Consider the following 65,628-nt stretch of genomic DNA (forward strand, 5'->3'; position numbering starts at 1 on the left):
TAGCGATATTAGCTCGGATTTCAGCGCCGTAAGCGATTCAACAGATTACGCATGTATTGAAACGGATGGTTGGAGTGTGGAGGCAGGTAGCAAAAATGAAATTGAAGAAGAAACTGAAGCTATTGAGCCATATCACGACAGACAGCGGTACGGGAGGAAGTGAGGACGAATTCGGCGATCGCCATCTAACTAACGATTGGTATGTGTTTGTTTGGCGATAAATGTGGGTGGAGGGAAAGGCTGGATGCAAATATAGCTACAATATGTACATACAGCTAGCCTAAATAGCTTGTTAGCATCCATTAGCTTGCAGTCATGCCGTGACCAAATATGTCTGATTAGCACATTCCACATAAGTCAATGACATTAACAAAACTCACCTTTGTGCATTCATGCACAACGTTATAAGTTTGGTGGACAAAATGAGACAGAAAGAGAAATGCATCGGCTTTGAGTGTCGCAGGATATCCACACATTCTTGCCATCTCTGTCGTAGCATAGCTGTCGTCGGTAAAGTGTGCGGAACAAACAAGGGACTTTCGCATCTTTTGGCCACTGTTGCAACTTGAATCCGTCTCTGTTCGTGTTGTTACACCCTCCGACAACACACCGACGAGGCATGATGTCTCCAAAGTACGGGAAAACAGTTGAAAAAATGAAAAATAACAGAGATGATTTGACTTGGTGCGTGTAATAAGATTGAGAAAATGGCGGATTGCTTCACGTTGTGACGTCACGGGTGAAAGGTCATTGCTCCGTCAGCGAACAACTGAAAGGCGTTTAAATCGCCAAATTCAAACTGATCAAAAAAACGTGATTGATAACTGTTTTCTCGCTTAAACGCGAACATCAAACCAAGATACTTTAACAATTTTCCCCATTAAGAAATTACATACCTCAATCTAAACCTACATGTCTGAGCCACTAAACTATTCAAGGGTGTACATTGAACCTAAAAGCTGTGCTGTCATGGCACAAAATAATCGATCCGAGAAATTCGAGACAGAGGTGGTTTTACAGTGAGTTCAAAGACTGCTTAAAAGAGTAGGACAAACCAAAGAGTACTACGCCCACCAGAATACATAAATGATAATAATAATAATACATTTTATTTGCAACACACTTTTCATTTAAATAACTCTTAAAGTGCTCCAGTACAAACCGATATTTAAAACAATACAAGTTTTTTCATTAAAATATATCAAATACTAAGACTAAAACACTTTCAGTGAAGCATACGAAACACAAAACATGCAAAATAGTGGCTTTTCTAACATCGACTACTTATTTTAGTTATTTAGAAATATATAAATATTTCAGTGTGTCAATAAGTACTTTGTGAGCGCATTCATCAATAGTGCGATAATCATAACAGAGCTAATTTTGGTCCCAATAACCATGGTATGAAATATTCATATCGTTACATCCCTCACACAAACACTTGGCCATCACTCCAGCAGCACTGAGAACGGACTCAGCTCAACTGCCTTGAGGTAATGTTGCAATTTTCAACACCAGCAAAGAAATTGACATAGACATGCCGCCCGATAGTAGCTGAGATAGGGGCAAGCGGCCCCCGCGACCCCAAAGGGAATAAGCGGTAGAAAATGGATGGATGGATGTAATAAGAAAACCACACACACACACACACACACACACACACACACACACACACACACACACACACACACACACACACACACACACACACGCACACACACTCACACACACGGGACGGCGTGGCGCAGTGGGAGAGTGGCCTGTGCCATGTCTGCTTTAGCACCGCCGGTAAATAGCATGTTAGCATCGATTAGCATACCATGTTAGCATCGATTAGCTGGCAGTCACGCCGCAACCAAATATGTCTGATTAGCACATAAGTCAACGTCAACAAAACTCACCTTTGTGATTTCATTGAATTTATCGTTGCAAATGCATCTGCAGGTTATCCATACATCTCTGTTATCGCCGGTAAAATGTGCAGACACTTTGGTACATTCAATGGGGGTCTGGCGGCAGACACTTTTGCATCTTCGGGCCAGTGGTGCAACTTGAATCCCTCCCTGTTAGTGTTGTTACACCCTCCGACAACACACCAACGAGGCATGATGTCTCCAAAGTTCCAAAAAATAGTCGAAAAAACGGAAAATAACAGAGCTGAGACCCGGTGTTTATAATCCATCCATCCATCCATCATCTTCCGCTTATCCGAGGTCGGGTCGCGGGGGCAGCAGCCTAAGCAGGGAAGCCCAGACTTCCCTATCTCCAGCCACTTCGTCCAGCTCTTCCCGGGGGATCCCGAGGCGTTCCCAGGCCAGCCGGGAGACATAGTCTTCCCAATGTGTCCTGGGTCTTCCCCGTGGCCTCCTACCAGCTGGACGTGCCCTAAACACCTCCCTAGGGAGGTGTTTAGGGCTAACCCTAACCCTAACCCTAACCCACGGGGAAGACCCAGTCGCCCGGACGCGGGTCACCGGGGCCCCGCTCTGGAGCCAGGCCCGGAGTTGGGGCACGATGGCGAGCGCCTGGTGGTCGGGCCTGTCCCCATGGGGCCCGGCCGGGCACAGCCCGAAGAGGCAACGTGGGTCATCCCTCCAATGGGCTCACCACTCATAGGAGGGGCCATAGAGGTCGGGTGCATTGTGAGCTGGGCGGCAGCCGAAGGCAGGGCACTTGGCAATCCGATCCTCGGCTACAGAAGCCAGCTCTTGGGACGTGTTTATAATGTGTTGAAAATGAAAATGGCGGCTGTATTACCTCAGAGACGTCACGTTCTGACGTCATCGCTAAAAGACCGATAAACAGAAGGGCGTTTAATTCGCCAAAATTCACCCATTTAGAGTTCGGAAATCGGTTAAAAAAATATATGGTCTTTTTTCTGCACCATCAAGGTATATATTGACGCCTGCATAGGTCTGGTGATAATGTTCCCCTTTGAAGGCCTACTGAAACCCACTACTACCGACCACGCAGTCTGACAGTTTATATATCAATGTTGAAATCTTAACATTGTAACACATGCCAACACGGCCTTTTTAGTTTACTAAATTGCAATTTTAAAAATTTCCCGCGAAGTGTCCTGTTGAAAACGTCACGGAATGCTGACGCGTACGCGTGACGTCCCGGACTGTTAGGAAATATTAGCACTGCGCACACACACAGCTAAAAGTTGTCTGCTTTAACCGCATAATTACACAGTATTTTGGACATCTGTGTTGCTGAATCTTTATCAATTTGTTCAATTAATAATGGAGAAGTCAAAGTAGAAAGATAGAGTTGGGAAGCTTTAGCCTTTAGCCACACAAACACACGGTGATTCTTTGTTTGAAATTCCCGGAGGTGAAACTTTACTATGGATCAGAGCGGTCAAGCGAACATGGATCCCAACCAAATGTCAACCAGCAGTTTTCGGTGAGAAAATTGTGGTAAAAAGTCGCCACTGAGCTTGTGCCGTCCGTACAGCTGCCGTCGATTTCCATCAGACACTGGCGTCAACACACCCGTGGACACACCCCTCCGACTATCAGGTACTATTAAACTCACTAAAACACTAGCAACACAATAGAAAGATAAGGGATTTGCCAGAATTATCCTAGTAAATGTGTCTAAAAACATCGGAATCCGTCCCAATGCAATAGCTTTTTTTTTTTTAACTTGATTTTTTTTTTTTTCCTAGTCCGTCGCTATCAATATCCTCAAACAGGAATCTTTCATCCTCGCTTAAATTAATGGGGAAATTGTCGTTTTCTCGGTCCGAATAGCTCTTTTTGTTGGAGGCTCCCATTAAAAACAATGTGAGGATGTGAGGAGCCATCAACGGGTGACGTCATCGTCTGCGACTTCGGGTACAGGGAGGGCTTTTCTGTTAGCTACCAAAAGTTGCAAACTTTATCGTCAATGTTCTCTACTAAATCCTTTCAGCAAAAATATGGCAATATCGCAAAATGATCAAGTATGACACATAGAATGGACCTGCTATCCCCGTTTAAATAAAAAAAATCTCATTTCAGTAGGCCTTTAATTGGGGACAAAAATGAGGCGGATCAGAAACTACAAGTCGTCCTTTTCCTGGCGCTCATGAAGCGAGATCAGACGCCATTGCGGTTAAAATTGCAGTGAAGTGGCTTTTCTTTCCACATCAACATTACTCCATGTTGACTTGCTCTCCTCCGCCCATACGTTTTGGGATATAGATATAATAACCACTCATTACCTCCATATGTCAACTGTTTTCCTGCACCAATCGAGTTTGTCCGTTCACACAGGAACAATGTAATCATGTGTCTCTTAATTCATATTGAGTTATCACACACTGTCATCATCATGTGTCTGTATGTTGACATACACATAAAGTAGTATTATGTTCGTCTATTCACATACACACATTATGTAATCATTTGTCCATTCACACATCGGACACCCAGGCAAAGCAAACATTCCCATGGAAAACATAATGCACACCTGGCTGTCCGTTCACATGCAACCACGCAAGAACATCTGTCTGTGAATTCGCATGCATCCACACAAACATCGGTCAGTCCATTCACATACACACATTGAGTAAACGGTTGAAATTGCACTGGAGTGGCTTTTCCTTCCACATCAACAGTACTCCATATTGACTCGCTCTCCTTCGCCCATACGTTTTGGGTAATAGATATAATAACCACTCATGACCCCCATATGTCTCCATGAGGACCACTTATTAACTGTTTTCCTGCACAAATCGAGTTTGTCCATTCACACGTGAACAATGGAATCATGTGTCTGTTCATTCATATTGAGTTATCACACATTTATGTCATCATCATGTGTCTGTCCATTCACATAAACACAAATATCCGTACATTAACATACACATAAAGTAGTGATGTGTTCGTCTATTCACATACACACATTATGTAATCATTTGTCCATTCACACATCGGACACACAGGCAAAGCAAACATTCCCATGGAAAACATAATGCACACCTGGCTGTCCGTTCACATGCACCCACGCAAGAACATCTGTCTGTGAATTCGCATGCATCCACACAAACATCGGTCTGTCCATTCACATACACACATTGAGTAAACGGTTGAAATTGCACTGGAGTGGCTTTTCCTTCCACATCAACAGTCCTCCATATTGACTCGCTCTCCTTCGCCCATACGTTTTGGGTAATAGATATAATAACCACTCATGACCCCCATATGTCTCCATGAGGACCACTTATTAACTGTTTTCCTGCACAAATCGAGTTTGTCCATTCACACGTGAACAATGGAATCATGTGTCTGTTCATTCATATTGAGTTATCACACATTTATGTCATCATCATGTGTCTGTCCATTCACATAAACACAAATATCCGTACATTAACATACACATAAAGTAGTGATGTGTTCGTCTATTCACATACACACATTATGTAATCATTTGTCCATTCACACATCGGACACACAGGCAAAGCAAACATTCCCATGGAAAACATAATGCACACCTGGCTGTCCGTTCACATGCACCCACGCAAGAACATCTGTCTGTGAATTCGCATGCATCCACACAAACATCGGTCTGTCCATTCACATACACACATTGAGTAAACGGTTGAAATTGCACTGGAGTGGCTTTTCCTTCCACATCAACAGTCCTCCATATTGACTCGCTCTCCTTCGCCCATACGTTTTGGGTAATAGATATAATAACCACTCATGACCCCCATATGTCTCCATGAGGACCACTTATTAACTGTTTTCCTGCACAAATCGAGTTTGTCCATTCACACGTGAACAATGGAATCATGTGTCTGTTCATTCATATTGAGTTATCACACATTAATGTCATCATCATGTGTCTGTCCATTCACATAAACACAAATATCCGTACATTAACATACACATAAAGTAGTGATGTGTTCGTCTATTCACATACACACATTAAGTAATCATCTGTCCGTTCACACATCGGACACACAGGCAAAGCAAACATTCCCATGGAAAACATAATGCACACCTGGCTGTCCGTTCACATGCAACCACGCAAGAACATCTGTCTGTGAATTCGCATGCATCCACCCAAACATCGGTCAGTCCATTCACATACACACATTGAGTAAACGGTTGAAATTGCACTGGAGCAGCTTTTCCTTCCACATCAACAGTACTCCATGTTGTCTCGATCTCCTTCGCCCATACGTTTTGGGATATAGATATAATAACCACTCATGACCCCCATATGTCTCCATGAGGACCACTTATTAACTGTTTTCCTGCACAAATCGAGTTTGTCCATCCACACGTGAACAATAGAATCATGTGTCTGTTCATTCATATTGAGTTATCACACATTTATGTCATCATCATGTGTCTGTCCATTCACATAAACACAAATATCCGTACATTAACATACACATAAAGTAGTGATGTGTTCGTCTATTCACATACACACATTAAGTAATCATCTGTCCGTTCACACATCGGACACACAGGCAAAGCAAACATTCCCATGGAAAACATAATGCACACCTGGCTGTCCGTTCACATGCAACCACGCAAGAACATCTGTCTGTGAATTCGCATGCATCCACACAAACATCGGTCTGTCCATTCACATACACACATTGAGTAAACGGTTGAAATTGCACTGGAGCGGCTTTTCCTTCCACATCAACAGTACTCCATGTTGTCTCGCTCTCCTTCGCCCATACGTTTTGGGTAATAGATATAATAACCACTCATTACCTCCCATATGCATCCATAAGGACCACTTATTAACTGTTTTCCTGCACAAATCGAGTTTGTCCATTCACATGTGAACAATGTAATTACAGTACACATACAATGTAAACGCGATTGTGTTTTCACATAAAGTGCATAAACTTCTGTCTGTCCATTTACATACACAAGTAATGTAATTATCTTTTCTATCTATTCACACACACAAAATGTAATCATCTGTCGGTCCATTCACATAGACACATAATTAAATCATCTGTCGAGATGATTTAAGAAATTGGAGGAATGCTCATCAAACACTTAAATCCCACAGGTGAACAGGCTAATTGGGAACACGTGGGTGTCATGATTGGGAAAAAAAGCAGCTTCCATTAAATGCTCAGTCATTTACAAACAACAATGGGGCGAGGGTCACCACTTTGTGAACAAATGTGTGAGCAACATGTCAAACAGTTTAAGAACAACATTTCTCAACCAGCAATTCCAAGGAATTTAGGGATTTCCCCATCTAAGGTCTGCAATGTTATCAAAAGGTTCAGGGAATCTGGAGAAATCTCTGCATGTAACATGTAACATTGTCCTTGGATCCCTCAGGCGGTACTGCATCAAAAAGCGACATCAGTGTGTAAAGGTTATCACCACATGGGCTCAGGAACACTTCAGAAAACCACTGTCAGTAACTACAGTTTGTCGCTACATCTGTAAGTGCAAGTTAAAACTCCACTATGCAAAGCGAAAGCCATTTATCAACAACATCCAGAAACGCTACCGGCTTTGCTGGACCCGAGCTCATCTAAGATGGACTGATGTAAAGTGAAAAAGTGTTCTGTGGTCTGACGAGTCTACATTTCAAATAGTTTTTGGAAACTGTGGACGTCATGTCCTCCGGAACAAAGAGTAAAAAAAACATCAGAATTGTTCTAGGCGCAAAGTGCAAAAGCCAGCATCTGTAATGGTATGGGGGTGTATTGGTGCCCAAGGCATGGGTAACTTGCACATCTGTGAAGGCACCATTAATGCTGAAAGGTACATACAAGTTTTGGAGCAACATATGCTGCCATCCAAGCAACGTTATCATGGATGCCCCTGCTTATTCCAGCAAGACAATGCCAAGCCACGTGTTACAACAGCGTGGCTTCATAGTAAAAGAGTGTGGGTACGAGACTGGCCTGCCTGTGGTCCAGACTTGTCTCCCATTGAAAATGTGTGGCGCAATATGAAGCTTAAAATACCCCGGACTGTTGAACAACTTAAGCTGTACATCAAGAAAGAATGGGAAAGAATTCCACCTGAAAAGCTTGAAACATTGATCTCCTCAGTTCTCAAATGTTTACCGAGTGTTTTTTTAAAGGAAAGGCCATGTAACACAGTGGTAAAAATGGCCCCGTGCCAACTTGTTTGCAATGTGTTGCTGCCTTTAATTTCTAAGTTAATGATTATTTGCAAAAACAAATGTAGTTTCTCAGTTTGAACATGAAATACCTAGTCTTTGCAGTTTATTCAGTTGAATATAGGTTGAAAAGGATTTGCAAATCATTGTAGTCTGTTTTTATTTACGAATTACACAACATGCCAACGTCACTGGTTTTGGAGTTTGTACATAAACATAAAAACATTTTGGTTTCTTCAAATACACACGATATAAATACAGTATCTTTCTGTCCATTTTACAAATATCAGATTTCTTAAAATGAGCGTGTGTCCCTAATGAAGTGGCCGGCGAGTGTCCAGGTAAAGTATGGTAAAATAGTCCCCATATTGTTACAAACCACCTATTGATTGGAATGTTTTTCTCTTCTCTCGCTGACAATCTTGTCTCACTGGAAAAGACAGATGACCAAGAAGAGGACAACAATCGCCGCGATCGTTCATCTGAAGGAATGTGACGCCCGTGCATTCAAAGTGCATCACTGGCTGTTGACCAAGAGGACTGACATTAACGAAGGACAAACAGACAAGCATCCACTCCTGCAGCTTCTTAACGCGTCAGCCCATTAAGACGTGACGGTGAGCTAAAAGCGGCCCTCTGAGGTGTTCCTCTAGAAGGGAAACGTCAAAATAATTTATGTTTGGGTTCACACCTTCATTAGCCATATGGCAACAGTCAACACCAGCCTTTACACAGTTGGCTAAATTGGCCATTAGACAAGGAATTTAGCGGATCTCAAAGCGAGGTTTGTGAAAACATTTTACATGAACTAACATAGGCATTACTGTAATACATATGTTGACATGCGAAAACATGACACCTCTAATTTTTGTATTTTTTTTTTTTACAAATATTTACGTGGGTGTAGTCAAAATGCTTTGGAAGGCATGCTGTCATACATGTAATACAGATATCCTTAAATATAGCAGCCATTAGACAAATAGTCTATAGATAATTAGTTGCCAAATATTACAATGTTTTACTTTATGTCGGCCATGTTTTTAACCAGTCATACACAAATGTTACACACATGTTCTTGTCTGTCCCCAAAAGGTCTATATAAGGCAGGGGTCGGCAACCCGCGGCTACGAAGCCGCATGCGGCTTTTTGGCAACTCTGATGCGGCTCAGCTGTACAATCGCCGACCCCCCAAATTGTTGCGGGGAGATTCCGGAATTCAATGTCTCTCCCGGACATCACCCGGAGTCAACGTTCTCCAATTTTCACTCGGACTACAATATTAAGGGCGTGCCGTGATGAGATAACTCTTAACGTCCTCTTGAACGTCATCGGGCCCGCCATTCACGGAATGCTATTTGCGTCTTCTTGAACGTCATCACGACCGCCATTCACGGAATGCTATTTGCGTGCCTACCGGACACAAGCATTTCGCTGTTTCTATCGGCACATGTATGAGATTGCAAGGCATACTGGGTGACACAGTCAAGTCAAAAAGTTTGGACACCCCTGTTACAGACGGTGTATTTTGGAAACAGCATTGAGCTGTGTGAGAAATTTCAAGCCACAAGAGCTTTGGGTTTTGTAAGAAAAATAATAGCACATGCAACTAGAGATAGGTACCGAATTCAGTACTTTTTTGGCACCGACCGAATCTCGCCAGTCCTAACAGGCACTAGGGATGTAACTATATTGTAGATGTGGCGATATATTGCTGTTTTATAATCAGTATCAAAAGAAAACTTGCTGAGTGTAGTTTTTTTCTGGCACTTTTTTGGACATATACCACAACAATATGGTACCGTGACATTTTTATATTGTTACATCCCTACACGCCGATTAATGTAAAATCCGACAGTGCCATGTTACAGTACCTACATTTTGCGTGACATCACATCCAGTTGCCAACTTCGCCACCTTGCCGATCACTTCAGCGCCACTGAGAGCAGACTAACCCAAACTATTTTCAATGCCGACAAAGAAATTGAAAAAAAAAAAAACGCTCCCACCTTAAGTAAATTAAGGCTCAATTTTTCCAAAAATGTGCTACCTTGATGCCAATATATATTGGGTTTGCTATTGAAATGCTACTAGTTAGCATTAGACTTAGACTTCCTCTTTATTGTCATTCAAATTTGAACTTTACAGTACAAATAAGAACGAAATTTCATTGCATTAGCTCTTGGTAGTGCAGGATTAAAATAAAGCATTGATGTACGTTATATTTTCTTTTTTATTCCAGCGAGTTAATCCATTTTGGGGGAAGTTGAGGGGATGATTTAATTATGATGCGTTCAAGAGTCTTACGGCCTGAGGGAAGAAGCCGTTACAGAACCTGGAGGTTCTGCTACGGAGGCTGCGGAACCTCTTCCTAGAGTCCAGCAGTGAAAACAGTCCTTGGTGGGTGTGGGAGGAGTCTTTGCAGATTTCCTGAGCCCTGGTCAGGCAGCGGCTTTTTGCGATCTCTTGGATAGGAGGAAGAGGAGTCCAGATAATCTTTTCCGCCGTCCTCACCACTCTCTGGAGAGACTTCCAGTTTGAGGCATTGCAGGCTCCAGTCCAGACAGAGATGCTGTTGGTCAGCAGGCTCTCTATAGTGCCTCTGTAGAATGTGGTGAGAATGGGGGGAGGGAGCTGTGCTCTTTTCATCCGACGCAATAAGTGCATGCGCTGCTGAGCTCTTTTTACAAGAGCTCCAGTGTGTAGGGACCAGGTTATATTGTCAGTGATCTGCACCCCCAGGAACTTGGTGCTGCTTACCATCTCCACCTCTGTGCCGTTAATGAAGAGTGGAGTGTGGCTGGACTGGTGCTTCCTGAAGTCAACAATGATCTCCTTGGTCTTGTCGACATTCAGGACCAGGTTGTTAGCGAGTTTTCATGGCAATTTTAACGCCTCCAAATGTGTAATGAAAACTACAACCAAGAGGCACGTTACAATCAAACACCTGGTGCATAATAAGTACAATATTTAGGGGAAACTGGCACACTGACATAGCTTAACCTATTGTTACTATAACAATCTACAAGGTTGATATAGTTGGCTTCTCTTTCTTCCCCTCAATTTATCTGTTTTCTTTTGTATTTCAAGTTATTATCACATGTATGTATTGTTGCATTTGAAACAATTGTATTGTTAATAAAAGACGTAATTACTGTTATTATTCATTATCAATAGTACTATTTTTATTGGTATTTTTATTGCTACATTTGTAGTGTAATAATATTCATTTATATTTCTGTATTATTAATAGTTATTTCACTAACTGCTTCTTTGCTATCACTTTTACCATCTTATTTGTACATATCTTATTTGCTGATGTCTTGCTGTTGTTGTTGTCTCTCTGTCTTATACCCCTCTTGTCCCCGCAATTTCCCCCTCTGTCTTCCTTTTTTTTCTCTTTCTATCCCCTCCTGCTCCGGCCCGGCTGCACCAAATAATAATATAAATACATTTAATAAAGTCAAATACAAATAAGGCAACAAGAGAAGTATCCCACACTTCTCTTTCGTAAAGTAAATCTGTACAGCCGATATGGGCATCTACATCAACTACATGATTTGCCTGAGTAGCTGAACAGGACAAATAAAACAAAAATACAAAAATAAAAATAAGTACAGTATTTACTGTACAAACACTTTTTAGGGCGCAACTAAACACAAGCTTTAGCAAGGACTGAACTGACATGCCAACACACCATAAACTATACACTACTGCAGAGCATAATTAGCTCATTTGTAAATGTTGCAATAAAATATTGATTTTATTATCAAAAACAATATTTAACACACAAAAAAAGTGCCAAAAATTGGTAGTGTTGAGACGGTATGGATTCCCTGGTACCAGGAATTGGTACCGTGTCAGTTCACATGTGAACCCATCCATGACCATGTTTTATTGTTTTGTAGAAGAGGGTGACATACAATATGCACGTATTGTTGAGTTTCAGATGTTTGTGGTATAGTTTTTATGTCCTGCTTTGATGTATATTAGCCAGACTTGCCCTAAGGCACTGCGGCAGAGTTCGAAAAGTATCCTTCACAAGTCTGGCACATTAGCGAAAAGCAGCGACCGGCATTTATTCAGAGTCGGCCTTCTGTCCTCCTGTAAAAACGCAAATACGCCTCACGCTTGTGTTTTGCCCTCGGGGTCCGCAGGGAAATCTTGAGCGACCGCGCCGAAAAAGCCCGCTGATGAAGACCACGGAGAGGCAACCCAAGTCGCGGCCCTGGAAAATGAAAACAATGAGCTCAAAGGAGCAGAAAATCTCTTTGGAGCCGAGGGACGGCGAGACGTGTGATTACTCGTCTCTGTCAGTAATTCCATTAGTCGGGGAAGAAACGTAAGAAAGCTTCATTATGGAAGTTTTCATCGCATCGGATCTCATTTTAACCACACGCACCTGATCGTTAGTGCGGCGCGAAATGCAAGAAATTCACAGACATCACATCATTTTAAAGTGTCTGTCCATTTACGTACACACAGACTGTAAACATGTTTGGTAACATTAACATAATGTAAACTCACGATAAAAAAGGGTTCATGAATTATGTAAGTGTCTCTCTATTTACACAACGCACACTTGTATTTGTTAGTTCATATACACACAATGCACACATCTGATTGTCCATTCACACACCATGTAAATAGGTCTCAGTTCATTCACTTAATGCACGTTTGTCCATTCACATTCACACATGTAAATATTAATTCCCATAATGCACACGTCTATTTGTCAGTTCATATACACACATAATGCACCTGTTTTTCCATTTACATTCATACATCATGTAAATGTGTGTGTTTAGTGTTGTCTAAAAATCTGTCAGTCCCTTCACATACACACATAAACATTAGAGGTGTAACGGTACGTGTATTTGTATTGAACCGTTTCGGTACGGGGGTTTCGGTTCGGTTCGGAGGTGTACCGAACGAGTTTCCACACGGACATATTAGGTAGCACACCGCACGTTGTGTAAACAATGCAGAGCGAGGCACAACACGGCAGGCTGGCAGCAACCGGGCTAGGACAACAGGTAAAAGCCAGAGCTGGAAGACCCTCCTGCATCGTTAACATCTCCCGTTTGGGAACACTTTGGCTGCGCGGTGTGATACAACAATGTAGGACGGAGGTTTGCCGACATTGTTCAGCAGCAGTAGGGTACGCTTCTGCCAACACGTCAAAGATGCTAACCCTCTTGAAGCCTCACCACCGCATTCAAGCAGCCTCTCCTCAGCGAGTCAGGCAGCGCTGAAGCAATAACAAATGTTTTTATAGCAGCAGATTTAAGACCATCCATCCATCCATTTCCTACCGCTTGTCGCGTTCGGGGTCGCAGGGGGTTGCTGTATTGCATTAAAAACTAGATTTTGACCCACTTCTATGGTGGAAGAACAATAAGCCCATATATCCTCTTACTACCAAGTTAGCCAGGGTGGGGGGGGTGTTGATGAACGTAAACCCCGACTTAAACAAGTTGAAAAGTTTATAGGGGTGTTACCATTTAGTGGTCGATTGTACAGAATATGTACTGTACTGTACAATCTACTAATAAAAGTTTCAATCAATCAATCAATAAAAACACTTTATATGTAGAAAGGTTTTGTTAAGAAACAATTCTAAGCCTCATCTTATTTAGTTTTTATTTTATGTACTGTATTTCCTTGAATTGCCGCAGGGCATATAGTATGCGCCTGCCTTGAATTACTGCCGGGTCAAACTCGCTTCCCAAAATAATTAGCGCATGCTTAGTATTACCGCCTGGTCAAACTCGTGACGTCATGAGTGACACTTCCCCTGTCATCATTTTCAAAAAGGAGGAGGCTGATTTCAATACCGGTAATTTGAAATCACATAAAGGGAAGAAAATTAAGAGCTATTCAGTAGGATTTAAGGTCCAAGCTTACATCACACTCAAATTTTTACTGCATACCTTTGGTAAGTGCCGGAGTCAGAAGAGGTTTTAAAATAATTGGCGCATGCTTACTTTTACAGCATGCCCTTGGTAAGTGCAGGAGTGAGAAGAGCTTTTAAATTAATTAGCGCCCCGGCGGCAATTCAAGGAAATACGGTATGTTGACCACATTAACTTTGGCAATGGACCATCTGCGTATATGTATGTCATGCCATTGTTTACAAATTTGGTAAATTTACATTTGGTTGGGCTTCACGGTGGCAGAGGGGTTAGTGCGTCTGCCTCACAATACGAAGGTCCTGCAGTCCTGGGTTCAAATCCAGGCTCGGGATCTTTCTGTGTGGAGTTTGCATGTTCACCCCGTGAATGCGTGGGTTCCCTCCGGGTACTCCGGCTTCCTCCCACTTCCAAAGACATGCACCGGGGGATAGGTTGATTGGCAACACTAAATTGGCCCTAGTGTGTGAATGTGAGTGTGAATGTTGTCTGTCTATCTGTGTTGGCCCTGCGATGAGGTGGCGACTTGTCCAGGGTGTACCCGGCCTTCCGCCTGATTGAAGCTGAGATAGGCGCCAGCGCCCCCCGCAACCCCCCAAAAAAGGGAATAAGCGGTAGACAATGGATGGATGGATATATTTTGTTTTGTTTTTTTTTGTACCAAAAATGAACCGAACCGTGACCTCTAAACCGAGGTACGTACCGAACTGAAATTTTTGTGTACCGTTACACCCCTAATAAACATCATTCATATTGGAATACATTCTATCACTAAGTTAATATCATCCTGAAAAGTAAATCTCAGGCACAAGATGTCAGTCTAACGTGTTTCCACATTGAGCGTGAAAGCAGCCTTTCAACACTTTTCTGGGGCGTGTCTAGAGGCTTCAGGCCTGCGGCTGCCTCGGCCCGATTCCTATCCCCGCATCAACCCGCAGCACGTAAACACAATTTTGTAGCAATTCCCCTTCTTATCAAGGGTGACCTCTTTGGCAATCAGTGTAATTCCGGTTGTAACCAGACTTCACTCCCAGAGATCACTGTGCCTGTGTGTGTGTGTGTGTGTGTGTGTGTGTGTGTGTGCGTGTGTGTGTGTGTGAGATAACATTAGACCTGGGGCGAGTAAATCTGCTCACTTGTTCGGTGCACACCTGTGGAGCTCAGATTAAACTGGAATTATTGGTGTAGGGGGGCTTCCTGCTGCTTCCCCCCCACACCCACTCCATCAGCCAGCTTCATCTCCTGGTGGTTGTTGCCGCTCTCACTCCTGGGAGAGAGGCAAGAAGACTGCTCTCTCTCCGGCAGTCCTAGCGAGAACATCTCGTCGCCTTCCTGTTGCCTAATGATGCTGCTATTTTTACTACTCGCGCTCGCAGACGTGTTGACTGTTAGCAAAGTCACACACAAACGTGACACCTCACACTTCCAGGAAGCTTCTTGCACCACAACGTACGAATATTTTTGCTATGTATTGTTTCTGAGGAGAATCTGGATAAAAGTGGAAATGCAACAATGTTTTTTTTACGTTTCTCGCAGTTGTAGTTTAGTTGCATTGAGGCTTAAGTTTAACACTCACTTGGTATTGTCTGTTCACTTAAAGGGGAACATTATCACAATTTCAAAAGGGTTAAAAACAATAAAAATCAGTTCCCAGTGGCTTGTTTTATTTTTCGAAGTTTTTTTCAAAATTTTACACTTCCCGAATATCCCTAAAAAAAGCTTTGAAGTTCTTGATTTTCGCCAAATTGCGATGCGACTGTTCATTTCCCTGTGACGTCACAAGGCTGCCAATACAAACAACATGGCGGCTACCACAGCGAGATATAGCGACATTAGCTTGGATTCAGACTCGTATTTCAGCGGCTTAAGCGATTCAACAGATTACGCATGTATTGAAACAGATGGTCTGAGTATGGAGGCAGATAGTGAAAACGAAATTGAAGAAGAAACTGAAGCTATTGAGCGAATAGCTATTGCCGCTATTCGGCCATAGCATGGGTGTACCTAATGAAGTGGCCCATAGCATGGCTGCCTTATTAGCATCGCCGGTAAAATGTGCGGACCAAACGATCAGGACTTTTGCATCTTGTGACACTGGAGCAACTTAAATCAGTCGATTGGTAAGTGTTTGTTTCGCATTAAATGTGGGTATTTAGTTTCAAATGTACATACAGCTAGCGTAAATAGCATGTTAACATCGATTAGCGTAGCATGTTAGCATCGATTAGCTGGCAGTCATGCTGTGACCAAATATGTCTGATTAGCACATAAGTCAACAACATCAACAAAACTCACCTTTGTGATTTCGTTGACTTAATCGTTGCAAATGCATCTGCAGGTTATCCATACATCTCTGTGCCATGTCTGTCTTAGCATCGCCGGTCAAATGTGCAGACACTCTGGCACATTCAATGGGGGTCTGGCGGCAGATTTCTAGCCAGTGGTGCAACTTGAATCCCTCCCTGTTAGTGTTGTTACACCCTCCGACAACAAACCGACGAGGCATGATGTCTGCAAGGTTCCAAAAAATATTCGAAAAAACGGAAAATAACACAGTTGAGACCCGGTGTTTGTAATGTGAAAATGAAAATGGCGGGTGTATTACCTCGGTGACGTCACGTTCTGGCGTCATCGCTACAAGACCGATGAACAGAAAGGCGTTTAATTCGCCAAAATTCACCCATTTAGAGTTCGAAAATTGGTTAAAAAAATACATGGTCTTTTTTCTGTAACATCAAAGTATATATTGACGCTTGCATAGGTTTGGTGATAATGTTCCCCTTTAAAACAGAAACATATGTCAGTCTAATCACACACACAGGGGAAGTATAGCTCGGTTGGTAAAGCCGCCGTGCTAGCAACTTGAGGGTTCCAGGTTCGATCCCCGCTTCCGCCATCCTAGTCACTGCCGTTGTGACCTTGGGCAAGACACTTTACGTGACCCAGCACATCAAAGGACTGCAGGCCGGTGGCTCTAACCTCCCATATGAGGACCATGGAGAGGTTGGTCCTGGAACAACTCTGCCCTACAGTCAAGCCCCACCTGGACCCACTCCAATTCGCCTACCAGCCCCGACTGGGAGTGGAGGACGCAATCATCTACCTGCTGAACCGAGCCCACACCCACCTGGACAAGCCTGCAAGCAGTGTGAGGGTCATGTTTTTTTACTTCTCCAGTGCTTTCAATACTGGGCTACTGGGTGTGAAGTTGGAGAGGATGCAGGTGGAGGCCCCCTTGGTGTCCTGGGTTGTAGATTACCTGACTGACAGACCACAGTACGTGCGACTGCAGGACTGTGTGTCTGACAGGCTGGTCAGCAACATCGGGGCCCCGCAGGATACAGTCCTCTCCCCCTTCCTCTTCACCATTTACACCACCGATTTCCACTATCAGTCAGAGTCCTGCCACCTTCAGAAGTTTTCTGATGACTCTGCGATAGTGGGGTGTATTGAGGTTGGTGATGACGAGGAATACAGGACACTGGTGGAGGACTTTGTCACATGGTGTGGAAAGAACCACCTCCAGCTTAATGTGACGAAGACCAAGGAGCTGGTTGTGGACCTGGGAAGCAGGAGGAGTACTTCAGCGACCCCTGTTTCCATCAGGGGGGTCGATGTGGACATGGTAGAGGATTATAAATACCTCGGTGTACCCATGGACAACAAGCTGAATGGGTCAAAACACGCTGACGCCCTCTACAAGAAAGGACAGAGCCACCTCTACTTCCTCAGGAGGCTAGGATCCTTCAACGTCTGTACAAAGATGTTGAAGATGTTCTACGAGTCGGTGGTGGCGGGCGCTTTCTTGTATGCCGTGGCTTGCTGGGGCAGCGGGCTGAGAGTGAAGGACGCAAACAGACTGGACAAGTTGGTAGAGAAGGCCAGCAATGTGGTGGGAGTGGAGCTGGACTCTCTGGTGGTGGTGTCAGAGAGGAGAAGTCGAGCAAAACTCCTAGCCATTATGGACAACACCTCCCACCCACTACGCTCGGACCTTGCGGAGAGAATGAGGACGTTCAGTGGAAGGATCAGACTCCCTAAATGCAACACGGAACGACACAGGAGGTCCTTTATACCGACAGCCATCAGACTGTGTAATGTATATGTTCCTTGACTGCACTTAAATGTAGAATATATGTAGAATATATTTATACTATTAATATATTATATATATAATATATGTTACATATTATTTATTATCATTATTGTCTATTGTGAGCGAACTGTGGTGCTGAATTTCCCCCAGGGATCAATAAAGTACTTTCTATTCTATTTACCCACCTGCTCCCAGTGCCATCCACACTGGTTTAAATGTAACTTAGATATTGGGTTTTACTATGTAAAAGCGCTTTCAGTCACTAGAGAAAAGCGCTATATAAATATAATTCACTTCACACATACGAAATGCCCCTATTTGTTGAATAAATACAATGCGATTTTAAAATTGTATTTCAAAATAATTTAAACAATATACAAAACCCAAAACCAGTGAAGTTGGCACGTTCTGTAATTTGTAATTAAAAACAGAATACAATGATTTGCAAATCCTTTTCAACTTGTATTCAATTGAATAGACTGCAAAGACCAGATATTTAATGTTCGAACTGAGAAACTATTTTTTTCTTTTTCAAATAATTATTCACTTGGAATTTAATGGCAGCAACACATTGCAAACAAGTTGGAAAAAGGGCATTTTTACCACTGTGTTACATGGCTTTTCCTTTTAACAACACTCAGTAAACGTTTGGGAACTTAGGATACCAATTTTTGAAGCTTTTCAGGTGGAATTCTTTCCCATTCTTGCTTGATGTACAGCTTAAGTTGTTCAACAGTCCGGGGTCTCTGTTGTGGTATTTTAGGTTTCATATTGCGCCACACATTTTCAATGGGAAACAGGTCTGGACTACAGGCAGGCCAGTTTAGTACCTGCACTATTTTAGTATGAAGCTGCGCTGCTGTAACACGTGGCTTGGCATTGTCTTGCTGAAATAAGCAGGGGCGTCCATGATAACGTTGCTTGAATTACAACAATTGTTGCTCCAAAACCTGTATATACCTTTCAGAATTAATCGTGCCTTCACAGATGTGTAAATTACCCATGCCTTGGTCACTAAGACACCCCCATACCATCACAGATGCTGGCTTTTCAACTTTGCGCCAAGAAAATCTGAATGTTTTTTTCCCTTTGTTTCAAAGGACACTACGTCCACAGTTTCCCCCCAAAAAATTAAATGTGGATTCGTCAGACCACAGAAAACGTTTTCACTTTGCATCGGTCCATCTTAGATGAGCTCGGGCCCAGCGAAGCTGGCGACGTTTCTGGGTGTTGTTGATAAATGACTTTCGCTTTGCAGAGTAGAGTTTTAACTTGCACTTACAGATGTAGTGACAAACTGTAGTTACTGACAGTGGTTTTCTGAAGTGTTCATGAGCCCATGTGGTGATATCCTTTACCAACTGATGTCGCTTTTAGATGCAGTACCGTCTGAGGGATCGAAGATCACGGGCATTCAATGTTACGTGGTGGGATTTCTCCAGACTCTATGAACCTTTTGATGATATTACGGACCGTAGATGGTGAAATCCCTAAATTCCTTACAAATACCTCATTGAGAAATGTTCTTAAACTGTTCGACAATTTGCTCACGAATTTGTTCATAAAGTGGTGACCCTCATCTCATCATGGAAGCTGCTTTTATACCCAATCATGGCACCCACCTGTTTCCAATTAGACTGTTCACCTGTGGGATTTTCCAAATAAGTGCTTAATGAGCATTACTCAACTGTCTCAGTATTTTTTGCCACTTGTGCCAGCATTTTTGACACATGTTGGAGGCATCAAATTCCAAATGAGCTAATATTAGCAAAAAATAACAAAGTTTTCCAGTTTGGACATTAAGTATCTTGTCTTTGCAGTCCATTCAATTGAATATAAGTTGAAAGGGATTTGCAAATCCTTGTATTCTGTTTTTATTTACGATTTATACTATGTGCCAACATTACTGGTTTTGGGGTTTGCACATACAAGAAATAATTAAATAGAATTTAAAAATAAAAATAAAAATGCATGCATCAGCATTCTTTCACATACACATCAGTTCACACACACACACACACACACACACACACACACACACACACACACACACACACACACACACACACACACACACACACACACACACACACACACACACACACACACAATGCACATCATTTTGAAAAACTTATCTGTATCCTTTCACATACACAATTTGTTTGTTTGTATCTTTGTAGATGATGCTTCATACTGTATGTACAAAAAAATGAACCACATGGTGTAAGTGCACTAGTCGGGGAAAATGATCAAACTACATATATAACATACTGTAATTTGATTTTGATATTTTTTTTATCTCGATAGATTGAAAATGAACACCAATGAGTTAACTGACATTATCACATAATTGATCAAGAAAGTTTAAATAACGACACTTTTTAATGAATTCACCTTCTTTGAATGGCTTTCCCGCCCTAGCAACATACTTGCCAACCCTCCCCATTTTTCCGGGAGACTCAGGAATTTCAGTGCTCCTCCCGACGCAACTATTCGCCCGAATTTGTCCCGATTTTCACCTGGCCAACAATATTGAAGGTGTGCCATGGTAGCCCTACCTTCAACGCCCAATACGACATGTCATCGCGTCCGCCTTTTCATCATACAAACGGCATGTCGGCCGAGCCGCATGTTGTATGAGGTTTCTGCAGACTCGCGTGAGCGACTGCAAGACATACTTGATCAACAGCCATACAGGTCACACTGAGGGTGGCCGTATAAACAACTTTAACACTGTTACAAATATGCGCCGCTCTGTGAACACACACCAAACAAGAATGACAGACACATTTCGGGAGAACATCCGCACCGTAACATAACATAAACACAACAGAACAAATACCCAGACCCCCTTGCAGCCCTAACTCTTCCGGGACGCTACAATATACACCACCTCAACCGACGCACAAGGAGGGGGGTTAATGTGTGGGGGGCGGGGTTGGGGAGGGGCTCTATTTAAAGCAAGCGTCTCAGACGTTATTTTGTGGCCCGCACCTTAATATGATGGTGGTAGCTGGGGTGCATTGTAGCCCCGCAATCAACATCATATCAAGGTGCGGGCCACAAAATAAAGTTTCGCGTGCCGCAATTGGCCCGCGTGTCCAAGACCCCTGATTTACATAATGCACACTGTTTGTCCATTTATATACACACATAATTCCTGCTCATTTGTACACACTAGCCTTAAAATAAACCCCCCTTTTAGACCAGTTGATCTGCCGTCTCTTTTGTGCTCTACCCCCCTCTCCTGTGTGGAGAGGTTATTAGTTGACCACAGATGACGCGCTAGGTGTTCAAAGTCAGGACCCGGGTTGGACAACTCCTCTGTGGACTGGACTGGACTCTCAAACTATTAACTAGATCCCCAGCAAAATTATGATTTCTACATTTTCAGAATGTGCTTGCACTATTTTTAAACAAAGAAAAACAATCTGTCTTTATTTTTAAGTTATCGTACCGTGATTTTCCACTTGTGGAGGAGTTCAAGTACCTAGGAGTCTTGTTCACGAGTGAGGGAAGAGTGGATCGTGAGATCGACAGGCAGATCGGTGCGGCGTCTTCAGTAATGGGGACGTTGTACCGATCCGTTGTGGTGAAGAAGGAGCTGAGCCGGAAGGCAAAGCTCTCAATTTACCGGTCGATCTACGTTCCCATCCTCACCTATGGTCATGAGCTTTGGGTCATGACCGAAAGGATAAGATCACGGGTACAAGCGGCCGAAATGAGTTTCCTCCGCCGTGTGGCGGGGCTCTCCCTTGGAGATAGGGTGAGAAGCTCTGCCATCCGGGAGGAACTGAAAGTAAAGCCGCTGCTCCTTCACATCGAGAAGACTGAGGTGGTTCGGGCATCTGGTCAGGAAGCCACCCGAACGCCTCCCTAGGGAGGTGTTTAGGGCACGTCCAACCGGTAGGAGGCCACGGGGAAGACCCAGGACACTTTGGGAAGACTATGTCTCCCGATTGGCCTGGGAACGCCTCGGGATCCCCCGGGAAGAGCTCGACGAAGTGGCTGGGGAAAGGGAAGTCTGGGTTTCCCTGCTTAGGCTGTTGCCCCTGCGACCCGACCTCGGATAAGCGGACGAAGATGGATGGATGGATGGATGGATACCGTGATTTTGCCCACTTGGCAGTATATTTTTCTCCATGTGGCCCTCGATCTAAAACTAGTTTGACACCCCTGACCTACCTGGACCTGTGCCGACGGTGTATCCTCAAAACAAGGTCAACATCTTTATCTGTAGACTGGCAGTAATGACGCCTCCTGGCCTGTTTGATTGGCAGCTCATTCTCCTGCATTGCAAAGCCATAAACAATCCATTAGTGTCAAATACGAGGGAAAAGTATGTCCATGCCGCTGCCATAAATACGTCTCTCTCCCGGCTTGTTTGTCTTTGATTCAAATGTAAAAGGATGTACTCAGAAGTGTATATTAAATAAATGATAAGAGCCCTTGGCTGTGGAGTCTGCTGCTTTCACAAGCCATTACATCGCCACGGGCTGGATGAGTGACAGGAAGCCAAACATCCAGAATTCGATCTAAAATAATTTGCAGCTCGAGGGCCAAGTGGGGATTGTGATATTGTCATACATTAATGACGTTTCCCGTGGGACGTTCAAGGAAGTCCGTGGATGTCCTTTGGGATTGTTTCTTTATGATTTACATTTTGCTTGTTTTATTAGTAGAGCCACTGACGTTGGCCCCTGAGTTGGTGCAGTTTGGATTGAAATTGTCTCAAAAGGCGCAAATTATTTGTAGTGAAGGCTACTTTTAAAAAAAGAAAGTGATGGGTGTAACATGAGGCACCTTTTCTCCCTAAAGTGGAGGGAGATGGTAGATTCCCCCCCTTTTTGGACCTATACAGTACCAATTCCTAGTACCTGGCACTCGATACCGGTACCCATTTCCGGTACTTTTGTGTGTGTTGACAAATGTTAATTGTTTCCTAATAAAATATTCAATTTTCTACCGCTTATTCCCTTTTGGGGTGGTGGGGGGGCGCTGGCGCCTATCTCAGCTACAATCGGGCGGGAGGCGGGGTACACCCTGGACAAGTCGCCACCTCATCGCAGAGCCAACACAGATAGACAGACAACATTCACACTCACATTCACACACTAGGACCAATTTAGTGTTGCCAATCAACCTATCCCCAGCTGCATGTCTTTGGAAGTGGGAGGAAGCCGGAGTACCCGTAGGGAACCCACGCATTCACGGGGAGGACATGCAAACTCCACACAGAAAGATCCCGAGCCTGGGATTGAACCCAGGACTGCAGGACCTTCTAATTGTGAAAATATTATTTATAATAAAACATTAAAACATTTGCTGATTATGATAACTGTGCTGTTCAATATTTTGTTTTGTTAGTTTTATTATTATATTTAAGTCTAATTTGCAATTAGGGTTGTCCGGATACCAATATTGTGGTACCGATACCAAAATGTATTTCGATACTTTTCTAAATAATGGGGACCAAAAAAAAATGGCTTTATTTTAACAAAAAATAACACGGTACATTAATTATATGTTTCTTATTGCGATCGAAGAACAGTGTTGGCCTTAAATAAAATAGTGAACATACAAGACAACTTGTCTTTTAGTAGTAAGTAAACAAACTAAAGCTCCTAATTTAGCTGCTGACATATGCGGTAACATATTGTGTCATTTACCATTCTGTTATTTTGGCCAAAGTGGTACAAAATGAAATATTAATGTATTTATTCATATCAGCTTATTTTCTCTCTCAACATATTATATCAACACTTTTGTTAAAATGTAATAATCACTTATTCTTCTGTTGTTATGAGACTTTACATTAGTTTTGGATGATACCACAAATTTGTGTATTGATCCGATACCAAGTAGTTACAGGATCATATATTCGTCATATTTAATGTCCTCATGTGTCCAATAATGTATTTCTTGAGTTTATAAACATAATGGGGAAAAAAAAGAAGATTTTTGTTGTGTTTCAGTTTTATCCTGCCTACTCCTTTTCTGCACCTGTGTTCTCAGTGTTTCTTCCTCGGCAAGGGGCGGACCTTGTGGCACAACCGCTCTCAATTGACCCGGCAGTATATAGGCTCGTCACCGACAGCTTGGCCTCGCTGGTTATTGTATCCCGAACTCATCTCGTGCAGGCACCTGCATCACCAGTCCCGGTACGTTTTCGCTACTTTGTCTTGAATTCCCTAACCTCTTGTGTGTTTATTTCCTAGTCCTCCTGAGGTAAAAGGATGTTTTGTGTTGGACTCTTGCTTTGCTCAGTGTGCCCTGGCCCTTTCACCTGCCGACCTCTGAGGAACTTATTTTTTCCAGATTACATGGTGTGCGTTTCTGCCCCATTGCCCTTAGTTATCCCTTTTTGTGTAATTAAATTGTTTTCATTTTTTGTAATGCCACCTTGTCTTCTGTCTCTGCATCCTGGGGTCACCCCCACTTGACCAAGACCTTAACGGATTTTGTGATGATAAAAAATATCGATGTTATCATTGTAGTATCGACTAGATATGGCGCAAGCTTGCTGTTAGCGGTGAGCTATTGTATCCTTCTACGGTGTGTAGTGAAGCTTGTTTAGCTATTCCTCTTCCTGCAGGAATGATACTTGTAAGAAACGTACTTTATTTGTCGCCATGGAGGCAAGGATTAGTGATTTAGAAGTAGTTAAAACACTGCGGATGGATGTTAGCCACTAGCTAGCTAGCCATGTCATACAGCACTTCTTCCTGAGGGCGTTTCCATGTTACAGCTTTTCTGTCTACACACCGTCTCTGCTTGTAAGTAATCTGTGCGTGTGTGTTGCCGAACATGCTCCTCTGGTATTTTTCAGAAGCATTATAGTATTGTTTTATATTCATTACTACTACGGAACTTTTAGTACTGGTATACCATACAACCCTGTTTGCAATCCAGTTTCACTTCCAAGACATTAGATGGCAGTACTGTATAGGATATCTATGGTATGTTGCCTAACTAGGAAGTTGCTTTTTCCATGAATATGAATGTGTTATGTCGTGCCTTCGGCTGACAAATGTCACGGCGTGGACTCGAACCCGCTTTTCTCCAGCGGCTGAGTCTCCCAGTTCCTTCTCTTGGCGCGCGCCAACGCCCACGCAGCGCGACAAAGCTGCAGACAATTGCGAATCAGCACACCTGGTCCTGATGACAGGGCGTGGCATAAAAGCCAGCGGAGCCAAGAGAACTTTGCCAGAACGTAGCTTATCTTTTACTGTAAGCATCACGTCTGGCACCACTCCCTCCTTCCTTGCTCGCCTTCTTTGTGCTCATCCTCGTTCCCGTGTTTGATGTCCCTTGTGTCTTCCACAGTGTCTTCCCTGTTGCCTGTGATCATGTCTTGCCTCATGACCTTAACCCGGATCTCTGCTTGCCTCCCTCGATCCTCGACCCCTGCTTGTACACGGACATCGTTGCCTCTCTCCAACCCTCAACTGCTTGCCTCCCTGCTGACTGCTTTGCCTTTCCCCCTGGATTCGACGAACAACAACCCCTGGTAAAACTTACATAGTTAATTCTACACATCGTCCGCACTCATTCACTTGTGGTAGCATACACACCCCACACACTCATCAAGGGTTTCAATAAACCTGGTAAACCGCAGTTCTGCCTTGGTGTCGCCTCCTTCCTTTGCTCGGTACACAACAACATAGTGTTTATACTGTAAGTATTGTGCTTCTTACCGACAAGCTGTTTGATTATAACATGCAACTTAGTTGTAAAGTTAAAGTTAAAAGTGGCAATGATTGTCACACACACACTACGTGTAGTGAAGTTATCCTCTGCATTTGACCCCCCCTCACAGGGGAGCAGTGAGCAGCAGCGGTGGCCACGCCCGGGAATCAGTTGGTGATTAGTAGAGTTCATTACCAAATTTGGAAGCATAGAAATCGCCATTTAAAATTGCTAATGCTCACAGTAGTCTCTTTATGGCTAATCCAATGTAAATTAGGATTAAGGCAGCACATTTTGGAAGAGTGAAGCCTTACTTTACATTCAAGCATATTTTTATTTTTTTTACAAAGCATACTTGTTTTGTGGGTGTTGAAAATGGCAACAATACTTAGAGTGATTGTTTACGGGAGCTGGTGACGTCACCTGCAAAAAATATGGCACCAATTGACTTTACGTAAATCGATACCCAGAAATACTGAGGGAATTCGGTCGGATTTTTTTATTGATTGATTGAAACTTTTCTTAGTAGATGCAGAGTACAGTACGTATTCCGTACAAATGACCACTAAATGGTAACACCCGAAGAGGTTTTTCAACTTGTTTAAAGGCCTACTGAAATGAGATTTTCTTATTTAAACGGGGATAGCAGGTCCATTCCATGTGTTATACTTGATCATTTCGCGATATTGCCATATTTTGCTGAAAAGATTTAGTAGAGAACATCGACAAAGTTTGCAAGTTTTGGTCGCTAATAAAAAAGCCTTGGCTGTACCGGAAGTAGCAGACGATGTGCGCGTGGCGTCACAGGTTGTAGGGCTCCTTAAATCCTAACATTGTTTACAATCATGGCCACCAGCAGCGAGAGCGATTCGGACGGAGAAAGCGACGATTTCCCCATTAATTTGAGCGAGGATGAAAGATTCGTGGATGAGGAAAAAAAAGACGAGGGCAGTGAGAGCGATTCAGATGTTATTAGACACATTTACTAGGATAATTCTGGAAAATCCATCATCTGCTTATTGTGTTACTAGTGTTTTAGTGAGATTATATGGTACTTGAAAGTCGGAGGGGTGTGGCCACGGGTGTGGTGACCGCCAGGGTCTCCGGTGGGAGGAGGTAAGAGAGTCCGGAGCTCCGCTCATGTCTACGGTAAGAGCCGACTTATTACCACAATTTTCTCGCCTATACCTGCCGGTTGACATCTGGTCGGGAACCATGTTCGCTTGACCGCTCTGTTCCATAGTAAAGCTTCACCTTCGGGAATGTAAACAAGGAAACACCGGCTGTGTTTGCGTTGATAAGGGCATCTGCAATACACCGCTTCCCACCTACATCTTTCTTCTTTGACGTCTCCATTATTAATTGAACAAATTGCAAACGATTCAGCTACACAGTTGTCCAGAATACTGTGGGATTATGCGATTAAAGGGGAACATTATAACCAGACTTATGTAAGCGTCAATATATACCTCGATTGTGCAGAAAAAAGACCATATGTTTTTTTAACCGATTTCCGAACTCTATAAGGGTGAATTTGGCGATTGAAACGCCTTTCAATTGTTCGCTGTCGGAGCAATGACCCGTGACGTTACAACGGGAAGCAATCCGCCATTTTCTCAAACACATTACACACACCAAGTCAAATCAGCTCTGTTATTTTCCATTTTTTCGACTGTTTTCCGTACCTTGGAGACATCATACCTCGTCGGTGTGTTGTCGGAGGGTGTAACAACACGAACAGAGAAGGTTTCAAGTTGACTTACGTGGAGAATGCTAAACAGATATATCAATGGTCACGGCATGCTAATCGGTGCAAACATGCTATTTAGGCTAGCTGTATGTACATATTGCATCATTTTGCCTCATTTGTAGCTATATTTGCATCCAACATTTAATGCCAAACAAACACATACCAATCGACGGATTCAAGTACACCAGTGGTCAAAAGATGCGAAAGTCCCTCGTTTGTTCTGCACATTTTACCGAAGACAGATATGCTACGACAGAGATGTGTGGATATCCTGCGACACTCAAAGCAGATGCATTTCCAATGATAAGGTCAACAAAATCACAAAGGTGAGTTTTGTTGATGTTATTGACTTATGTGCTAATCAGACACATTTGGTCACGGCATGACTGCCAGCTAATAGGTGCTAAGATGCTATTTAGGCTAGCCGTATGTACATTTGTAGCTATATTTGCATCCAGCCTTTCCCTAAACCCACATTTAATCCCAAACAAACACTTACCAATCGACGGATTTAATTTGCTCCAGTGGTCAAAAGATGCAATCGTTGGTTAAAAGGCGATTGCTGAATTCGTCCTCGTTGCCTTTGTCTGTTGTGATATGGCTCAATAGCTACAGTTTTTTCTTCAATTTCATTTTCGCTATCTGCCTCCAAACTCCAACCATCCGTTTCAAAACATGCATAATCTGTTGAATCGCTTAAACCGCTGAAATCCGAGTCTGAATCCGAGCTAATGTCGCTATATCTTTCTGTCCTATCTGCCATGTTTGTTTGTATTTGGGGGGGGGGGATTTACAGATAGCGAAAATCAGGCACTTTAAAGCCTTTTTTCGGGATATTCCATGATGAGTAAAATTGTGAAAAAAAACTTCGAAAAATAAAAAAAAGCCACTGGTAACTGATTTTAATTGGTTTTAACCCTTCTGAAATTGAGATAATGTTCCCCTTTAAAGCAGACTACTTATAGCTTGGATCGGGCTGGAAGAACTACAACCGGTGACGTCACGCGCACGCGTCATCATTCCGCAACGTTTTCAACAGGATACTTCGCGGTAAACTTAAAATTGCAATTTAGTAAACTAAACCGGCCGTATTGGCATGTGTTGCAATGTTAATATTTCATCATTGATATATAAACTATCAGACTGAGTGGTCGGTAGTAGTGGGTTTCAGTAGGTCTTTAAAGGGGAACATTATCACAATTCTAAAAGCGTTAAAAACAATAAAAATCAGTTCCCAGTGGCATGTTGTATTTTTTAAAGTTTTTTTCAAAATTTTACCGGTCTCCGAATATCCCTGAAAAAAGCTTTAAAGTGCTTGATTTCCGCTATTTGCGATGCCACTATCCTTTTCCCTGTGATGTCATACAGTGCTGCCAATGTAAACAAATATTGGCGAATAGCACAGCAAGATATAGCGACATTAGCTCGGATTCAGACTCGGATTTCAGCCGTTTAAGCGATTCAACAGATTACGCATGTATTGAAACGGATGGTTGGAGTATGAAAGTATTGAAGAAGAAACTGAAGCTATTGAGCGAATAGCTATTGATGCTATTCATAGCCAAAGCATGGCTGAATAGCTGCGTTAGCATCGCCGGTAAAATGTGCGGACCAAACGATCAGGACTTTCGCATCTTGTGACACTGGAGCAACTTAAATCCGTCGAATGGTAAGTGTTTTTTTCGCATTAAATGTGGGTGGAAGGAAACCTAATATAGTTGCAAATTCATCTGCAGGTTATCCATAAATCTCTGTGCCATGTCTGCTTTAGCACCGCCGGTAAATAGCATGTTAGCATCGATTAGCGTAGTATGTTAGCATCGACTAGCTGGCAGTCAACATCAACAAAAATCACCTTTGTGATTACTGTGACTTTATCGTTACAAATGCATCTGCAGGTTATCTATACATCTCTGTGCCATGTCTGCTTTAGCACCGCCGGTAAATAGCATGTTAGCGTTGATTAGTACAGCATGTTACCATCGATTAGCTGGCAGTCACGCCGCGACCAAATGTCTGATTAGCAAATAAGTCAACATCAACAAAACTCACCTTTGTGATTTCGTTGAATTTATCGTTGCAAATGCATCTGCAGGTTATCCATACATCTCTGTGCCATGTCTGTCATCGCCGGTAAAATGTGGAGCCACTTTGGTACATTCAATGGGGGTCTGGCGGCAGACACTTTCGCATCTTCGGGCCAGTGGTGCAACTTAAATCTCTCCCTGTTAGTGTTGTTACACCCTCCGACAACACACCGACGAGGCATGATGTCTCCAAGGTTCCAAAAAATAGTCGAAAAAACAGAAAATAACAGAGCTGAGACCCAATGTTTACAATGGGTTGAAAATGAAAATGGCGGCTGTATTACCTCGGCGACGTCACATTCTGACGTCATCCCCTCCAGAAAGGCGTTTAATTCGCCAAAATTCACCCATTTAGAGTTCGGAAATCGGTTAAAAAAATATATGGTCTTTTTTCTGCAACATCAAGGTAAATATTGACGCTTGCATAGGTCTGGTGAAAATGTTCCCCTTTAAGTCGGGGTCCACGTAAATCAATTCATGGTGCCTATAAAAGTACTGAATTCTGGACCCATCCCTAGCAGGGTCACATATTATTGTTAGAAATTCATCAGAAAGTCCTCTTTTGCATAATTAGAGTGTAGCTAATCTGGCAATGAAAACATGTTTCATGGCTGTGGCAGGCGGTATGATTCCCAGCAACAAGCATGACCCGACAGCTGGGTCAGCCTGACTGAAAGCGGCGGGGTGTAAGGACTACCTCGTATTTCTCGCAAGTTCCCACTCAGCTAAAATTACACTCATTTCTCTTTCACAAAAGAATAAAAAAAACAAAACCTAACATAAATTGTGATGCTTTATTATCAGCCGGCTCGCAGCTGTTTTCTTTTTGTGCATCCGTGCGCCTGTGACAGCTCCGCACTGATAAGGATGACGCACGATGTTTACTACTTTTAATCGAATTATATTACTTTTCCATACAATGTAGCATTGTTGGAGGTAGCACATTGTGGACCGGGCCCATATTTTTTTTATTGTTGAAGCCATGAATTATTCATCTTGGCTGTTTATTCGATACATGAATGGAAAATTCTTATTCTCAACCGACAAGAATGCCCACGCATTTATCTCCTAATGTGAGTTTGCTTTTTTTACTCGCACATGAATATATTCATAGGGCAACTTTTAAAGGATTTTTTTGTGTTGATTTTTGGGCGCGTTTGTTACCAAGGTAAAAAATGCGTGGAAAGTGTTTGGGCTTTGCATATAAATATTTTCTTTGGGAGCGTATATATCTAATACATACAGCTGTATACAGTATATCAGGGGTGTCAAACTCAAATACAGAGTGGGCCAAAATTTTAAACGGAACAAAGCCGCGGGCCAAGGTTGAACAAATGAACCTTTTAATAGGGACCCAAACAAGTTTTGCATTAAATATTGAACAATCAAGGCTTATATAACTTTAGTGACATGCAAAATCCAGTTTCAAATAATAATAATAATAATAATTAAAAAAAATATCAATGGCAAATCAAATAAAATTTAAATAAAAATGTTATGCCTTTTTTTCTATTTGCAATCTTCTGAGGTAAATATCAAATGTTTTCCACAGGCTAATAATACATTTGAAAATAAAATAATGATGAATGAACCAAACATTCAAACCTTGAAGTAGCAAGAGAAAATGCATGAATAAAACGTTAATTATTGGTCAGTTTGCTGTAAGTTTCCCGGAGGAGTTAGTGCTGCAAGGGGTTCTGGGTATTTGTTCTGTTGTGTTACGGTGCGGATGTTCACCCGAAATGTGTTTGTCATTCTTGTTTGGTGTGGGTTCACAGTGTGGCGCATATTTGTAACAGTGCTAAAGTTGTTTATAAGGCCACCCACAGTGTGACCTGTATTGCTGTTGACAAAGTATGCCTTGCGTTCACTTGTGCGTGTGTGTGTGTGTGTGTTAAAGCCACAAATATTATGTGACACGTTGTTAGTATGGAGGAAAAGCGGACGTGGCGACAGGTTGTAGAGAACGCTAAAGGCAGTGCCTTAAATGCACGACCCCAGTATAGTTGTCCAGGTGGAAATCTGTAGAAATTCGGGAGAATGGTTGCCCCGGGAGATTTTCGGGAGGGGCACTGAACTTCGGGAGTCTACCGGGAAAATTAGGAGGGTTGGCAAGTATGAGTATTAGTGGTGAATGCGGTGTTACAGCGGCACCGACGCTGTATAACACCGGCGGGCCAGCTCTAATGCTAAATTGATATTGCCTCAAGGGCCAAATTAAATTACACGGCGGGCCAAATTTGGCCCGCGGGCCAGAGTTTGACACCCATGCAGTATATAGTTCCTCTAGTCACCAAGTTTGCAATTAGCAAAGGGCAAGACACATTGGAATTAACAGCCGTGGCTGTAGGCAACCTCCTGATGTGTTTTATTAATGAACTAACTAAGTATCAGTGTCAGCGCCCAGCAGATTATCCAGCTCTGTATGCGCTTTAAAATGTTGCAACTCAGCTGCTGGTGTGAAAGTCATGTGTGTAAATTTTGTTGTACTGTTATTTACAATTACCGTATTTCCTTGAATTGCCGCCGGGGAGCTAATTAATTTAAAACCTCTTCTCACTCTGACGTTTACCAAAGGCATGCGGTAAAGGCAAGCATGCGCTAATTATTTTAAAACCTCTTCTTACTCCGGCGCTAACCAAAGGCATGCGGTAAATTTAGCCGTGCGCTTATAAATTTGAGTGTGATGTAAGGATGCCATCATGAAAAGCACATTTAATAAAAAAAAACGTTATTACGTCTTACCTTTACTTATAAATAAAATCCATGCACAGCTCCTTCTGATCAAAAGCATTGATAACTTGTTTATAAGTCTTCCTTATCTTTCTTCAGTTTTAAAAGTCTCTCTGTCTCGATGGAGATCTTCCTTTATTACCTCCCGCTTCGATTGAAAGTCCAGTTTAGAAAACGTTTTTATTTTAGATATGTAATCCTCCATGTTAAAAGTGCAAGCGAGGGGAAAATATAGACGATCGCTGCTGACTCTTGCTGCTTGTTGTCACTTCTTCTGCAGCCGAGTAGTCGCAAGAAGGATAACTAGCGCCCTCTACCACCTGAAGGCGGGAGTCATTTAATGACTCATATTTGACACACGCAGCTACGGTATACTAATAAAACATAGCTGCTTACTGTTCTTTTTAGCTTATTCAATAGCTTGGACCTTAAATCCTACTGAATAGCTCTTTATCTTCTTCCCTTTATGCGATTTCAAATAATTGAAATCAGCCTCCTCCATTTTGAAAATGATGACAGGGAAAGTGTCACTCGTGGCGTGACGAGTTTGACCCGGCGGAAATTCTAGGCATTTGCTAATTATTTTGCAAAACGAGTTTGACCTGGCGGAAATTCTAGACATGTGCTAATAAAAAAAAAATTTTTGCGAAACAAGTTTGACCTGGCGGTAATCCTGAGCCGGCGGTAATGCTAAGCATGCGCTAATTATTTTGCGAAACGAGTTTGACCCTGCAGTAATTATAGGCAGGCGCATACTGTATACCCGGCGGCAATTCAAGGAAATACGGTAACTCATACGACATTGGTTTGGTTGCTGCTGTGTTGTGCAATATACAGCACTTGCTCACAAATAAATAGTATTAAAATAATATAAAATTCATGATGGGGATGAAAATAACACATTAAGATTAAACACATTTGAAATAAATAACATTAAATAAATAATAAAATGAATAAAATAAAATAAAATTAAAAAATGTAATTATGTAAAAAAAAAAAAACACACAAATAAAAACACAAATTGAAATACCAATAAAATTAAATTATAAAATAAATGAAACCAAAAAACGCAAATAATACAAAACTGAAGAATAAAAAATAAATGATAACGATAGAAAAATAGAAAAAAATAAAATAAAAATGAAAATGTAACTGAAGAAACTATGTTGACAGGTATGGTTGATCTTTTTCATGCATTTTAATTGAAGGCCCCTAAATGTTGATGACAAAGACTAGGAATTTGACTGAATGTGTGTAGCATAAAATAAACAGGAAAATTAAATGGGAAAAAAAGGAAATAAGAATATCCATCCATCCATTTTATACCGCTTGTCCCATTTGGGGTCGCGGGGGCTCGCTGGAACCAATCTCAGCTGCATTTAGGCGGAAGGCGGGGTACACCCTGGACAAGTCGCTACCTCATCGCAGGGCCAACACAGATCGACAACATTCGCACTCGCATTCACACACTAGGGCCAATTTAGTGTTGCCAATCAACTTATCCCCAGGTGCATGTCTTTGGCGGTGGGAGGAAGAGAGAGTACTGTGAGGCACATGCACTAACCCCTAACCCACCGTGCTGCCTTAAGAATAGAAATAGAAAAACTAAAATTAAATAAAACAAAACAAATTAAAACAAACAAAAAAAAAATCTAATAATATAAATGAAATTTTAAGACAAAAAAAAAATGAATGAAACCAATAGAGAATTAGAAAAAATAAAATAAAAATTAAAATGAAGATGAAGAAACTATGTTGACAGGTATGGTTTCACTTTTTCATGCATTTTAATTAAAGGCTCCTAAATGTTGATGGCAAAGACTTCGAATTTGACTCTTATGGATATTTTTTGGAGCATAAAATAAACATGTGAAAATTAAATGGAAAAAATGGAGATAAGAATAGAATTAGACAATACAGAATTAAATAAAACCAAACGAAAGAAACGTGAATAAAAATACAAATACAATTCTAATTAAAAATAAATGAAACCGAAAACACAAATAATACAATTAAAATGAAAAATAAATGATAATAAAACATTTTTTAAAAATGTAAAAAATATATAGTATTCTGTTTATTTCAATTCTTATTTTTTTATCTTTATGATACTTGTGTGTTTAATTTTTATTCCATATTTGTTTCCACTACCGCACCTTAAACTGGAGTCCTTAATCTCGTTGTATGCAAATATAATGACAACAAAGTCCATTCTGATTTTGATTCTGATTGAAAATGAAAATGTAACTGAAGAAACTATGTATGCAGATATGGTTTCACTTTTTCATGCATTTTAATGGAAGGCCCCTAAATGTTGATGACAAGGAGTTAGAATTCGACTCATATGGACAATTTGTTGAGCATAAAATAAACATGAAAAATAAATGGAAAAAAATGGAAATAAAAATAGAAATAGAGATACAGTTAAACAAAAAACCAAAACAAAACAAAAAAACATTAATACAAATACCAATTACAATTAAGAAAAATTAAATGAAACCGAAAACACAAATAATACAATTAAAATGAAAATGGAAAATTAAAAATAAATGAAAACAAAACATTTTTAAAATATGTATAAAAATAAAGTAGTCTGTTTATTTCAATTCTTGTTTTTTTTATCTTTATCACTACTTGTGTGTTTTATTTTTATTCCATATTTGTTTCCACTACCGCACCTTAAGCGGGAGTCCTAAATCTCGTTGTATGCAAATATATTGACGATAAAGTCCATTCTAATTCTGATTCAAAACGAAAATGTAACTGAAGAAACTATGTTGACAGGTATGGTTTCACTTTTTCATGCATTTTAGTGGAAGGCCCCTAAATGTTGATGACAAAGAGTTAGAATTCAACTCATATGGACAATTTGTGGAGCATAAAATAAACATATGAAAATTAAATGGAAAAAATGGAAATAAGAATAGAAATAGAAAAAAAAAAAAAAATTGAGGAAAAAAAATATGAATAAAAATACCAATAAAATAAATACAAAAATAATGAAATCAAAAACAAAAGTAATACAAATACAATTTAAATGAAAATTGAAAATGGAAAATAAATGAAAACACTAGAAAAAAATAAAAATAAAAATACAAATGAAAATGTAAGGGCTTCACGGTGGCAGAGGGGTTAGTGCGTCTGCCTCACAATACGAAGGTCCTACAGTCCTGGGTTCAAATCCAGGCTCGGGATCTTTCTGTGTGGAGTTTGCATGTTCTCCCCGTGAATGCGTGGGTTCCCTCCGGGTACTCCGGCTTTTTCCCACCGCCAAAGACATGCACCTGGGGATAGGTTGATTGGCAACACTAAAATTGGTCCTAGTGTGTGAATGTTGTTTGTCTATCTGTGTTGGCCCTGCGATGAGGTGGCGACTTGTCCAGGGTGTACCCCGCCTTTCGCCCGATGGTAGCTGAGATAGGCACCAGCGACCCCGAAAGGGAATAAGCGGTAGAAAATGGATGGATGGATGGATAAAATGTAACTGAAGAAACTATTTTGACAGTTATGATTTCACTTTTTCATGCATTTTAATTGAAGGCCCTTAATTTTGATGACAAGGAGTTAGAACTTGACTCTTGTGGACAGTTTGTGGAGCATCAAAGTTGTGTGAATGTACAAGCAATGTGAAACACAGTAAATAAGACACATTGTGCCTTGCTGGGAAAAGCCCGTGCGTTCAATCCCCTCGCCGCCTCCTCCAAGCTTGGGAGCAGCAGATAAAGCCAGTGAAAAGGCTTTGTGTCAAGCTCTATTAATCCACGACCGCGCTCGTTAAATCATGTGAGCGCGCACAGCCGGCTAGCTAGCTTAGTGCTGATGTTGCGCCTCGTTTTCGCCCAAGGGAAGAAACACTCGGCCGCCACCAGTAAAGCTTTTTTTTTTGTTTTTTTTTTTAATTCCCCAACTTTAGCAGCAAAGTCTCCAGTGTGTTTCCGCCCAGTCGGCGAAACGACATCTCAAAGACCGATGCTGTCGGAATGTTCGGTGGAATTGTCGACAAAGTCAAAAGTTGTTCCTTGAAAGTCTTAGAGAAGGTTTATTTTCATATTAGAAGCTGTTATTTCCTAAATGTGAAATCTCATTATATATTTCATAACTTATGACTAATAATAATGTGGAGTGCATGAGAAAGTGTAAAGTAAAACTTAGCTCAGCAGCAACAGAACCAATGTTGCAATAAGTGAAGGGAATTATATTTATATAGCGCTTTTTCTCTAGTGACTCAAAGCACTTTAAATAGTGAAACCCAATATCGAAGTTACATTTAAACCAGTGTGGGTGGCATTGGGAACAGGTGGGATTATTTAGGTTTTTTTTGTTTTTTGTTTTTTTCATGAAAAAGGGAGGTTTTTTGGGTTGGTGCACTAATTGGAAGTGTATCTTGTGTTTTTTTTTGTGTTGATTTAATAAAAAAAAAAAAATTCATAAAAAAAAATTCTGCGGCCCGGTACCAATCGAGCCACGGCCCGGAACTGGTCCGCAGCCCGGTGGTTGGGGACCACTGCTCTAAAACACTAACACAAATGGCAGATAAGGGATTTTCCAGAATTATCATAGTAAATGTGTGTAATAACATGTGCAATCGCCTTTTTTTTTTCTGGTCCTTTACTCTCACTATCTTCATTCACAAATCTTTCATCCTCGCTCAAATTAATAGGGAAAATGTTGTTTTCTCTGTGGGAATAGCTCTTTCTGCTGGAGGCTCCCATTAAAAACAATGTGAGGACGTGAGGAGCCCTCACTCTTGTGACGTCATCGTCTGCGACTTCCGGTAAAGGCAAGGCTTTTTTATTAGCGACCTAAAGTTGTGAACTTTATCGTGGATGTTCTCCATTAAATCCTTTCAGCAAAAATATGGCAATATCGCGAAATGATCAAGTATGACACATAGAATGGACCTGGTATCCCCGTTTAAAGATGTTTGATTTATTTACTTTATAGAAAAATTAATCAGGAGGTTGCCTACAGCCACAGTTAATGCCTGCTGCTAATTAGATACCCTGGCAGTTGTTTGCTCCTTTAGATTATGCACCCATTAAGTACCTGAGGTGATAGACATGTTTAGTCATACATTTTAAAATATACATATTTAGGAGGTTGCCTACAGCCACAGTTGTTAATGCCCAGTGCTAATTATAGACTCCGCCGATTATTAGGTTTTTTTTACCACGTACCCGATAACCATAAAGGCAATAAAGACTCTTCTAGTCATATTTTCGTGAAAAAACCTTTTGGAGGTTACCTACAGCCACAGTTTTTAATACCTGGTGTCAATTCGAGACACTTGGAGAGTCCTTGGTTTTTGTAGACGATGCAAGCGGTGACTATAAGAAAGGTTGTAGATTTTTTTTCTCATATAATCATAACAAATATTCAGGAGGTTGCCGACAACCACAGTTATATTTGTTTTTGTACACCATGCACTCGGCGACTATACAGTATGAGGTGATTGACATTTCCAGTGCTAAATATGGTTTTATCCGTAAATAAAGAGTACAGTATTGTAAAATAACTACTATAAAAAACTATTTTTGTTGCAGCAGTTAAACACTGAAAGGATACACATTGTACATCAGATAATGGCAATATAATAACTATATTTATTAGCTAAAGGAAGCCATCTTTCAAACTGCTTTGAATGAAATATAACTATTTTTTTTTTTCTTCCAACTGGGCGCTTTGAGGTCAGACATGGTTAGCTTAGAGTGGGATATTTCCTACTGGCTGGAGGTCTCGAACGCAGCGTGTGTCAGCGCTTTGTTTTCCTAAGTCCAAACTAACGGTAATGACTTAAAAGCCAAGGTTTACGTCTACTCTCCACCCAGGCGCTCGTGGCAGATGGCCACCCACCGAGAGCGGGCTTCAGTCGGAGGTCTTTCAGCCAGAGGGAAGTTTTTTTTTCCCTCTGCGTTCACGCCAAGTGCTCGCTCGGTTTTGGCTTGTGTCGAAAAACTTTGTCCGCGCTAAAAAGGCCTTGAAGATGTGTTAAGTGTTTATTTAGCTAGTTAGCTTGTGTTTGCTCCCAATGCACTTTGTCTTCGGCTGCCAGGAGGACTTGAAAGAGACTTCAATGACTTCATTCATTCATCACGTGCACAAATTAAGAATAATAAAGAACATGTGAAGTTCACAGCTGAGAGATTATGTAGAATTTTAGACTCAATGTAATTTTTCCATTAATTACTGTTACATTTCGGCTGTTTATTAAAAAAGTATACATGTACAGCTTTCACTTGGAGGTCAAATTAAATCACACTTTATTTATATAGTGTGATTTAGTTCTTTGTGTTGCCACAGAAAGGCAACACAAAGACAAACACACACACGCAAACACACACACACAGACGCACACAATGTATGCCTGAGTACGGAGGAGCCAGGTGATGAAACACCATCAGTACTCACTTTTGTTGCTAGACCGTTTAAGACGTGCTTGGTTGAGTTTTGAATTATTTAAAGGGCGCGGTAAATTTTCACTGTTACCCAAGCTGCACACTGACTACTCATGGAGGACCGAATGTGACAACATTAAATATATAAATAATGACTTATATGTGTCATTAATTGGTGAAATTAAATGATTAAATACTGTGTATCATGAAATCAATAATTAAAGAAATCATGAAATAATTGTTTGTAATTTTTCATTAATACATTAATGACAGAGTTATGTATTTAATTAAAATGATACTTACTAAATGACACATTTTAAAGGCCTACTGAAAGCCACTACTACCGACCACACAGTCTGATAGTTTATATATCAATGATGAAATATTAACATTGCAACACATGCCAATACGGCCTTTTTAGTTTACTAAATTACAATTTTAAATTTCCCGCGGAGTTTCTTGTTGAAAACGTCGCGGAATGATGACGCGTGTTTGTGACGTTATTGGTTGGAGGGGACATATTAGCCCCAGCACCACTTACAGCTAAAAGTCGTCTCTTTTCATTACATAACTACACAGTAATTTGGACATCTGTGTTGCTGAATCTTTTGCAATTTGTTCAATTAATAATGGAGACTATAAAGAAGAATGCTGTTGGTGGAAAGCGGTGGATTGCAGCTGCCTTTAGCAACCGAAACACAGTCGGTGTTTGTTTGTTTTTGTTGTAAAGCTTTAACACAGACCGGTCAAGCGAACATTTTTCTCTACGTCAACCAGCAAGTTTTTGGATGGGAAAATTGTCGGCCCTTACCGGAGACTTCAGTGGATTATGGGACCTTCTCATGTAGCTGTCAAAAAGGCCGCTGTGATCTTGGCTCCTCATCGGCTTCTCTCTGAGACACTGGCGTTCACTGCAGCCATCCGACTTTCAGGTATGACTTGACTCATCTAATCTCACTAAAATACCATTAACAAAATAAGCAGATAAGGGATTTTCCGGAATTATCCTCGTAAATATGTCTAATTACATCTGAAACGCTACCAATGCCGCCGCCCAGAGCCGTCGCTTGTTTTTTTTTTTTTAGTGCCTCACTCTAATTTTCCTAATCCACACATCTTTCATCCTCGCTCTAATTAATGGGGAAAGTGTCGCTTTCTCGGCCCGAATAGCTCTTGCTGCTTGAGGCTATGATTATTAACTGTGAGGATGTGAGGAGCCCTACAACACGTGACGTCACGCGCACATCGTCTGCTACTTCCGGTACAGGCAAGGCTTTTTTATTAGCGACCAAAAGTTGCAAACTTTATCGTCAATGTTCTCTACTAAAGCCTTTCAGCAAAAATATGGCAATATTGCAAAAATGATCAAGTATGACACATAGAATGGACCTGCTATCCCCGTTTAAATAAGAACATCTCATTTAAGTAGGCCTTTAAGAATTTTCCTTTTTTTGAAAACAGTCCACAGAGCAAATGAGAAGACACACAAACACAACATAAAAAAAAAAAATAATAATAATAAATTGGCGACTTGTCCAGGGTGTACCCCGCCTACCGCCCGAATGCAGCTGAGGTAGGCTCCAGCATCCCCCCCAACCCCAAAGGGGACAAGCGCTAGAAAAGGAATGGATGGATGAATAATAAATAATAATAATAATAATAATAACGGCAAGAACAGTGGTAAATTAATGTGTCACGCTTTAGTGGTTAATGTTAAGAACCTTAGACATATTACAATTATAAAAACGATAAAAAGAGTGACATAAAAAAAATGAAAATTTAAACAAAAATACTTCCATCCATCCACTTTCTACCGCTTTTTCCCTTTGGGGTCGCTGGTGCCTATCTCAGCTTATTTTTAAAATAAATAAATAAACTGCTGAGCAAGCATTTTGAGTTGGTTGTAAAAAAAAGTTTTCCCACTTACTTAAAAGACATTTTAAAAAGCACTTCTATTACCAGTTAGGAGGCGATCTTTCTTCTTGTCTTCAGCGCCTCGTGTTTCAGGAAGGATCTAGAACAAAGTTTATTTTTTAACTATGATTGAAGGATTGCAGCATTATTTTTTTCTTAATGCGAAGTACTGCAGTAATTGTCAGATATCCTGCACTCGCCTTTTCAAAGCCTCCTGCTTGGAGTTTGACAGTTAAAAAGTCAAACTGTAGCGTAAAATGGGAGTTATTAGTCAAGGCTTTCAGGCTCTCCGACATCTACGTCTTCATTTTCTTTTGTCTGAGCGCTGTCAGTTTTTCTTTTCTTTTTAAAAGCGGGCCCCTTGCTGCATCTCCCACTGGGATTCTACTCGGCGTGATTGCTACTTTCTCTTCTAAAACCTGCAGGTGACCTTGAAGAAACTCTGCTTTTTAAAAAAAAAAGTCTTAATATCTTCGGATTGTGACATAAAACAAGCCTGAGAAGTCTCCGCGAATGAAAAGCAGGCCTGTGCACCTGCTAATTACTTCCCACAGGGAACAATCACACAACATATTTTGAAAATTTGAAGCTAAACATTAAACAAAATGTCTCCTGACTTGTAGGGGTCGTCGGATGCTAATAAAAACCAACAACGGAAATATTTACAAGAAGATACTAAGTTTGGATCAGTGGTGTCCAAAGTGTGGTCCGAGGGCCATTTGTGGACAGCAGCTAATTGTATTTTTTTTTTTTACATTAAAAAGTGTTGCAACGTTGAGTTTTTTCTTTAAAACTGTCAATGCTCAAAAAATGAATCAAAATCATTGTTACTATGATTTATTGACCTATTTAGGGCTCCAATTAATTCACATCAAATATTTCACTTTAAAATGTTTTTTGGGGAAAATATGGCATATTTTGTGTGTTTGTAGCAAGCGTGACTTTTTGTAGACCAGGCAGCCAGTGACTATTGTCAGGTTTTCCCCTGACAGTTTGTTTGTGTTTTAGTTTTTTAACCCCTGCATTTGTCTTTGTTTCCTCTGTGTTTAGTATTTCCTGTTTTTAGTTCCTGTTAGCGCTCTTATTTTGTCAGCTTCCTGTTTGTAGTTCCTGTCTGCACTCTTATTTTGTCAGCTTCCTGTTTGTCTCCCTGTGTGCTGTTTTTCCCTCAGCTGCGGCTGATTGACACCTTGCCACACCTCTGGTCAATCAGCCCGCTCCTATATTACCTGCTTTGTTCCTCCAGTCAGTGCTGGATTATTCCGTCAAAGTTTGTTGTAGACGCACGCACCCCAAGATGCTGAGAAGGAGGCAGGCATTGAGCAATAAACAATTATTTAATATAAATAATAAAAAAAGAACAAACAAAAGGGTACAAACACAAAGCGCGCACGAGGCGGAAAACAAACAAAAGGAGCTAGCATGGGAGCTAGAAAATAACGAACAGGAGCTTAGCGTGGAAGCTAGCGGGTAGGGAACAGGCAAACAGAAGTCGTACTTGTATAATGAAAAATAAAATGGAAGCAGGGAACAAAAGACAGTAAGCTACAAACAGATACCGAAGATAGCTTTGTGTTAGTACCCTTTTGTTTGTTCTTGTTCTATTATTTATATTAAATAATTGTTTATTGCTCAATGCCTGCCTCCTTCTCAGCATCTTGGGGTTCGTCTACAGCAAACTTCCATCCACCCATTTTCTACCGCTTATTCCCTTTTGGGGTTGCGGGGGGCGCTGGCGCCTATCTCAGCTACAATCGGGCGGAAGGCGGGGTACACCCTGGACAAGTCGCCACCTCATCGCAGGTCTACAACAAACTTTGACGGAATAATCCAGCACTGACTGGAGGAACAAAGCAGGTAATATAGGAGCGGGCTGATTGACCACAGGTGTGGCAAGGTGCCAATCAGCCGCAGCTGAGGGAAAACAGCACACAGGGAGACAAACAGGAAGTTGACAAAATAAGAGCCCTGACAGGAATTAAAAACAGGAAGACAAACAGGAAGCTGAAAAAATAAAAGCGCTGACAGGAACTAAAAACAGGAAATACTAAACACAGAGGAAACAAAGACAAATGCAGAGGAAAAAAATCTAAAACACAAACAAACTGTCAGGGAAAAGCCTGACATTGATGGTGATGAAGATTGTTGTATTTTTTTTAAAAACTTAATCAGGAGGTTGCCTACAGCCACAGGCGATTCATTGATTTTTTTGACCACGTACCTGACAACTATAAGGGCAATGAAAACTCTTTTATTCATGCATTTTTGTGAAAAATCTTTGGGAAGTTGCCTACAGCCACAGGGGATTCATTAATTTTTTTAGACCACGTACTTGAAAACTCTAAGGGCAATGAAGACTCTTTCATTCATGCATTTTTGTGAAACATCTTTAGGAGGTTGCCCACAGCCACAGCTGTTATTGCCTCAATCTAATTAGATACCCCAACAGTTATTTGCTTTTTGTAGACCAACTACAAAAGATCAAGATTTTTGTATTATTTACTATTTTAAAACTTAATCAGGAGGTTGCCTACAGCCACAGTTAAGGCCTGCTGCTAATTAGAGACCCCGGCAGTTATTTGCTCTTTTAGATTATTCACCTAGAAATTACCTGAGATGATAGACATTTGTATTCATACATTAAAACGAATACATATTCAGGCGGTTGCCTACAGCCACAGTTGCTAATTAGAGACCCCCGGCATTTTTTTTTTACCACGTACCCGACAACTATATGGGCAATGAAGACGCTTTTACTCATGCATTTTGGTGAAAAATCTTTAGGAGGTTTCCTACAGCCACAGTTGTTATTGCCTCAAGCTAATTAGATACCCCAAAAGTTATTTGCTTTTTGTAGACCAGGTACCCGGTGACTATCGAAGGTGATGAAGATTTTTGTATTATTTTTTTTTTAAGCTTATCAGGAGGTTTCCTACATCCACAGTTAATGCCTGGCTTAAAAAAAAAAATCTTAATACCATCGGATTGTGACTTAAAACAAGTCATAAATAAAAAAAAGTTTTATTTGACAAAAAGGGCATGAACTAAACTATAGAACAACAACAACTTGTAATCGATAGCTAGATCAGAAGTTAAAAATAGAAACATAAGCCTTGAAAGTAAAAAAAAAGTGTATGACTTATAGCAACACTTATGTGAGAATTTATATATATATATATATATATATATATATATATATATATATATATATATATATATATATATATATATAGTACTGGTTCTGAAAATTACAAATGTTAAAATGGCCCTTGCATGCACTGTTTTTTTTTTATTCTATGGCACTCAATGAAAAATATTTGACACCCCTGGTTCAGACGTTAATGGATGCTCGACTGGCTGCCATCTGGTGACCTGGCAGTAATCTTTGTGGCGTGAGATGAAGATGCACTTTTGGCGGGGACAATACACGACTACTTCTGAACACTCATCACGATGAAGAAACTTTAAGCAAAGTACTTCTCATGTTGTGCCATTATTTAAATAAAAGGTAACGTTATTCCAAGGTAATATTGTGATTTATGTTTCATTAGTCAAATGCTTCTTCTGAGGACGTGCTTGCCAGCTGCCAGACGCTGCAAATAAGCACGGGAGGAGAATCGCTGAGCTTTTCCTTTACAGTTTATGCATTACTGGAAATGATGACCATTGGAGTACTGAACAACTTTAATTCATCACAGATTTTTTAATACATATTTTTTAACTAAGTGTTTAAGTCTTATATATATATATATATATATATATATATATATATATATATATATATATATATACATATATATATATATATATATATATATGTATATATACTGTACATATACACATACATACACTATATATATATACATATACATTTATACACATATATATGTATATATACATATATACAAGGGCACCACGGTGGAATAGGGGTTAGTGCATCTGCCTCACAATACGAAGGTACTAGTCCTGGGTTCAATCCCGGGCTCGGGATCTTTCTTGGTGGAGTTTGCATGTTCTCCCCGTTACTGCGTGGGTTCCCTCCGGGCTTCCTCCCACCTCCAAAGACATGCACCTGGGGATAGGTTGATTGGCAACACTAAATTGGCCCTAGTGTGTGAATGTGAGTGTGAATGTTGTCTGTCTATCTGTGTTGGCCCTGTGATGAGGTAGCGACTTGTCCAGGGTGTACACCTCCTTCCGCCCGATTGTAGCTGAGATAGGCACCAGTGCCCCCCGCGACCCCGAAATGGACAAGTGGTAGAAAATGGATGGATGGATATATATATACACATGCATATATATATACACATATATACATACACACATATATACATACATGTATATATACATACATGTATATATGTGTATATACATACATACATGTATGTATATATGTATATACACATGTATGTATGTTTATACATATATATATACAGTGTATATACATATATATATATATATATATGCACATGTATGTATGTATGTACATATATATTACAGGTTTTCCCACACATTCATTTATTTGTGGCGGCCCGCTACGAAACAATTACGGCCGCCACAAATAAAAATGTCAAAATAAAAAAAAAATAAAAATATATATATATTTATATTTATTTTTTTCCGGCTTTTGACTCGTTCGACCGCTTATAAAAGCAAAGGGACTCTGTCTGTGAATGGAGCTTGTAGTTACATATTATATAAATATGTAAATATTATAAAAAAATGTATATAAGTATGTACATAAAGTGTTGTAATTATATTCCAACTCCGCGTTATTCTTGGTCATCGTCGCCGCTGCCTATCCCAGATGAAGATTTTGGACCGCTGAGGGACCGCGCGTATCCCAGACGATCACCGCCAAGCTGTCGCACGATCCCAAAGGGAGCGTGAAAGTTTCACAGCAATTACCTGCAACGAGCTAATAATATTCAGCGAGGCTCCTTCGGGGGGGAAGTTACTTTTCTTTGTAAAGCACGTCTCCCTATCTTTCTCCTCCTTGTTCTTTCAATTGCAATGTCAACGAGGCATTTTTTGAGAAGCATTTCACGATTCTGTTTTTCCTCGAACACACCATCTCACGCGCTCCTCTTTTATTCTGTCAATATTGAGGTTTGTGTCTGAGCAAAGACTTATTTCAGGAGGACGATTGGACGCCGGCGCCAAGAGAATTGTCAATTTGGTGCGCCCGAGGACCACACACACACACACACAGACACACACACACACACACACACACACACACACACACACACACACACACACACACTGTTTGATGTGTGTGAGTGAGGCAAAGTGAGAGAACATCAATCTGAGCCCAAATGATTTGCTGACTGGATGAAAGCACTCCATCTGTCTTTTGCTCTTATTGAGGGAAAAGTGGGGGAATTTAGCGCAGCGCTGTCCTTGTCCACGCCGGCAGGGGACTGGCGTGAAAACAATTACTGAGAATATAAATTAATAAACAAAATAATTGCGCTTTTACACACGTGTTTGGATGGATTTTAGATTAAAAACAAGGCGCTAGAGTGCTGACATTGCATAAAAGTAATACAGAATGAATGATTAATGACCCAATCCAGCAATTAAAGGCCTACTGAAAGCCACTACTACCCACCACGCAGTTTGATAGTTTATATATCAATGATGAAATATTAACGTTGCAACACATGCCAATACGGCCGGATTAGTTTACTAAATTGCAATTCAAAATTTCGTGCCGAAATATCCTGCTGAAACGTCTCGGTATGATGACGCGTGCGCGTGACGTCACGGATTGTAGAGGACATTTTGTTCCAGCATCGTTCCCAGGTATTAAGTCGTCTGATTTCATCGCATAATTCCACAGTATTCTGGACATCTGTGTTGCTGAATCTTTTGCAATTTGTTCAATGAACAATGGAGACATCAAAGAAGAAAGCTGTAGGTGGGAAGCGGTGTATTGCGGCCGGCTTTAGCAACACAAACACAGCCGGTGTTTCATTGTTTACATTCCCAAAAGATGACAGTCAAACTTTACTATTGAACAGAGATGTCAAGCGAACACGGTTGGATTGGACCACACACACAAAGTACAGTGGATAATGTGTATTAATAAAAAACATTTTAACATTTTGTATTCTGAAGGCGATCTATGTCGTGTGCTACTCCAGCATCAATATGCGTCCTCCTGACCGTCACCGTGAGCGTCGGGTTCAAAGCGGCATGGCTCTATCCCTTGTTGTGGTTGGGCCGGGCCGAGTGGTCCTGCCACCCCTACGGCTGCCACGGCGCCTCTCACAGCATCTTCCCTATCTAAATCGCTCCCACTGCCTTTTATTTATTTATTTTTTTTCTTAGTCCTTCACTCTCACTTTCCTCATCCACGAATCTTTCATCCTCGCTAAAATTAATGGGGAAATTGTCGCTTTCGCTGTCCGAATCACTCTCGCTGCTGGTGGCCATGATTGCAAACAATGTTCAGATGTGAGGAGCTCCACAACCCGTGACGTCACGCGCATATCGTCCGCTGCTTCTGGTACAGGGAAGGCTTTTTTATCAGCACCAAAAGTTGCGAACTTTATCGTCGATGTTCTCTACTAAATCCTTTCAGCAAAAATATGGCACATAGAATTCTCACGCGTGTGAATCTGGTTTTATGTTTGATCATGTTTTGTTTTGTTTTTGGACTCTTGCTTCACGTTTTGCATTTCCTGGTTTTGTTTGTTTCCATGCCAACCCATTGATCTTCACCTTGCCATCCTAGTCACGCCCCGTCCCTCAGCTCTCACACCTGTTTCTCATTACCACTGTTACTATTTAAGGATTTTACTTTCTGTCCATCAGTCTGGGATTTTTGCATTCTGCTTCATGCCTTCATGCACCGTTAATTACCTTGCAATCCATGCCCCTTGTACCTGTCACAGTAAGTTTTTTTGTGTTAGTTATTCCTAGTTTTGCCACAGTGCAAGTTTAAATTTAGTTCATTGTCTTTCATGCCACCGAGCAGTTGTTTTGTTTTCCTGATTGTATTTTTGTAGCCAAGTTTTATACCTCTTTGTGAGCGCCCTTAGTTTGTTTACTTTTGTATTTATAATTCCGAATAAACATCATATACCTTAATTCACGCCTGGCTCGTCCTGTAATCCCTCTGCGTCGAAGGAGCACACACAATCCATGTCCAAGCTTGACAAGAATGGACCTGCTATCCCCGTTTAAATAAGAAAATCGCATTTCAGTAGGCCTTTAAAGCAACAATTTTTGATCATTTTAAGACTGAAGAGCTTGGAGATTCAACTGGGACACATTTTCATTTTGGGAGATTCAATACATGAAATATATACGCCACTCAGAGATCGTCTATATCAGTGGTCCCCAACCCCTGTTCCGGGGACCCGTACCGGTCTGTGACACATTTTCTACCGGGCCGCAGAGAAACATGTGGAATCTACTAATAGTAGATTGCACAATCTACATGTTGTCAATGTTCAGTGTTTTATCCTTAATAATTAATATTGTAAATCCCACATTCTTTATTTTCATGTACATTCTGCTTGTCTCATTGAGTAAAAAATGTCAAACTCCATTCTGTTTTTTAAGGCGGTCTGTCATAACGTTTTTAGCTTTCAATAATTATTGTGAGGTTTTGTATTAGTGTTCCGAAAAATAGATATACCGGCCCCCAGACACACTTTTTTATCTAAATCTGGCCCCCCAAGTCAAATAATTGCCCAGGCCTGTCGTAGGACGTAGTAGAAACGTCGACTCAGCATCAAGTCAAACCGGAGTCGATGAAGAGAACATTTTTGTAAGCTTAAAAAAAATAAAGATGCAAACATACTTATTGCCTCTGTAAAAATCTGTCAACTATGACATAGAAAATGTAACTGTAATATCCCAAAACGTCCAGCAGAGGGAGACCCACGTCAGCCTGAATGACTTGAACACATCTCTAATTCGACAATTCTATTCAACATATCGCCACTATTAAACTTTTTTTTAACATGTCTGACATGTTCTTAACTTGTTAAAGACAACTTACGGCTTTGCTTCTACGCTGCTTTGTGTAGGATGGCACCAGAGATGATTGCGGAAGACAGCAACATGTACAACTTGCTTTCGGCCGAACACCGGAAGTCAACCAACAGGAAGTAATTTAGCGGAAGTGACATCATCCAACTGCTATTTACTGATTATAGCAAACGACAAATAAAAACAACCGATTACCGATCATAGCATACAAGAAAATAAAAACAACTTTAGCTGCAAAATAAAGCATTGCAGTCACTATATATATGTCTTTGAACATTGTACAAGCAATACAAAAGTATTATCAAGTAATTATGAAAAGAATATTAAAAATTGACTTCAGGACAATACAAGACGTGTTATTTGTGTTTATTGTGTCATACAATCCAACACCAATTGCATGCAGCCGCACACGTCCTTTGTAGCGATCATGACGCCTGTTGCTTAGTTGGCCATTCTCCCTTCATACACGACTCTGGTTTGAGATTGTCTTTACTGCCACAAGTGGTGGAAAAGTGTATTACAACTAAGTACCGCTGCGGCCATTGTCTTTGAACATTGTATAAACAATACAAAATTATTATCAAGTAATTATGTAAAGAATATTAACAATTGACTTCAGGACAATACAAGACGTGTTATTTGGGTTTATTTTGACATAAAATCTAACGCCAAAACGACAGCAATTGGGTAGTAACGCACTACATTTACACTGTTACATCTACTTGAGTAACTTGTGGGATTATTTTCAAAAATGTTTTCAATACAGCGTAAAACTGAATATATATTATTTAATATATATTATTGTTTTAGTTGTTTAAGAGATATTCCTGGCTCTGAATTTGTCCAGTGCTATTTTTATGTTTTTTGTGCATTACTTGTTGCCGTCATCATTAAACGAACAGGTTACTCATCAGTTACTCAGTACTTGAGTAGTTTTTACACAATATACTTTTTACTTTTACTCAAGTAAATATTTGGGTGACTACTCCTTACTTTTACTTGAGTAATACATCTCTAAATTAACAGTACTCTTACTTGAGTACAATTTATGGCTACTCTACCCACCTCTGGCAGCCGCACACGTCATTAGTAGCGATCATGGCGCCTGTTGCTTAGTTGGCCTTGCTCCCTTTATACACGACTCTGGTTTGAGATTGTCTTTACTGCCACAAGTGGTGGAAACGTGTATTACAAATGAGTACTTCTGCGGTCCATACGGACGACAGCTGAGAAACATATTTTTGTGGCGGCCCTCTAGGGGGCACTCACCTCCCGATTATGTGTGGTGTTTGGGTCTGTGGGATCCGTTTAAATTTTCTTTTTAAAGAAAAATAATACAATTAATTAATTTTTCAAACTGAGACTCACTGACATTGGTTTGTTTTCTGTTAAGAACATATATCAGAATACATATTTAATGACCACACACCATACAACTCCCCTACACATTTCCATTACATATAAGATGTCCAGGTCTAATAGAAGTGTGGAAATTCATGTTCTGTGTACCACACACACACACACATACACACACACACACACACACACACACACACACACACACACACACACACACACACACACACACACACACACACACACACACACACAACAGGCCTAGACAGGAGGAGAACAGAGTGTCGGTACACAAAACATCAGAGGTTCAAATGTGCGAGAAAATGAGAGCAGATAGTGTTGACAAACAATGTTGCAACCTTGTGTGGCAACCGCAGGTGCAGAAACACAAAAGAACAAACCCTGTGGGATGCAGAAACTGGCAGAATTTTTTTTCGAGCAACGTTCATATTGTTGTTACTCAGCCAGCGTTTGTGGGTCTGATGGACCCGTTGCATTTTGTGGCTTTTAATGCCTCACAATTAAACACTTTTATGTTAAAATACTGAACAGATGTTTAACTTATCCCAATGAACACCTGAGGGCTTCACGGTGGCAGAAGGGTTAGTGCGTTTGCCTCACAATACGAAGGTCCTGAGTAGTCTGGGGTTCAATCCCGGGCTCGGGATCTTTCTGTGTCATACTTGCCAACCTTGAGACCTCCGATTCCGGGAGGTGCGTGGTTAAGAGGGGAGGAGTATATTTACCGTGAGATTCATAGATTCACCGAGTCAAGTATTTCTTTTATACATATGTATATATATATATATATATATATATATATATATATATATATAAGAAATACTTGACTTTCAGTGAATTCTAGCTATACGTATATATATATATACATATATATTTATTTTATTATATATATATATATATATATATATATATATATATATATATACATGAAATAAATACTTGAATATCAGTGTTAATTTATATACACATTTAAAGACACATAACACTCATCTACTCATTGTTGAATTAAGGGTGGAATTGTCCATCCTTGTTTTTCTAACCATATGCATGTACAGTAACCATATGCATGTACAGTAGATGGCAGTATTGTCCTGTTTAAGAGTCTCACAACAGTGCTGTTTACGGCAGACGAACTGCTTTACAGTAGACGAAAACGGACTGCTGTTGTTGTGTGTTGTTTTACCGCGCTGGGAGGACGTTAATGGGACTGCCTAACATTAAACCCACATAAGAAACCAAGAACTCGCCCTCGATCATTTTACAGTTATAACGTCATTGGGCAGACACGCTCTTTATACACGTCACGGTCACTCAGGTCCACATGGAGCTGGAGGGGGCGTGGCCTTCTGTTCCGCCTAAATTTCGGGAGATTTTCGGGAGAAAATTTGTCCCGGGAGGTTTTCGGGAGAGGCGCTGAATTTCGGGAGGCCCCCGGAAAATCCGGGAGGGTTGGCAAGTATGTTCTGTGTGGAGTTTGCATGTTCTCCCCGTGACTGTGTGGGTTCCTTCCAGGTACTCCGGCTTCTTCCCACTTCCAAACACATGCACCTGGGGATAGGTTGACTGGCAACACTAAACTGGCCCTAGTGTGTGAATGTTGTCTGTCTATCTGTGTTGGCCCTGTGATGAGGTGGCCACTTGTCCAGGGTGTACGCGCTTTCCACCCGGTTGTAGCTGGGATAGGCACCAGCGCCCCCCGTGACCCCAAAGGGAATAAGCGGTAGAAAATAGATGGATGGGCAATAAACACCTGTTCAATATTTTAACATTCATCAGATCGTGAGGCATTAAAAGCCACAAAATGCAATCAGACCCACAAACGCTGGCTGAGTAACAACAATATGAACATTACACAAGGGTTAAGAAACACCGATATAGATGATCTTTGACTGGCATGTTTGGCATTTCGTCCACCCCAAAAAATATCAAGAATGCTCTTGTGATATATAGACGGTCTCACAATGACCCCAGGGAATATGCTGTAAAAAAAAATGTTAGCGGCTCTCAAGTTCGGAACTGAACTCGCCGGGCCTCGCATTATTCCCGGGCCAAGCTCAGATTTGCAGGTTGCTAGTTGAATAACAATACTGATGGGGAAAAATAGCCATTTATTGCTGCAGTTGCGACACTGACGCTTGTGGTGGCAGAATGATCAATCACAAGCACCACAGAGTTTTACAATTCTAATGTAAATTGATCTTCCAAGGGAGGCTGGCTAACAATATGGACCAATATGGAACCCCCCCCCCCCCCCCCCCCCACACACACACACACACACAAACTCTTCCTAAAAGCTTACATGAAGACCTAAGTCTTGACCTTGGAAATAGTTAATTGGCGTGAGAAGCTAATATATGTAACTCAGGTGATTAGCATATTTCCTCATTATTGTACAGTATTTATTTATTCAACTGCAGAGAGTAGCAGCCAAGCTAATTCTCGCTATTGAGTCTACTCTTTTTCCCCCCTCACACTTTTTACTTCTTAAAATCAATATTTTTCAATTAATTTTTTTGTTTTGTTTTTATTTTTGAGTGCTGCAGTATTTTGACTCCACAGTCTCCACTTTGCCGCAACGTGTTGTTGCTGCCCTCAGTCTCATTTTGGATCAAATAAAAACTGGAATGTTTTTTTTTAAATATATATTCTTTTCCAATTACTAATTTTTGTAGCTGCATTTTCTCCTCCCTCTCATCCCGTGAACTCCGGCTTTAAAGATGCCACGTCAATCAATCCATCAATGTTTATTTATCCAGCCCTAAATCACAAGTGTCTCAAAGGGCTGCACAAGCCACAACGACATATTTGGTTCAGAGCCCACGTAAGGGCAAGGAAAAACTCCCAACTCAGTGGGATGTCAATGTGAATGACAATGAGAAACCTTGGAGAGGACCGCAGATGTGGGTGACCCCTCTCTGAAGACATTTTGCTTGATGGCGGCCAAGTCTGCGGGCTATAGAGCGTTTTATATTCGGGCTCCAGTACTCTGGAATGCCCTCCCGGTAACAGTTAGAGATGCTACCTCAGTAGAAGCATTTAAGTCCCATCTTAAAACTCATTAGTATACTCTAGCCCAGGGGTCACCAACCTTTTTGAAACCAAGAGCTACTTCTTGGAAACTGATTAATGTGAAGGGCTACCAGTTTGATACACACTTAAATAAATTGCCAGAAATAGCCAATTTGCTCAATTTACCTTTAATAAATAAATCTATATATATATTTTAAAAAATGGGTATTTCTGTCTGTCATTCCGTCGTACATTTTTTTTCCTTTTACGGAAGGTTTTTCGTGGAGAATAAATGATGAAAAAAACACTTAATTGAACAGTTAAAAAGAGGAGGAAAACACGAAAAAAATTAAAAATAAATCTTGAAACATAGTTTATCTTTAATTTCGACTCTTTGAAATTCAAAATTCAACCGAAAAAAATGAAGAGAAAAACTAGCTAATTCGAATCTTCTTGAAAAAATAAAAAAAAGAATTTATGGAACATCATTAGTACATTTTCCTGATTAAGATTAATTTTAGAATTTAGCTGACATGTTTTAAATTGTTTAAAATCTAATCTGCACTTTGTTAGAATATATAACAAATTGGACCAAGCTATATTTCTAACAATCACAAATCATTATTTCTCTTAGTTTTTCCAGAACAAAAATTTTAAAAGAAATTCAAAAGACTTTGAAATAAGATTTAAATATATTCTACGGATTTTCTAGATTTGCCAGAATATTTTTTTTAATTTTAATCTTAATAGGTTTGAAGAAATATTTCACAAATATTCTTTGTCGAAAAAACAGAAGCTAAAATTAAGAATTTAAATTAAATTGATTTATTATTCTTTACAATAAAAAAAAATTACTTGAATATTGATTTCAATTGTCAGGAAAGAAGAGGAAGGAATTTAAAAGGTATATGGGTTTAAAAATCCTTGTATTTTTTCTCAAAAATTGTCTTTCTGAAAGTTATAAGAAGCAAAGTAAAAAATAAATGAATTTATTTAAACAAGTGAAGACCAAGTTTTCAAAAAACATTTTCTTGGGTTTTTAAATTCTATTTGAGTTGTGTCTCTTAGAATTAAAAATGTCGAGCAAAGCGAGATCAGCTTGCTAGTAAATAAATACAATTTTAAAAATAGAGGCAGCTCACTGGTAAGTGCTGCTCTTTGAGCTATTTTTAGAACAGGCCAGCGGCCGACTCATCTGGTCCTTACGGGCTACCTGGAGCCCACAGACACCGCGTTGGTGACCCCTGCTCTAGCCTTTAAATAGACCCCCCTTTTTAGACCAGTTGATCTGCCGTTTCTTTTTTATTTCCGCTCTGGACTGGTCTCTTATAATTATGTTGGATCCACTATGGACTGGACTCTCACTATTATGTTGGATCCACTCAGGCCTGGACTTTCACAATATTATGTTAGATCCACTATGGACTGGAATCTCACTATAATGCTAGATCCACTATGGACTGGACTTTCACAATATTATGTTAGATCCACTCGACTCTCACTATTATGTTAGATCTACTATGGACTGGACTCTTACTATTATGTTAGATCCACTATGGACTGGACTCTCACTATTATATTAGAGTCGGGACCCAGGGTGGACCGCTCGCCTGTGCATCAGTTGGGGACGTCTCTGTGCTGCTGACCTGTCTCCGCTCGGGATGGTCCCCCCTGCTGGCCCCACTATGGACTGGACTCTCACTATTATGTTAGATCTACTATGGACTGGACTCTTACTATTATGTTAGATCTACTATGGACTGGACTCTTACTATTATGTTAGATCCCCTATGGACTGGAGTCTCACTAATATGTTGGAGTCGGGACTCGGGGTGGACCGCTCACCTGTACATCAGTTGGGGACGTCTCTGCGCTGCTGACCTGTCTCCGCTCGGGATGGTCCCCCCTGCTGGCCCCACTATGGACTGGACTCTCACTATTATGTTAGATCTACTATGGACTGGACTCTCACTATTATGTTAGATCCACTATGGACTGGACTCTCACTATTATGTTAGATCCACTATGGACTTTACTCTCACTATTATGTTAGATCCACTATGGACTGGACTCTCACTATTATGTTAGATCCACTATGGACTGGACTCTCACTATTATGTTACACCTACTATGGACTGGACTCTTACTATTATGTTAGATCCACTATGGACTGTACTCTCACAATATCATGTTAGATCTACTATGGACTGGACTCTTACTATTATGTTAGATCCACTATGGACTGGACTCTCACTATTATGTAGATCCACTATGGACTAGACTCTCACTATTATGTTAGATCCACTATGGACTGGACTCTCACTATTATGTTAGATCCCCAATGGACTGGAGTCTCACTAATATGTTGGAGTCGGGACTCGGGGTGGACCGCTCACCTGTACATCAGTTGGGGACGTCTCTGCGCTGCTGACCTGTCTCCGCTCGGGATGGTCCCCCCTGCTGGCCCCACTATGGACTGGACTCTCACTATTATGTTAGATCTACTATGGACTGGACTCTCACTATTATGTTAGATCCACTATGGACTGGACTCTCACTATTATGTTAGATCCACTATGGACTGGACTCTCACTATTATGTTAGATCCACTATGGACTGGACTCTCACTATTATGTTAGATCCACTATGGACTGGACTCTCACTATTATGTTAGATCCACTATGGACTGGACTCTCACTATTATGTTACACCTACTATGGACTGGACTCTTACTATTGTTAGATCCACTATGGACTGGACTCTCACTATTATGTTAGATCTATGATGGACTGGACTCTCACTATTATGTTAGATCCACTATGGACTGGACTCTCACAATATTATGTTAGATCTACTATGGACTGGACTCACTATTATGTTAGATCCACTATGGACTGTACTCTCACAATATTATGTTAGATCCACTCGACGTCCATTGCACCGGTCGCTAGAGGGGGGAGGGTCACCTACATCTGCGGTCCCCTCCAAGGTTTCTCATTGTCTTCCCATTGGGTTGAGTTTGTCCATGCCCTGATGTGGGATCTGAGCCGAGGATGCCGTTGTGGCCTTTGCAGCCCTTTGAGACACCTGTGATTTAGGGCTATATAAATAAACATTGATTGATTGATTGATGATTTTCTACCAATCTTGCTGAAATTTGACGCACATGAGCCCGTCAGTCCACTGAAGGTATGCGCCAAATTCCTTGGATGAGCTGTGTGAGAAATTTCAAGTCAACACGACTTCTGGGGGTCAATAATAATAGCAATAACATTAGTTGTTGCCGTGTCTCAGTTCTGTACACTGAGGTCTCCCCTTTGGTGCAGGAGATCTGTTAATGTTACAGGAAGTGTGGATGTGCCTTAAAGGCCTACTGAAATCCATCCATCCATCCATTTTCTACCGCTTATTCCCTTTTGGAGTCGCGGGGGGCGCTGGCGCCTATATCAGCTACAATCGCAGGGCGGCCTACTGAAATGAGATTTTCGTATTTAAACGGGGATAGCAGGTCCATTCTATGTGTCATACTTGATCATTTCGCGATATTGCCATATTTTTGCTGAAAGGATTTAGTAGAGAACATCGACGATAAAGTTCGCAACTTTTGGTCGCTAATAAAAAAGCCTTGCCTGTACAGGAAGTAGCAGACGATGTGCGCGTGACGTCACGGGTTGTAGGGCTCCTTACATCCTCACATTGTTTATAATCATAGCCACCAGCAGCAAGAACAATTCGGACCGAGAAAGCGACAATTTCCCCATTAATTTGAGCGAGGATGAAAGATTCGTGGATGAGGAAAGTTAGAGTGAAGCACAAAAAAAGAGACGGCAGTGTGAGCGTTTCCGATGTTATTAGACACATTTACTAGGATAATTCTGGAAAATCCCTTATCTGCTTATTGTGTTAATAGTGTTTTAGTGAGATTACAAAGTCATACCTGAAAGTCGGAGGGCTGCGGTGAACGCCAGTGTCTCTGGGAGAAGCCAATGGAGGAGCCAAGATCACAGATGCCTTTTTGACAGCTGCAGGAGGAGGTCGCATAATCCACTGAAGTCTCCGGTAAGAGCCGACTTAATATCACAATTTTCCCATCCAAAAACTTGCTGCTTGACGTAGAGAAACATGTTCGCTTGACCGCTCTGTGTTAAAGCTTCACAACAAACAAAGAAACACATACACATACGTCTACATACGCGACGTTTTCAACAGGATATCTCGCGGGAAATTTAAAATTGCAATTTAGTAAACTAAACCGGCCGTATTGGCATGTGTTGCGATGTTAATATTTCATCATTGATATATAAACTATCAGACTGGTGGTCGGTAGTAGTGGGTTTCAGTAGGCCTTAAAGAGCTGCCCGGACAATGAGGCTGCCAGCTCGGGGTTTTGACCGTGTTGCTTGGCGTCGCCGGACTTAGCGTCCATTCAGCGGGGAGTCGTGGTGGAGCTGGGAAAATGACCACTGTTACATATAAACAGCCCCGTACAGTATATCTTTCAACGACATGCCTCAAATTAGCAGCTTAATTGGAGGTCGACGCTTTTCTTTGGCGCGGGCGGCTTTTTTCCAGAAGTCGTCTGCCGACCGCATCCTGTGAGGCCGCGTTCCAGGCGAGCGTTGCCGTGTTCCGCTTAACCACACTCTCTAATGTGCGCTTCCACCGTGGCAGACGCGCAGACGGAGCAGCATTGTGAGCGCTGCCTGGCGGCGGTAGTGAAGCGGACGGGAGCCACGATGACGACTTTACGGCTCTGGTGAATACGTGACAACTGTGAATTACAATGAGGAAGGGATGTCGTAAAAAAAAATTTTTAAAAAAATTGTAGACCCGCCTTTTTTTATGCCTCTGTCGGGAGTTTGGAAGGGAAGCCAAGGCTGGCAATTGTCTCCTAACTCAGGGGGGGGAAGACGTCTTGACATTTTAATTGATGAAAGAAATAGAAATCATATATTAAAGGGCAACGCACGAGCACATGAGTGGTTTCCCTCGCACTCCACATGGAAATGTCAAGAAGAGAGGCGGAGCCGAAGAAGAAAACAAATATCGATTTGCACCTGGTACTAGTAGGTACTAGGAAAATGTACCGTGGGCTTGCTGATTGCTTCCCATGCTGGCTGCTCTCGCCTGATCTCTGGATGCTGCAGTATTCGACTCCACAGTCTCAACTTTGCTGCAACGCTCCATTTTCTTGCTGCCCTCAGTCTCAACGGAAAAAACAAATATAAACACTGGCGCTAATGTTACTTGTAATTTGTTGTTTTAGCTCTGAATGCCGCAGTATCATACTCCACAGTCTCCATTTTGCTGCAGTGGCCCTTAGTCTCCTCTTGACTAACATGTGCCCGCTGATACGGAGAAACAATAAAATAGACACTCATGTTAATGTTAACTGTAATCTGTTGTTTTAGCTTTGAATGCAACAGTATTATACTACACAGTCTTCATTTTGCTACAGTGGCCCTTAGTCTCCTCTTGACTAAAATGTGCCTGCTAATACACAGAAACAACAACATAAACACTCATGGGAATGTTAACTGTAATCTGTTGTTTTAGCTCTGAATGCCACAGTATTAAACTCCACAGTCTCCATTTTGCTGCAGTGGCCCTTAGTCTCCTCTTGACTAAAATGTGCCTGCTGATACACATAAACAATAAAATAAACACTCATGTTAATGTTAACTGTAATCTGTTGTTTTAGCTCTGAATGCTACGGTATTATACTCCACAGTCTCCATTTTGCTGCAGAGGCCCTTAGTCTCCTCTTGACTAAAATGTGCCTGCTGATACACAGAAACAACAAAATAAACACTCATGTTAATGTTAACTGAAATCTGTAGTTTTAGCTCTGAATGCTGCAATATTATACTCCACAGTCTCCATTATGCTGCATTGACCCTTAGTCTCCTCTTGACTAACATGTGTCTGCTGATACACAGAAACAACAAAATAGACACTCATGTTAATGTTAACTGTAATCTGTTGTTTTAGCTCTGAATGCCGCAGTATTATACTCCACAGTCTCCATTTTGCTGCAGTGGCCCTTAGTCTCCTCTTGACTAAGATGTGCCTGCTGATACACAGAAAAAACAAAATAGACAGTCATGTTAATGTTAACTGTAATCTGTTGTTTTAGCTCTGAATGCCGCAGTATTATACTCCGCAGTCTACATTTTGCTGCAGTGGCCCTTAATCTCCCCTGGACTAAAATGTGTGTGCTAATACACAGCTACAAATGATACAAGTAAACATGCTAGCATAAACCATAGACTTTGTCTTCAAGGGAAACTGCACTTTTTGGCGGGGATTTTTGACTAGTGTTGCCTATTTTTGCCTGCAAAAATGTTAAAAAAAAGTGCAATTGTCTTTTAATTCTGGATGCTGCAGTATTCGACGCCACAGTTTCAACTTTGCTGCAACGCTCCATTTTCTTGCTGCCCTCAGTCTCAACGGAAAAAATTAATATAAACACTTGTGTTAATGTTACTTGTAATCTGTTGTTTTAACTCCGAATGCTGCAGTATTATACTCCACAGCCTCCAGTTTGCTCAAGTGGCCCTTAGTCTCCTCTTGAATAAATTGTGCCTGCTGATACACAGCGAGAAATGACTAAGTAAACACACATGCTGATGCTAAATGTAGCACTTGTGTCAAATCTATGGACACTGCTGTATTATACTCCACAGTCTCCAGTTTGCTGCGGAAGCCCTTGGTTAGGGATGCAATTTGCCCTTTAATAAATGGCTTACTAAATGACCAAAATTAACACATATGCTAATGCTAACTGCAGCTGACACCTTAGCTCGGGATGATGCAGCATTTCATACCACAGTCTCCCCTTTGCCGTAACGTTCCTCAGTCTCTGCTTGGATAAAATTAGTTTTCTAGGACACGTCTAGAAATGACAAAAATCAACACACACATGCGAACGTTAGCCGCACACTGAGCTCTCTACTTTTCAGCACCATATTGTTGTCTTTCTTACATTTCCACTTTGCTGCACTGAACTGTTTTCTTTCTGCCCTCAGTCTCCTCTAAGATAACACTTTTTAAACATTTTTTATTAAATGACTTACTAAATGACCAAAATTCACCCCATTAGCTGATGCTACCTGCAGCTGAAACCCTAGCTCTGGATGCTGCAGCATAACATACCACAGTCTCCACTTTGCTGTAACATCCCTCAGTCTCCGTTTGGATAAAATGTGTTGTCTGAGACAAGTCTAGAAATTACAAAGAAATCAACACACGCATACTAACATTAGCTGCACACTTTAGCCTTCAATTTGCTGCACTGTACTGTTTTCTTTCTGCCCTCAGTCTCCTCTGGGATAAAACTGACCTTAAAGGGGAACATTATCACCAGACCTATGTAAGCGTCAATATATACCTTGATGGTGCAGTAAAAAGACCATATATTTTTTTTAACCGATTTCCGAACTCTAAATGGGCGAATTTTGGCGAATTAAACGCCTTTCTGTTTATTGCTCTGGTAGCGATAACGTCAGAACGTGACGTCACCGAGGTAATACTGCCGCCGTTTTCATTTCTTACACATTACACACACGGGTCTCAGCTCTGTTATTTTCTGTTTTTTCGACTATTTTTGGGAACTTTGGAGACATCATGCCTCGTCGGTGTGTTGTCGGAGGGTGTAACAACACTAACAGGGAGGGATTCAAGTTGCACCACTGGCCCAAAGTTGCGAAAGTGTCTGCCGCCAGACCCCATTGAATGTGCGGGAGTGTCTTCACATTTGACCAGCGATGACAGACATGACACAGAGATGTATGGATAACTTGCAGATCCATTTGCATCGATGAAGTCAACAAAATCACAGAGGTGAGTTTTGTTGTTGACTTATGTGCTAATCAGACATATTTGGTTGCGGCGTGACTACCAGCTAATCGATGGTAACATGCTATGCTAATCGATGCTAACATGCTACGCTAATCGATGCTAACATGCTATTTACCGGCGATGAAAGACATGGCACAGAGATGTATGGATAACCTGCAGATGCATTTGCAATGATAAAGTCAACGAAATCACAAAGGTGAGTTTTGTTGATGTTGACTTATGTGCTAATCAGACATATTTGGTCGCGGCGTGACTGCCAGCTAATCAATGCTAACATGCTATTTACCGGCGGTGCTAAAGCAGACATGGCACAGAGATGTATGGATAACCTGCAGATGCATTTGCAACTATATTACGTTTCCTTCCACCCACATTTAAGGCAAAAAAAACCTTACCAATCGACGGATTTAAGTTGCTCCATTATCCCAAAATGCGAAAGTCCTGATCGTTTGGTCCGCACATTTTACCGGCGATGCTAACGCAGACATGGCACAGAGATGTATGGATAACCTGCAGATGCATTTGCAACTATATTACGTTTCCTTCCACCCACATTTAAGGCTAAAAAAAACCTTACCAATCGACGGATTTAAGTTGCTCCATTATCACAAAATGCGAAAGTCCTGATCGTTTGGTCTGCACATTTTACCGGCGATGCTAACGCAGCTATTCGGCCATGCTATGGCTATGAATAGCGTCAATAGCTATTCGCTCAATAGCTTCAGTTTCTTCTTCAATACTTTCATACTCCAACCATCCGTTTCAATACATGCGTAATCTGTTGAATCGCTTAAGCCGCTGAAATCTGAGTCTGAATCCAAGCTAATGTCGCTATATCTTGCTGTAGTATTCCCATTGTTTGTTTACATTGGCAGCACTGTATGACGTCACAGGGAAATCAATCAATCAATCAATCAATCAATCAATGTTTACTTATATAGCCCTAAATCACTAGTGTCTCAAAGGGCTGCACAAATCCACAAATGGATAGTGGTTTCGAAGATAGCGAAAATAAGGCACTTTAAAGCTTTATTTAGGGATATTTCGGGACCGGTAAAATTTTGAAAAAAACTTCAAAAAATACAACAAGCCACCGGGAACTGATTTTTCTTGTTTTTAACCCTTTTGAAATTGTGATAATGTTCCCCTTTAAGTAGGAAAAGCAGGAAACACTAACTATTAATTATATAGATAATACATTCCAAATATTTTACAACATTCCATGGGTCTGTTATCTAGGGGAAATGAAGCACATTTAAATAATTAGAGTAAATACTAAATAGATTAAACGGATTCATGGCCAGGAGATTGAGGGTTCTTTAAGTACACAAGTAAGCACACAATCGACCAAGTATTCAAAGACAAAAGGGACACGGCTGACATGATTAGTGTCCACTCTGAGTCCACGGGGACCGTCAAGTGTGCCGCGGCGAGACGAGACTTCATGTCCTCGCATTCATTTCCGCAGCTGCAGCCTCAGACGCGAGAGGGTGATGGACTCCACTCACACATAATTTCACACACCTTCCATGCCCACGCATAATTCTGTGCTCGGCCATAATCCACACAGACCATGGGCTGAAACGACAAAGTTGTTCACGCTGAGGTGGCCGCCAGCTAGAAGTCAAGTCATTGTTCAACGAGGAGCAAATATATTGTGGACTGAATAATGTGTGGGAAGGGACGCTAGTGTTACTCACGCAAATCTGCTAAGAATGCATTTAAACTCTTTTAACGACACGCTTTAAGCCTTTTTCCATGCCAGGAGAATGACCCTTATGTCAGTTTTGTAGGACATCACCGTGTCACAAGTGATTTTACCGATTAAATACTATTCATTATTACCGTAAATGCTTTTAATTACAGCGGGGAGATGAGTTATCTTAAGCACAGTATAGAGATTTAATTGGAAGCAAGGGGATAATCGGAGAGAGGTTTGCACAATGTGAAAACTAATTATGTCTTCCTCAGAGCAAGTGTCCACTGCAGTGGACATTTTTTTTTGGTTGATTTATTTTGGTATCGATACAGAAAAATGTAAATGACACAATAAAAATTTAAAAAAAAAGCAGACCAAAAACAGATGTCCACTGCAGTGGATGCTGGCTGTTAACTTCCTCATGCACTCCAAATCTATATTAGAACATTTACAAGTATATGTGATCATAAGGATTTGTTGTGCATTTTTCACACTTTTTTTTTTTTTTAAACGCTGACAAAAGAAATAGACCAAAAACAAATGTCCACTGCAGTGGACACTGACTGTCTACTTACTCATGCATTTCAAGTTATTGTTAAAATAAATACTTGTTATATACTGTATTCTCCTGAGAACACGTGTCCTCTGTAGTTGACATTTTGTCTTGGGTCTTTCTTTTTCACACGTTTTGGAGGAAAAAATACACTGACAAAAAAAATAGATCAAAAAAAAAATGTCCACGGCAGTGGACACAGGGTGTCCACTTGCTCATGCAATCCAGAATATTGTTAAAAGTAATTGTATACATTTTTTTTTTGAAAAAATAAAAATACAAAATAAAAAAATCGCTGAAAAAAGAAATGGACCAAAAACAAATGACCACTGCAGTGGACACTGGCTGCAAATTTTTGCAAAAAAAAAAAATGTAAAAAATACTTGTTATATACTGTATTCTCCTGAGAACACGTGTCCTCTGTAGTCGACATTTTGTTTTGGGTCTTTCTTTTTCACACGTTTTGGAGGAAAAAATACACTGACAAAAAAAATAGACCAAAAAAAAATGTCCACGGCAGTGGACACAGGGTGTCCACTTGCTCATGCAATCCAGAATATTGTTAAAATAAATTGTATTAATTTTTTTTTTTTTTTGGGGGAAAAAATAAAAATTAAAAATTAAAAAAACGCTGAAAAAAGAAATGGACCAAAAACAAATATCCACTGCAGTGGACACTGGCTGCAAATTTTTGCAAAAAAAAAAAAATTTTAAAAATACTTGTTGTTTACTGTATTCTCCTGAGAACACGTGTCCTCTGTAGTGGACATTTTGTTTTGGGTCTTTATTTTTCATACATTTTTTTTTTTATTTTTTTTAAACGCTGACAAAAGAAATAGACCAAAAACAAATGTCCACTGCAGTGGACACTGACTGTCTACTTACTCATGCATTTCAAGTTATTGTTAAAATAAATACTTGTTATATATTGTATTCTCCTGAGAACACGTGTCCTCTGTAGTCGACATTTTGTTTTGGGTCTTTCTTTTTCACACGTTTTGGAGGAAAAAATACACTGACAAAAAAAATAGACCCAAAAAAAATGTCCACGGCAGTGGACACAGGGTGTCCACTTGCTCATGCAATCCAGATTATTGTTAAAATAAATTGTATTAATTTTTTTTTTAAATAAAAATAAAAAATAAAAAAAAAACGCCGAAAAAAGAAATGGACCAAAAACAAATGTCCACTGCAGTGGACACTGGCAGCAAATTTTTGCAAAAAAAAAAAAAAAGTAAAAAAATACTTGTTGTTTACTGTATTCTCCTGAGAACACGTGTCCTCTGTAGTGGACATTTTGTTTTGGGTCTGTATTTTTCATACATTTTTTTTTTTTTTTTTTTTTAAACGCTGACAAAAGAAATAGACCAAAAACAAATGTCCACTGCAGTGGACACTGACTGTCTACTTACTCATGCATTTCAAGTTATTGTTAAAATAAATACTTGTTATATATTGTATTCTCCTGAGAACACGTGTCCTCTGTAGTCGACATTTTGTTTTGGGTCTTTCTTTTTCACACGTTTTGCAGGAAAAAATACACTGACAAAAAAAATAGACCCAAAAAAAATGTCCACGGCAGTGGACACAGGGTGTCCACTTGCTCATGCAATCCAGATTATTGTTAAAATAAATTGTATTAATTTTTTTTTTAAATAAAAATAAAAAATAAAAAAAAAACGCCGAAAAAAGAAATGGACCAAAAACAAATGTCCACTGCAGTGGACACTGGCTGCAAATTTTTGCAAAAAAAAAAAAAAAGTAAAAAAATACTTGTTGTTTACTGTATTCTCCTGAGAACACGTGCCCTCTGTAGTGGACATTTTGTTTTGGGTCTTTATTTTTCATACATTTTTTTTTTTTTTTTTTTAAACGCTGACAAAAGAAATAGACCAAAAACAAATGTCCACTGCAGTGGACATTTGTTTTATGGTCTATCTTTTTTGCACACATTTTTTTAACAAAAAAACAAAACACTGACAAAGGAAATGAATCGATCAAAAACAAATGTCCACTGCAGTGGACGCTTGTTCTCAAAAGGACATATAACAAGCACAATTATAAATAATGATTTGCATAGAAAGGAAAACCTCTCGACCACACGCTCGTTTATGAACGACACAGCAGGTGAGAAGTAAACTGCCGAGTCAGCATTAAAGACAAAGACGGGTGGAATGTCAACAACAATTCAAATACAGCTTCCCCCATCTTGTGATGTTAATAACAAACATTAGGATGTTGCCTACAGCCACAGCTGTTAACATTGATGTTTTTTTTTTTTTAACCCGGCGCTAAGTAAAAAGCCTAATGTGACCACTAGAGACCTGGCTTACTTTAAAGAATTTAGACTTTATTCTACAAGTATTTTCAAATTAAATGTTTCCTCCCGAGGTTTGTGTCAAAGCAAACAGACAAACTGTCAGTAATCATTATTTTGCTGG

The 65,628-nt window shown here is 40.7% G+C and overlaps 1 long non-coding RNA gene across 1 annotated transcript; it reads right to left on the reverse strand.

Moving 5' to 3' along the window:
• Positions 1-22,309: 22,309 nt before the first annotated feature.
• On the reverse strand, positions 22,310-48,797 carry LOC133540491 (uncharacterized). The gene is made up of 3 exons (XR_009803653.1): positions 48,700-48,797; positions 40,728-40,782; positions 22,310-22,403 (listed from the first exon to the last, which is right to left on the reverse strand). It is a non-coding gene; the product is annotated as an uncharacterized LOC133540491 (long non-coding RNA).
• Positions 48,798-65,628: the final 16,831 nt, after the last annotated feature.

Source organism: Nerophis ophidion, linkage group LG01 (genome assembly GCF_033978795.1).
Source record: "Nerophis ophidion isolate RoL-2023_Sa linkage group LG01, RoL_Noph_v1.0, whole genome shotgun sequence".
Classification (NCBI taxonomy): Eukaryota; Metazoa; Chordata; class Actinopteri; order Syngnathiformes; family Syngnathidae; genus Nerophis; species Nerophis ophidion.